This window comes from Herpailurus yagouaroundi, unplaced genomic scaffold, assembly GCF_014898765.1.
Source record: "Herpailurus yagouaroundi ecotype Mexico unplaced genomic scaffold, PumYag 187, whole genome shotgun sequence".
NCBI lineage: Eukaryota > Metazoa > Chordata > Mammalia > Carnivora > Felidae > Herpailurus > Herpailurus yagouaroundi.
The window spans coordinates 3,135,366-3,207,268 of NW_024412418.1; the positions used below are offsets into that span (position 1 = coordinate 3,135,366).

The 71,903-nt window shown below is 46.3% G+C and overlaps 2 protein-coding genes across 2 annotated transcripts; one reads left to right on the forward strand and one right to left on the reverse strand.

Annotated features, from left to right (window-relative positions):
* Window positions 1-23,039: 23,039 nt before the first annotated feature.
* On the reverse strand, window positions 23,040-31,277 carry OR6Q1 (olfactory receptor family 6 subfamily Q member 1). The gene is made up of 2 exons (XM_040495077.1): window positions 30,563-31,277; window positions 23,040-24,718 (listed from the first exon to the last, which is right to left on the reverse strand). The coding sequence occupies exon 2, from the start codon at window positions 24,414-24,416 to the stop codon at window positions 23,451-23,453; it is 966 nt and encodes a 321-aa protein (XP_040351011.1). The 5' UTR covers window positions 24,417-24,718; window positions 30,563-31,277; the 3' UTR covers window positions 23,040-23,450.
* A 37,087-nt stretch (window positions 31,278-68,364) lies between these two features.
* On the forward strand, window positions 68,365-69,310 carry LOC121043926 (olfactory receptor 1052-like). The gene is given in 2 exon segments (XM_040495904.1): window positions 68,365-68,699; window positions 68,701-69,310. Coding segments are annotated over 2 exon segments (945 nt in total).
* Window positions 69,311-71,903: the final 2,593 nt, after the last annotated feature.

Here is a 71,903-nt window from a genome sequence, read left to right on the forward strand (position 1 = left end):
GTGTGCCAGCCAGCTGTACGTGGCCCACGCCAGAGCGCGTGAAGCCAACAGGTTTTCCATGGGTAGGCACTTAAGCATAAATGCACAGCGTGCAGAAAACGGGGACTAAGAGACCATGCAGTGGAGCATATACAAATCTGAAAGCTTTCATTTCTGTGGTTTGGTCCATGTTTGCAGGGTAGAAGGCCACAGCAATGTATTTTATTGTTTGGTATCACTTTTATATTTTGCAATAAGCACTTGCCATAGCAATAAAGGAAAAAAAAAACAACAACAAAAAAAAACAAAAACAAAAACAGAAGCGTGTGTTGCTCAAGAAAGTTGATGATGAGCATGTATTTTGCACGAGATGTCTGTCAGCATTTATCCCCCGCTGTGGGAGTCATAGTGATGCCTCCAAGGACTTGAAAAGTGGAAGACACAAATCTGCTGAAGACACATCAACACGTGTTTTCAGAGACTGTGCCAGACGGAAATGACTGAAAATCATGGGTGTGTTTACACTGCACTCTCGGAAGCAAGACTTTCCGTTCCCATCAAAGGTCACTTCGCTCATTTATCTCATTCCCATTTTTTGTGTGTGTGCACACACGTACACCCAAAAAATCAAAGCAACACTTGGTAACATATTGGCGTCAAAAGAAAAGAACAATTTTACCCACAGTAAAATGATGACAGTTTCATATCGGTGGCATTAAATGCGTCAGACGGGAGATCATCTGTTATTTCTAATAAATTTTCCCATCCAACCTATCAGAATAAAGCTGTTGAAAGTTCATTCCGTCAGAGATGAAATATCTAACATTGTTGAGAACACTGTTGTAAATTCAGCAGAAAATATCAAACTGGCAGAAACAGTTCTGTTTGGGGATATAATGAAAATACAAATTTTAGTGTAGCACAGCATCACAATAAAAGCAATACTCTTACTGAATTATGGAACTTCTGGAACAAGAAATATATTTGGAATCAGTCATAATACATATAATTTATTACACATCCAAACAAGTTACAATGGTTTTTCCATCAAATAGAAGCTGTATTTTTCGGGCGCCTGGGTGGCTCGGTCAAGTAAGAGTCTGACTCTTGATCTCAACTCAGGTCTTGGACTCAGGGTCATGAGTTCAGGCCCCTAGTTCGGCCCCATGTAAAGCAACAGAGATGTTCTCTTGCTGACCTTGATGAAGGAAGCTGGCATGTTTTGAGAGGCAAGGCCACACAGTGGAGACCTAAGAGTTGGCTCAAGACCAGCCCTGGCCAATAACTAACAAGGAAAAATGGGCCCGTGGCCAAAACTTGCACACAATGAATCCCACCCACAACCAGATGGGGCCTGGAAGAGGACTTTGCCCCTCAAGATGCCATCCTGATGAAATGGATGCCCCACCCAGTGCCTTGATTCCAGTCACGGGAGATGCCCCCGCCCAGAGGAGGCAGATAACACACTGTCTGCCTCCTGCCTCTTGGAAATTACGAGATGCTAAATGTGTGTCATTTTAAGATGCTAGTTTTGCATAATTTGTTACTCACCAATAGGAAACTCACAAATGCCACTCATTTCTTATATTTCTCATAAAGGAAAAGCTAGTGTGGGGCTCCTGGGTGGCTCAGTTGGTTAAGCATCTGACTTCAGCTCAGGTCAAGATCTCACGGTTCATGAGTTCAAGCCCCACATTAGGGGCTTTGCTGTCAGCTCAGAGCCTGCTTCAGATCCTCTGTCCCCTCCCCCCACCCTGCCCTTCCCTGTTCGTGTGCTCTCTCTTTCTCTAAAAATTAAAAACGTTTTTTTAAAAATAAAATAAAGTAGGGGCGACTGGGTGGCTCAGTCGGTTAAGCATCGACCTCAGCTCAGGTCATGATCCCATGGCTTGTGAGTTCGAGCCCCTTGTTGGTCTCTGTGTTGACAGCTCAGAGCCTGGAGCCTGCTTCAGATTCTGTGTCCCTTCTCTCGCTCTGGCCCTCCCCCACTCATGCGCGTGCACGTGTGCTCGCTCTCTCTCTCTCTCTCTCGAATAAATAAAGATTAAAAAAATTTTTTGATAAAATAAAATAAAGTAAAAGCTAGCTTGAAAGCAGCATCCAACAAACTTTTCCTTAAAGACCAGATGGTAAATATTCTAGATATCGTGGGCTGACCAGTCTCTGTGGCAGCTGCTCAAAAGCTGCGTCCTAGTGAGGAAGCAGCCCTAGGCAATACTGACACGAAAGATGGCAGGTGTGTTTCAATAAAACTTTAAGAAGCAGGGGGCCTGCCTGGTTTATATTCTTGGACCCTGATCTCAAGCCCAGAAGGCTTCCTACTCCCTGGCGCCCCCTTCAGGCCAACCGGGTCGCCCCAGCCGGACCCCCACCAGCACCCCTGGGACCTGCCAGTGACACGTCGTCCACGCTGCCGTCGCTCTTTCCCATCCTGGCAGAGCCGTGCCTTCCTTCTCAAAGCATTGACAATTTCCAGGCCTCTTTCAGACGCCTAAGGATCACACTTGAGCTTCTCAGCGGCCGAGTGAGCCAGGAAGGCACACCATGGCTCCCACCTTAAGGGGAGGAAAGCGAGGCCCGCGGACATCGAATGCCTGCCAGCCGGGCTCGCGGAGCCAGTTGTCGGTTTATGAATGGTTCCTGTCATTCGGTGTTGCTAGTCCCCGGTGCAGAGGGCATGGTCCCAAAGCCCCCCTTTGAGCCTGAGGCTGGACTCCCCCGGCCTCTCCTCAGCCCCAGTGCCTCCCAGGCCGAGCGTTGTGACTGTCCCCATGCTCGCCCCATGACGCCCACTTGGAAAGTAGACTCAGACCTGTAAGGAGCCTCAGAGACAATTCTTCCCGAGGCCTCAAACTGTGGTCCTTGCAGGTGGCCTCCGGGCGCCAAGAAAGCAGGGAAAGGTGCAGGGGCCCAGAGGGCAAAACTGGAGGCCACTGACCCTGCAGCCCAGAGGGCATCTCCACCCGTCCCCACCCCCCCCCCCCCGACGTCATGCACTGAGCTTCTTCCTGGTATGTTACAGACTTTGCTGTTGAAACAGCCTGAGGACCACCTGCTGATGCCAATGTTTCCCTGTCACAGAAGAGAAAACTGAGGTCCCAGAGACAGGAAGTGAATTGCCCGAGAGCTCTCAGAGCATTGACAGCACAGCTGGGGTAGTATTCGGGCCACAAACACATGGAAGCTGAACCCTAAGGCCGGCCCTCCCTGGCTGTGTCCCTCTGTGAGCATGATGTCGACTATACCCAGCCCAGGGACCCTCAGGCCTGTGGCCGCGGATGACAGGCTGCTTCAATGGTGTGTTTTGCAGCCTGGCTCCCTGGAGGCCTCGGCCTCCCCTGCGCATCACAGCGGTGATGCTGGCTTGAAGATTACGGGGTGTGAGCAGGCCCAGGGGCCCCGGGTCAGGGAGGTCGACGACTTCATGAAACAAGCCCCCTTATGGGGCGCCTGGGTGGCTCAGTCGGTTGAGCGCCGACTTCGGCTCAGGTCACGATCTCGCGGTCCATGAGTTCGAGCCCCGCATCGGGCCCCTGTGCTGACAGCTCAGAGCCCAGAGCCTGTTTCAGATTCTGTGTCTCCCTCTCTCTGACCCTCCCTCGTTCATGCTCTGTCTCTCTCTGTCTCAAAAATAAATAAATGTTAAAAAAAAAAAAATTAAAGGGGCGCCTGGGTGGCGCAGTCGGTTAAGCGTCCGACTTCAGCCAGGTCACGATCTCGCGGTCCGTGAGTTCGAGCCCCGCGTCAGGCTCTGGGCTGATGGCTCAGAGCCTGGAGCCTGTTTCCGATTCTGTGTGTCTCCCTCTCTCTCTGCCCCTCCCCCGTTCATGCTCTGTCTCTCTCTGTCCCAAAAATAAATAAACGTTGAAAAAAAATTAAAAAAAAAAAAATTAAAAAAAAAAAAAGAAACAAGCCCCCTTAAAAGGGTCCCCAGAAGGGAGGAGGTGCAGGTGGGCAGGGCACGCTGCCTGCTCCCGGGCGGTGGGGCTGTCTCTGCCGGACCTCAGCCAGCAAGTAAGGAGGGTTAGTAGCTGTGAGGACAAGTGAGGCAAGGGGTCACAGAACGCTGCCCAACTCTGGAAGAACAGGCATGTAGGACAAAGGCCAGGAGCTCAGCCACACTCACTCACCGTCTTTCCAGGGTCCCCTGAAGACTCGGCTGACGTGCCTAGAGCCTCCCTGAGGAGGCCAGGCCCAGGGGGTCTGACACCAGGGGCCCCCCAGCCACGCGCCCACAGGAAAGGACAGCCAACATGGCCTGTGCAGTCATCCTGGTGGCCCTGCTCTTGGCAGGGCCCGGGGGCCACACTGTCCAGGCCCCTGGCTACCTGCCAATGTCCAGGGACCTCGGACATCTTCTCCGCCAAAGGAGACGTGCTCATCAGGGCCGTGACGCCCTTACACGCAGTGCTGGATCAGCCATGAGTAAGGTTCCAGAAGCCTCCGGAGCAGCCGCTGTGCCAACGGTGGGTCCGGGCCTTATCCCTAGACAGGATGGCCACCTGGGGAGGGAGAGAGGGGGGAAGGGGTGCCTTCTGATCGCTGGAGGCAGCTGGGGAGCCCTAGATCTGCCATCCACCCTCCCAGGCCCCTGGCAGGGACAGCCCTTGGCTCTAAGCACCTGGGTGTCAGACTGGGTTCTACTCCCAGCCCTCCCTGAGTCACCGAACCACCCAAGGCAAGTCTCCTTCTCTCTCTGCACCACGCTAGTATTCCTTGAGTCTGAGGGAGAGAAGAGCTCCACAGCAGGCGGCCTGGGAATGGCTTCAGAGTCACGGCACCAGAGCCCTGGGAAGAGGCACGGAGGGGCCGTTCGTGGGGCCAGAGGGAAGGCAGCCGCAGGCCCATGCCTGTCCGCGGGGCGGGGGGGCTCCGCCAGCCTGGCTTCCACAGACGTCTGAACTGTTCCCAAGGCCACCCTGGTTTCTGGCCACATTCCAACCTGCAATCTGCGGGGTCGCCCCAGAAAGATGCCCAGGAAGTATGCAGCCAGAACCATGTCACCCCACCCCACGTCTGTCTGCCTTCTCCCTGCCTAGGTCTCCGTCAGAGGCGGGGTAGCTGTTCACGCGCTCACTCAGGGCTCTCTGCTGTGTCTGGGGCCGTTTGCCTCTGCAGGCGTTTGTCCATCTGTGTGCCCGTGTACACGGCCGCCAGCCCCCGCACATCTGTCTCCCTGTCTTTCCCGCACCTGAGTGCCTGTCTGCATTTCTGCCTGTCTGTCTACTTAGGTATGTCTGTCTTGCCTAAGATCCCCAATCCCCCCAAGGCTTCCTCCTTCCAGCAAGCGTGGAAATTCAATCCCACTTCCCATCTTGCCCTCGCTCCTTCCGAACAGACAGTGTCCTTGGCTGTTTTGTGTGGCTCAGCACAACACCCCTGACCAATGGTAACTCCCCCCGGCCCCCGCCCTGGACTGTGCGCTCTCAAAGGTTCAGTATCCACTTTTTCCTGAATGTCCTGGACCTTCTCTTTGCTGTGTCTGAGGCGAAAGGGGACCCAGCCTTCCTGCCCGACATCACCATGGGACTGCAGATCCATGATTCCCGTATCTCGGGGTCTCTGGCGCTGCGGAGCACCCTGGCCCTGCTTTCCAACCAGCCCCGCCCCACGCCCAACTTGCGCCATGGCCCCCAGCCGCTGCTCCTGGGGGTGGTAGGCGATGTGACCTGCCCAGAGTCGGAGCCCACGGCTGAGCTGCTGTCCCGCAGAGCCCCTCAGGTGCGGATGCATCTAGAGAGGAAACCGGTAGCAAGCTCTGGCTGGGTGCCCCAGAACAAAGCTGCAACTGGGTAGAGACATCACAGGCTGTGACCCTGGGCCTGGATTCCTCTTCCACAAAATGGAGTTTCTGGTACTGGACTGGGCGGGTGGGTCCCCAGGGCTTGTCCGCAAACGGGTGCTGATCCGTCGCGATGCTTTCTCTGGTTCGCAACAACACGACAAAGAAAAGGTACGGTCCCTACGTGTCAGCGTGAGGTTGCCAGCCCTCTTCAATCAGTGGTTGCCTTTTTCGTTTTTTCAGTCTTATGGAGACATAATTGGCATACATCAACATGCAAGTTCAAGGTGTACAGGATGATCGTTTGACTTACACACACTGCGAAACAATGACAAGAAGTTCAGTTAGCACCCAGCGACTCCTATAAATACGATGAAGAGAGAAAGCAAAGGAAGCAAAAAACACTTTTTTCCTCGTAAGTAGAATTCTCAGGATTCAGTGTCTTGACAAGTTTCCCACGTGCCTTAGAGCGGTGTCAGCCACGGTCATCACGCTGTATATGCATCCCCAGTACTTGCCTGCCTTCGAACTGGAAGCTTCTACCTTTTGACACCTCCCCTGCAACTCCCCCTCCCCTCCAACCTCAAATCTGATCTCTTTTCTGTGAGTTTGTCAGGGTTTGTCTTTTATTCGTTTTCGATTCCACAGAGAAGTGAGATCATACAGCACGTGTCTTTGTGTCTGGCTTATTTCACTTTGCATAATGCCCTCGAGGCCCATCCATGTGGTCTCAATGGCAGGATTTCCTCCTTTTTTATGGCCGAGTAATATTCCATTATATATACACACCACAGCTCCTTTAGTCATTCATCCATCGACGGACATCTAGGCTGTTTCCACGTGTTGGCTATTGTAGGTTTTATTTTTTCCAACAAACTTTTGTGATAGAATAAAACTTTGCCAACCTTGGGCCAAACCCCTGTAATTTTGGTTGGTTAGTTAAATAACCTGGGACACATGTGCTCTAACAGCCCATGATCCAAGGGCTGATGATCGCACTCAAGATTTATAGCCCAGGCCAGGATGACCTCATTCCTCCTCCCCACCCTTCTCAGAAAGCTGGAAAGTTGGACATGTGACCGACCATACTGCAGGATTTCATGATGTTTCTATGAAGCATCTGCCTGGACCTGACTTTTATTTGATCTTTTGTGTGTATCAAATCTGTTAGGCAAGGAAGCAATGTTTATCAAATCGTTTCCCAGTTGCAAAAATCCTTATTTTTCCTCACCAGGCCTGGAAATAAGTTACATGACTATTACTTGTGAGCTTCAAAAGACACCCCAAGAAATATTAAATATCTTCTCTCCTGGATTTCCCTGAGACCTCAAATGCCCCAAATGAAAAATCATCCAGTGAGATGCAGACACTTAACCCTCAGTAGCTGTTCTTCAGTGATGGATGGCTATTGTCAACCATTCACACCCTAGTATAAATGAGTTTGTCACATGCTTTCTCCTGCATGCATCATTGGCTAATGATGACCTAATAATTATATATGACTTAATAATAACTGTATCTATCCTTTCTTGAATAATTCCTTGGTGGAAACTGCTTTTTAGATACTTTACATGTATGAAATATTTAGGAGAATTAAATGAGTCAATACAGGTAAAACACTCAGGAAAATGCCTGACTTATAGTAAGTTATATATCAGTATTTCCTATTATTAGTATTATTATCATTATTTTCATTACCTCATTTAATCCTCACAGCTTTGGAAGGTAGGTATTATTATTTCCATTTTACAGATTATGAAATTGAGACTCAAAGAGGAAATGTCACTTGCCCCAATTCTCACAGCTAGTAAGTAGTGGTTCGGGGTTCAAAGCCAGGCAACCAGACTCCAGGAGTAAAAACAGGTACAGAAGCAAGGAGGAGAGAACCTCGCCTAAGCACAAACGCTGCCTATTGTAGGACTGGTCCTTATTTCCAAATTTTTACTGAGCACACTACTCATGGCATACAGCTCTGTGCCATAACTGCACGTACCATGAGGCACATATGAGGCCATGGCTCTGACCTTGGACACACTCACCCCGTGGACAAGAAGACAAGCATGAGCCCAGAGAGCTGTAACACGAGAGCCCCGACTGGCTCTCGAAGGGTCGGCTGCAGGAGGAGTCAGGGCAGAACAATGTAGCCTCAAGGTTCCAGATGGAAACGTTCGGTGAGGGTGACCTTGGCCTCTCAGTCAGCAATCAGGACACTTAGCTGACTGAGGATTGCTTTTTCCAGTTTTTTTATTTATGCGAAAATTCTTACAAAGGCATAAAAATAAATTGCTTTTGTAGCAAGGATGTAGGAGGCTATAGAGTTTGTCTAGACGCCAAATGAAAAACACACTACACTCTTCTAAACTGGAGTCACTGAACCTTTTACATTTGCTCTGATGGCCGGTGTGTGTGATGTTATTCTGCCCTCTTATGTGATTTTCTGTTTCCTTGGCTTTGTCATAACTTTCCATAAAACAGGTTAAAGACATAATACTAGAAATGACAGAAAATCTTTTTATTTAGTTAGCTAGAAGGCATTTCTATGCTCTCATTCACTTCTGTTATGATAGTTTTCTATTCATTATGCTTTTTTGTCTTGTCCTTTCTTGAAATTTCCTAATTTTTTTGAACTTTTCTTTTTCTTCTAGTGCTTTGGAAGCTGTGTAGCTTCTTTCTATTTTTCTCATGATTATTCAACTTTTTAACTCACTTGAACCTTTATTTCTCAAGCAATGTCAAGAATTATACAGTGCATGAAAACACCTTATTCCTCTGCTTCTCCCACTGGCCTCCTACAATATGTTCTTTAGTCCATTACTGCCCTTTTTTTTAATATTTACTTATTTTGGGAAGAGCGCAAGCAGGGGAGGGACAGAGAGGGGGGGACACAGGATCCTAAATGGGCTCCACACTGACAGGCTGACAGCCGAGAAGCAGAGAGCCCCATGTGGGGCTCCGACTCAGGAACCGCAAGATCATGACCTGAGCCGAAGTCAGACGCTCAACCAATGGAGCCACCCAGGCGGCCCTCCCCTTCCAGTGCTGTCTTTCTTGTGGTGAACTGGCTTCCCAGGCCTGAGCATATAGGCTTTGGAGAGACCTGGATGCAGCACGATGAGACATGCTGACATAATATCTAAAAATAAAAGACAGGGGCTCCTGGGTGGTTCAGTCAGTTAAGCGTTCGACTCTTGGTTCCGGCTCAGGTCATGGTCTCACAATTTGTGGGTTCAAGCCCTGCATTGGGCTTCTCACTGGCAATGCAGAGCCTGCTTGGGATTCTCTCTCTCCCTCTCTCTCTGCACCCCACCCTCATAATAAATAAACTTAAAAATTTTTAATTTTTTTTTTAATAAAAATAAATAAAAACAAAAGACAGACACAGAAGGATTAATGGGACTTCCTACTACGTATGTGATGAATGAAAACAGTCAAGGGACACCTGGGTAGCTCAGTAGGTTAAGCCTCCGACTCTTGATCTCAACTCAGGCCTTTATCTCTGGGTGGTGAGTTCACCTCCTCCCCCCCACCCCCCATTATATGTGTAGTCAAATTTCCAGAAGCAGATAATAGAGTAGTGGTTCAGGCCTGGGAAGAGAGAAAACGGGGAGAGAGTAGTCAAAGGACACAAAGTTTCAGTTATACAAGCTAAGTTCTAGAGATGTCCTGTACCACGGAGTGCCTGGAGTTCACAACACTGTACTGTATCCTTAAAAATCAGCCAAGAGGATAAATAGTGTGCTAAGGGCTCTTATCACACAAAACCAGACCAATATAATAAGGAAGAGGGCGGGAGGAACTTTGGACTGGTGAATAGGTTTATGGTATAGGTGGTGCTGATGGTTTCAGACATGTGTACTTAGCTCCAAACTCATCAGGTTGTAAATGGTAATCATGCACAGATTTTGCAAGTTAAATAAATTAAAAAAAAAAAAAACCCACAACTGTTTGTAATAATCGAAGGCAGAGAGGGGAGCAGTGAGGGCGGGTCCAGGGCGGCAGGTGAGAGCACCTGGGGGCAGGTGGACCCCAAGCAGGGGGTGGTGAGGTGTCCCCATCCGGGTCTGCGGCCCCGCTTCATCCCCCAGATGAGCCGTGGATCTCAGCACCCCCCTCTTCTCCGCCTGGTCGGGGTTCCCATCCTTCCTCTGCACAGCGCCCAGCAGCGCCCACCAGCCCTGGGTCCCCGCCAAGCGCTCGAGTCACTTTCACTGGACCTGGGTGGGCCTGGTGGGCAATGACAGTGGCGACTGCGAGCGGCGGCGGGACCTGCGGCTGCGGGAGGAGCCGGGGCGCACGGGCGGCTGCGGGGCCTTCTCCCAGGGGATCCGCCGCCAGGACCGCGGCATCCACAGCCCCACCAGCGCGGTCTCCTCCAGCCCCGCTTCGTCTGTGCCTGTTACCACTTCCACTTCAGCCTGCTGGCGGGGGCCCTTTGGGAGAAGAATGTGACGGGGAGGACGTGGGTCTTGTCCATCTCTCTCTCCTCCAACCCGTCGGTGCTGCGCCCCCGACACCTGGCTGAGCGGCAGCTTGAGCCTGGCCATCCACTCGGGATTCGTGCCTGGCTTTGAGGACTTCCTGCTGGCGCTGCGCCCAGCCGTGCACGCGGGCAACGGCCTGGTGGGGAAGCTGTGGGAGCTGCAGGGATGCAGGTGATACGGGTCAGGGGCTGCCACCGCAGGCGCCAAGGAAGGGGCTCCTCAGGCTCCGAATTGCACAGGGCGTGAGAACCTGACAGCTGTCCACCTGTCTGCCTTCAGACCGCATGACCTGATGGCCACTCACCAAGCCTACCCGGCAGCCAGAGCCCTGCTGGCCGCCTGTCGGAGTCCGACCACCTACTCCCCAGGAGAGGGGCCTTTCCCGGGAGGCGCCTGTGCTGACGCTGGCAGTGGCCGGCCTTGGCAGGTGAGCAGCCCAGACGCCCTAATCCAACCCCTGTCCTTCCCAGCTGGCCCTGAGGCACAGGCTAGCACCGAGGAAGCAAGGTCTAACAAAAGGAGCACTGCATTTAGAGCCAGAGTCTCTGGGCTCAGATCCCTTATTATTAAAGATGTCAGGGGTCTACAGCTAGAAGAGAGGATTGGCTCCCACAGCAATGAGAATCCCTTGTTTGTAAAACTTTCAGGAATCGCGCGAGAGCGCTCGCTCACCGTGGAAAGCAGCGAACCCCAAAAAGCCCTGGCTTTTCCCCCAGAAAGCCAGCTGTCGTATACTCAGCAGCACGCCAGTACCCATATGAAAGCAAAATGATAGAAACAAAAGTCAGAGCGGAAGGAAAATCCTCCTAACGCTAAAAGAATGCTTTCAAACAAGGCACAGCTTCTTTAAGATGGGTTTTAGGCGATTCCATCGGGACTGTATAGTGTGAGGTTTTTAAAGGCCAGAAGAGTGATAGTATTTAACACTTTTCAAGGGTCTTCTGTGCCAAGTAATGTGGCAAGCGCTTCATATGTATTAAGGCGTTCTCACCTTCAGGACGACTCTTTGAGGTAGGCCCCCTTGGCATGACGAGAAAATGGAGAGGCGGAATAACATATCCAGGGGCACACCAGGCAACCTGGCTCCAGAGGCTGGGCACTGGGCCATGCTCCCTGCAACCTCAGTAAGCGGTAGAATTCCTGGAATCTCTCAATATCCAAGCCCAACGTTGCGCCTAGCCAAGATAGTTGCTAAAACTCCCTCCTATGCTCTTACTGGGTTCTAGTGGCCTAATTCAACGTGTGTGTGTGTGTGTGTGTGTGTGTGTGTGTGTGACACAAGTATCTACCAAGCACGTTCATGCACCTTGGAGCAACATGGGATACAGAAATGTGCAAAATGTGTGCTTGCCTTCTGAGTGTCTCTGTTTCCTGATCACCAATCGTATCTGGCACAAGGAAGGATGCTAAGTCACATGTATGAAGGGGGCGATGTTATGAATACGTGGAGGAACCCACATTCATAAGACCAGCCTGTGTGTGAAGTGTCTTAGGCAACACCTGAGACTTCCAGATGTCCATTAACTTGACTTCCATTCCCCTACTCACTGCAGATGAAGGCAGACTTGAAGGATAAGAAAGCAGAGCTCTTTTTCCGTAATGTGCAAAGATGAGGTGCCTTCCCCCATGCGCTGGTGAGCACGGCTGTGGGAGAACAGTCCAGGGATGGGGCCTGTTCTGTGCCTAACCAGTTTCTTTCCTTGCACTTTCTGTCCCTGCCTCAGGTGCTCCATTAAGCCCGGAAGATTGGCTTCACCCCCAGAACCCACGAAGAGGTTTTCTTCACCAAAGATGGGGAGATGCTGACAATGTTTGGCATTAAAAACATCTCTTTCCTCCCAGACCAGAGAGGACAGACAGCCATTGTTGGACATTTTGCCTTCAGAGCACTTCCTGGAAAAGAGCTGCAGATAAATGACAGAGCCATTATGTGCGCAGAAGGACTCCTAAAGATAAGAGCTAAGACCCACTTAAGGGCCACACCCACACAGCACCTCACAGCTCCAAGTGCCTGGCAGTATTTGTTATGTTGAACAGACTTAAATCACTTGGTCAATGGGAGGGGAGGGTGGACCATTGACTTACACAACTCAGAGACTGTTCAGCAAACAAAACCTTCCCAAACCACCCCATGGCTCCCCAAACAAAGGAGCTTGCTAAAGGCAAAGGCAATTAATGAGAAAATGGGAAAGTAGAGTATATATAACTTCCAATTTAATTCAATTTGATCTGCATTTCCCTGATGACTGGCGATGTTGCCTTAGAAGAGAAGACACATCTTCTCTTGTGTCTATTGGCCATCTGTATCTCTTCTTTGGAAAAATGTCTGTTCAGGTCCTCTGCCCATTTTGCACCTGAATTGTTTGTTTTTCAGCATTGGCTTGTGTAAGTTTTTTTCTCTGTTTTAGATATTAACCCTTTATCAGATGTATCATTTACAAACATTTTCTCTAATTGGATAGGTTGCCTTTTTGTTTTGTTGATGGCTTCCTGAGCAAAAGCATTTTATTTTGGTGTGGTTCCAATCCTTCATTTTTGCTTTTATTTCCTGTACCTGAGGACAAATATCTAGGAAAACATTGCTTAGGCCAATGTTTACCAGATTACTCACTATTTTTTCCTTCAGTCTTATAGTTTCAAGTCTCTATCCTTTGATAGGAGAATTTGGTGCATTTACATTTAAAGTAATTATTGATAGGTATGTGGTTATTGCTATTTTGTTAACTGATCCAGGCTGTACTTGTAGTTCATCTCTGTTCCTTTCTTCTTCTCTTCTAAGAGTTCATTGTTACCTATTATTTCCCTAATATCCTGCACAGTACCTGATACATGGAACACATTGGTAACTACCTGAGCAGGAAAGGGAGAGAAGGTGAAGAGGAAAGGAAAGGAGAAGGAGGTAAAGGAAAGAGAGGGAGGAGCAAAGAAGAGAGGAAGGGACCTAGTAAGGTAGAATGTTGCTGCTAATTCTTCCAAGACCTGAATTCACAGATGCTGCTCAGTCCCCGATGAAGTCTCCCCAGCACTGTCTCTCCTCTCGTGAATAGGTCCCTACCTCAATCTGCAATGAAAAATGTCCTGTGGGAACCAGGAAGTCAATCATATCTGAGAAGTCAAACTGCTGCTACAGTTGCATTGCCTGCCCCAAAGGAGAGATGACCATGACACCGGGTAAGAAAGAGGTTGCCCTTATACAGAGGGTCCAGCCTGCAGCCAGGGTAGACTTCAGACAAGACCTGATAGTCACATGATGGGAAGACACCTTTACTGGGAAAGAAAAACCCAGGCAAGAGGAAATCAAAAAGATTTTGTCAAGATGCCCTTCCCACTTGCTACATTAAAGGCATCTAAGGCTATTAGTTCTTTCAACAACGATGAGTTTGTCCAAATTCTGTGCCTAGTTTCACGTCTGACACATCGTAGCCATTCTGTAAATATTGGGGGGAAAAAAATCCCTCTATTGACCTAATCTGCATTTTGCTAAGATGCCGTTCATTCAGCAGACATTAACTGGCACCTACTGTATGCAGCCACTGTTCTGGGTGCAAGGGTGATAACAACAAATGAAGCACAGCCCCTAGACCCACAGAGCTTATGATCTCTTCAAGGAGGTGATCCTTGTGTCCCCAGACCTGACACGGTAAAGGAACTAGACTATAAAGTGAAATCCATTGCCTTAATAAAAGTTCAAACATCAAACCATGAGACTGCAGAGGAACAATTAATTCTAACAAAGGGTCTGTAGGAGGACTTTTCACTTGAGCAACAAGTGGGATTGCTGAGGCAACGAAACATGACAAGGATAGTCCAGACCAAGGAACACATTAGCAAAGGTTCAAGACAGGAGAGCAATAAGGAGCAGAGAGTGACTTGAGCATAGTCCCTGATGAGAGACGCAGGATGCAGGGGGCTGGATAACAGAGGCCCTTCTCTGCCAGACTCAGGATCGTGGACCCTACTCTGCAAGAACTGGGAGACACAGAATTACTTAAGTGGAGAAGCAGTGCATTTCAGTGTGTTTGGGGAGATTGATAAGCAACCCACATACTGAGAGAGAATGCAGGAGGAACAGGCTCAGAATCCAGGAAATCGTTGAAGCCACAGGATGGGGAAGGCCTTCTGTCACAACAGAAATTTTTAGCGTGGGAAAGGCAGGGACTTTGAGGATACTTTTTGCCCATTTAAAGAGAAAGGCACTGCTGAATGAAGCTAAGAGACACCAGATGCTAAAGAGAGGATGACGGAAATGGTAAATAAGAAGTCAGCCTTGAACTTGCAGATTAGAGCATAGAATCAAGCATCTGGAACATGAAGACATTACCCAGTCAAAGAAAGGGGTGAAATGAGATCCTTTGACCGCTCCAGAGCTCCAGTCACAAAACCTATCCTTAAAATCACTATGGAAAGCAAAGTTCTGATCATTTCTATCAAAGGAGTGATTTAGACATAGGTGCCTCCATTAAAAAAGAGGAAGAGATGGGGCGCCTGGGTGGCGCAGTCGGTTAAGCGTCCGACTTCAGCCAGGTCACGATCTCGCCGTCCGTGAGTTCGAGCCCCGCGTCGGGCTCTGGGCTGATGGCTCAGAGCCTGGAGCCTGTTTCCGATTCTGTGTCTCCCTCTCTCTCTGCCCCTCCCCCGTTCATGCTCTGTCTCTCTCTGTCCCAAAAATAAATAAAAAACGTTGAAAAAAAATTAAAAAAAAAAAAAGAGGAAGAGATAGAAAGAGTCTGTGTACATTGTAAGCAACCCATTGAAATTCCTTAAATTAAATGGGCTACTGAATGAATAAGTGCATGAATGAGTTAGCGGTCACTAGTAATTATGACACGAGCACAATGGCAGTTCGATTCAAAGGGATGAAGCCCAGAGAAGAGTTAGCGCTTCCACAGGTTATTGTGTCAATGTTATTTCACTATAGTTTGATGCATGATGAACAGCTGCTATCAGGATTTCTGCCATCTGTGTCTTCGGCCTTCAATCTGAGGACATCAGCAGCCTGGAAGGTCCACCGTAACAAGACTGAAATACACAGGACCTACCGGAAAAGCCATCAGTAGCCATATAATTGACCACGGGAAAGTTTCCAGAAGCTTCCCCATTATGTTCTCTGACCCAGTTTCTCTTTCTCCCTTCAGATGGTGCTACATGTGAGAGGCGCCCTGAGGATGAGTGGCCTGATATGGAGAAGAGCTGGTGCATCCCCAAAATGCTTGACTTCGTCTCCTACCATGAGCCCCTCGGTGCAGTGTTGGCTGTCTGCACAGCCCTGCTCTTCCTCCTTGCCCTGGCCATCTTAGGCATCTTCATCCAGCACCACCACACCCCCATCATCCAAGCCAGTAACCACCAGCTCAGCTATCTTTTGTTGTCCTCCTTGGTCCTCTGTTTCCTCGGCCCCTTCCTGTTCAATGGGCACCGAGGGCCCTTCACGTGTGCTGTGCGCCAGGCAGCTTTTGGGGTCATCTTCACAACCTGTGTGTCCACTGTACTGGCCAAGCCCGTCATGGTCCTGGCAGCCTTCCACACCGCCTAGCCAGATACCCAGATTGGGAGGGTGGCGTGGCCACTTCTCCCTAGCACCATCCCCATTGTCTGTTCCCTGGTCCAGACAAACTTGTGTGCACTCTGGGTGATCCGATGGCCCCCACAGCCTGTGAGCTCTATGGAGCCTGGGACCACGATGATGGTAAAGTGTGATGAGGGCTCCTTGGAACTGTTCTATGCCATGCTGGGTTACTTGGGTTTGCTAGGATTGCTCAGCTTGCTGGTGACCTTCCGCACCTGCCGGCGACCTGACCCCTTCAACAAAGCAAAGTGTTTCACTCTCAGCATGTGTGTGTGCTCCTATGTCTGGGCATCCTTCATCCCTGCCCACATGAGCACCCAAGGCAAAGACACGGTGGCCGTGGAGGTCTTTGCCATCTTAGCATCAGCAGCAGGTCTTGTGTCATGCCTCTTCTTTCCCAAATGCTACGTCATCCTTCTCCATCCTGAGAAGAACCCAAAAGAGAAAATGCTTGGCAGGTGTCATCTCAGATGGGAAGGTCAAAAGCAGACCATGGGGAGTGCTGTGTTCCCAGGGAGGCCCTCTTTGGACTGGCCACCAGGAAAACACTCCCTGTCACCCTGGTCCAGACCCCTCATTGTCACTTAGTGGCTTTTATATTGTATTTCATTCTGTCAGAGGAACATGAGACGTGTTTGCAGTAATGTTGTCCTGGATGGAAGCATCTAGTGTAATTCATCCTCTGGCCACTCAGCAACCAGCCGATGTGTGGTATGGAGAGGAGACATAGCTGTTTGGTGAATAGCTGTTTAGTGAATGAATAAGTCAATGCATGCAAAGCTAGCATTGGTAGAGATCTTGCAGAGGAGAGTGGCTCAATAGAGTCAAAGAACCCTGGCTCAAATCCTCCTAGCTTCTCCATGTTGTAGCTGTGTGAACCTTGGGATGTGGCTTAACCTCTCTGAGACTCCGATTCCACTGATGTAAAATGAGACTAAGCCTCCCTCTCTGGGCTGATATGATGAAGTGAGAAAATGTATAGGAATGCCCAGCACATATTTAACACTCAAAGGTAGGTATTTAAAGTCGTCCATCCACCCTGTCCTTTCACAAGAAGAGACCCAGGTACCCAGGGCATCGTTGTGCTGATGTTAGATGAGTAAGTTTAAAGTCCTGGTTCTCCATTTACTCAGCTGTGTGACTTTGGTCAAGTACATTACTTCTCGGTACCTCAGTTTCCTTATGTGCAAAGGAAGATGATAGCACCAATTCTGTGGGGTTATCAGCGAGGAGTAAATGAATTACTATTTATAAAGCATTTAGAACAGTACCTGGCACATAGTAAGAACTAAACAAGTATCTGTTAGATAGCTCAATAAAATTATACGTAGTGGCACGCCTGGACGTCTTGACTCTTTGCTAAATAACTAAAGCTTTTATGAGACCCTTGCTCCAAGCTAGGTCCTGAGGGGGGGACCTCCAGGAAGGCTAAAATACAGCCCTTGCAAAGCTCATGGTGTAACATTTCCAACCTAACCTGATCAGAGTAAACTAAATATATCTATTGTGAAACTGTTCTACAAGAATTAAACAACTCGCACCTCCTCTGGTCAGCTTGCTTATCTTTGGGTAGGTGGAGACAGTTGACTGTCACAGACCCAGCTGAGCAACCACCAGAGCAAAGTCTGCTCTAAATAAAGCTCTCCCACTTGCAAGAGAGTCTGAGGACGTTAACAAAGCTGACAAAGTATTGGGCATCAGTTAACTAACTTTTAGTGCTCCTGGAATGCTCTATGGGAAGGGACAGAGCTGAATGGTGCTGCACATACTGTCTCAAGGTCTGGATGCATCCACGTTTTCTTGGCGATGAGATCCATTTAAGTTCCTGCAAAAAGGGGTTTTAAATGCTCCTGTCTTGGGGTGGCTGGCTGACTTAGTCAGTAAAGCATCTGACTCTTGATCCCAGGGTTGTGAGTTCAAGCCCCACTTTAGGTGTGGAGCCTACTCAAATATAATAATAATTTAAAAAATTAAAATAAATAAAATAAAATGCTTCTATCTTGCCATGGCTGGCCGAGAATAATATTTAGGCCAGTGACAGTGAAGCCACCAATGAAAACAAGGATATAGATAGAGAAGACTCAATTTAGAGAAACAGAAAGCCGTAGCATTCCACAGCTTTTGACAAACATAGCTTCGAGAGCAATTGCTAAGGGGACACCTGGGTAGCTCGGTCCGTTAAGCGTCCACTTTTGGCTTTGGCTTAGGTCATGATCACATGGTTCATGAGTATGAGTCCCGTGATGGACTCTGTGGTGTCAGCCCAGAACTTGCTTGGGATTCACTCACTCCCTCTCTCTCTGCCCCTCCCCTGCTTTCTCTCTCTCTCAAAATAAATAAACTTTAAGAAAGAAAAGAAATCAGTTGCTAAGGACTTCACATGTGAAAATTGAAAAGTGAGAGACCAACCAAAGACTAAGACCCCTGAAAAAGGTATTGGAATCCCAGCATAGGTGCAAAGGATAAAAAGAATATGGAATCATAGAAGGGGGTCCAGAAGGGCCTTAGGTACATAGACCCACATCAAAGCCTACGACAATGGTTACATAATGGTACACAGCAAACTGTAGAGTTCTGATTTCAGTATGTAGATCCAGTCATTCACACCAAGTCCTAAGTCAAAGGACCTTCTCCTGGATGGCTCCCAAATAGTCCCTTACTAACAATTCAGTCAATATCCTGGTACCCAGAATGGACAAAACAAGAGGAGCAGTGCTCCTTACAGAATTCTGTGTTAGTAAGTCTTATTGCTAATTATTCATTGTGACATTCTCTGGATTCTGGTGAAGTAATGTCTATATACTGTTAGCACACCTGCCTATGTTTCACTCAACGAACAAATATACCCCCAAAGAAGAAATTATATTCTCAGAAATTCCCCATTTACAAGGGTACGTATGTTTCCTGTCATGGTTTCATAATTTATCTTCACTGCGGAATTATCTACCATTGGTAGTGGCCTTAAAAACTTTACCTGTTGGGGGGCGCCTGGGTGGCGCAGTCGGTTAAGCGTCCGACTTCAGCCAGGTCACGATCTCGCGGTCCGGGAGTCCGAGCCCCGCGTCGGGCTCTGGGCTGATGGCTCGGAGCCTGGAGCCTGTTTCCGATTCCGTGTCTCCCTCTCTCTCTGCCCCTCCCCCGTTCATGCTCTGTCTCTCTCTGTCCCAAAAATAAATAAACGTTCAAAAAAAAAAGAAAATTTTAAAAAAACTTTACCTGTTGGAAGCCTGGATGGCTCAGTCAGCTAAGCAACCAACTGTTGATCTCAGTTCAAGTCAGAAGCTCACGGTTCATGAGATTGAGCCCCACATCGGGCTCTGCAAATGGAGTCCAGCTTCAGGCTCTACACTGGGCTTTCCATTGGGCTCCGTACTGACAGCAAGGAGGCTGCTTGGGATCCTCTCTCTCCCTCTCTTCTCTGCCCCTCCTCCACCCGCATGCCCATGAACTCACTCTCTGTCTCTCTCAAAATAAATAAACATGAAAAAAATTAATAAATCAATCAAAAAATTAAAAAATAGAGGCACCTGGGTGACTCAGTTGCTTAAGCATCCGACTCTTGATTTCAACTCAGGTCATGATCTCACGGTTTCATGGGTTCCAGCCCCACATCAGGCTCTGCACTGACAATTTGGAGCCTGCTTGGGATTCTCTGTCTCCCTCTCTGCCCCTCCCCCACTCGTGTTGTCTCTGTCTCTCTCAAAATAAATAAACAAAAATAAAAAATAAAAACTCTAGCTGTCACAAACTTCCAGTTTAAAATAAGTCAGTGAATGTAAAGTAGAGACAGTATAAGGAATATAGTTATTTTTTTTTTCTGATCATAGTTACTTTATTGTGGGGGATTTTCTTTTTTTTTTTTTTTTTTTATTTTTTTAAATTTTTATGGAAATTTTTTTTTTTTTTTTTTTTTTTTCATTTTTTCAAATTGACATCCAAATTAGTTAGCATGTAGTGCAACAATGATTTCAGGAGTAGATTCCTTAGTGCCCCTTACCCTTTTAGCCCATCCCCCCTCCCACAACCCCTCCAGCAACCCTCAGTTTGTTCTCCATATTTATGAGTCTCTTCTGTTTTGTCCCCCTCCCTGTTTTTACATTCTTTTTGTTTCCCTTCCCTTTTGTTCATCTGTTTTGTCTCTTAAAGTCCTCATATGAGTGAAGTCATATGATTTTTGTCTTTCTCTGACTAATTTCACTTAGCATAATACCCTCCAGTTCCATCCACATAGTTGCAAATGACAAAATTTCATTCTTTTTGATTGCTGAGTAATACTCCATTTTATATACATATATACCACATCTTCTTTATCCATTCATCCATCGATGGACATTTGGGCTCTTTCCATACTTCGGCTATTGTTGATAGTGCTGCTATAAACATGGGGGTGCATGTGCCCCTTCGAAACAGCACACCTGTATCCCGTGGATAAATGCCTAGTAGTGCAATTGCTGGGTCATAGGGTAGTTCTATTTTTAGTTTTTTGAGGAACCTGCATACTGTTTTCCAGAGTGGCTGCACCAGCTTGCAAAGAATATAGTTATTAACATTGTACTAACTTTGTCTAGTGACTGATTGACTGATAGTAACTAGACTTATCAAGGTGGTCATTTCATAATGTACAAAAATACTGAATCACCATTTTGGACACCTAAAACTAATATAATATTGTGTCCATTATAATGTGAAAACAAAGTCAGAAGCCAATTAATTAATTAAGAATACAAACTTCAGCTGTCAATACCTACACATATCATGTACTTCATGAGCACTCCAAATTCTGGCAGGTAGGTCTTTTTTTTAAGGGAGTGATTGCTTTACAATGTAAATAATCACACTCACAAAGGCCTTTTTTTCAGTTTTTTCTTTTATTGAAGTATAGTGAATGCATAATACCATATTATCAGTTTATTTTCTTGTATCAGGTTTTATTAAACCAGGATGCACTTTTACATATGTAGGATCCTTTCTAAAAGCATGCCTCTGAGTTCTTACCATTTTAAGTAATTTATCTCAAAAATATAGATTCTTTCTTCCACAAGCTCAGAATTGTAAACCTTTACTGACACTTCCCATAGAGTTGTTCTTAGAGTCAAATCCCGAAAGCATTCCCTGGGTTTGAATTTGAGTTCTTTCTGGAACCATAAATGAGAATGTCATGACCTGGTATGACGGTTAATTCTATGTGTCAAGTTCACTGGGATAAGGGATGTTCAGTCTTTAAAATGTTATTTTGGGTGTGCCTGTGAGGGTTTTTTTCTGAAGAGATTAGCATTTAAATAAACAGACTGAATAAAGAAGATTGCTCTCACTGGGTATCATATGTAAGTGATGAATCACTGGGTTCTACTCCAGAAACCAATACTACACTGTATGTTCACTAACTTGAATTTAAATAAATAATTTTTAAAAAAAGAAAGAAGAAGAAGATTGCTCTCACCAATACAGGTGGGCATCATCCAGTCCATTCAGGGCCTGAATGAACAAAAAGGGGGAAGAAGGGAGAACTTGCTCTCTTGGCTTGCGCTGGGACATCAAGCTTCTCCTGCCCTTGGACATTAGTGCCCCTGATTCTTGGACCTTTGGTGTCAGACCAGGACCTACACCATAGGCTCCTCCAGTTTTCAAACCTTCAGGCTCAGCCTGAATTACACCACTGATTTTCTAGCTTCTCCCGCTATCAAATGACAGATCATGGGACCTCCCAGCCTCCATATTGTGTGACCCAATACCTATAATAAATCTCTTCTTATATCCATCTCTCAATCAATCTAAATAGATGTATAGTTATATCGTTATAGTAGGTACGTAGATGATAGATAGATAGATAGATAGATAGATATAGATAGATAGATGATAGATCTTATTGGTTGTTTCTCTGGAGAACTCTTATATACCCAGTATGTTTTGTTTGTTTCCATCAGCCAGAAACCTAAAAGTCAAATACATTTTGTGTTCAAATCTACTCAGGTCAGGTATCTGAAAGTTCTGTCCTATTTCTTTCACATGAGTTCTTATTTTTGATCCTGAAAGTTTCTCATCTTTGCACTGATTTTGCATCCTGCCATCATCCAAAAGAACATAAAACTCATTACTGATATAACATTCATTAAATGAAATGTTTTTCAAAACTTATGACTTGTGTCCTTTCTGCCAACCATAACAAGTGCAGCCGCTAAGATACTGGGTTGAGTGGGGGATGTAGAGACTGTGTTGCTACGGGCACCATCGTGTAACCTGCTTGCTCTTGGCCAGTTGAGAAACACCATCACAGAAAAATCTGTCCTTCCCCCGATCCAGTCAAGCTCAGCATTTTCTCCTTCCATATACTATAGTTTCTGGAATCCACATTCAAATGATGATTATAAATGTCTTTAAGATACAACTATCTACATGTAAGGAACTACTTGAATTATAATGGTCTTTTAAGCCTCACTTCAAGCGAGCTGACGCCTTCTTATATTTCAAAGAAGCAGGTTGATATAGAAGTCAGATGGGCCTATACTTCAAATAAGACAATGTAGCTACAAAGAAATTAAGTACATGGATCACATGGAAAATCAGCTATGATTCTGGGGACTTTGTGGGTGGAAACAGCTAGTCGTCTGCCAAAATTTGTTCTCCTTTTTCTCCACAATAATCAAATTGGGGCTGGATACCTGGTTACCTAGCTACAGACTCTTTTCAGTACCCTGGCAAAGAGCTGGGAGCTATGGCTAATTTCTCACCAACAGAGGTGAGTAGAAATGATGGTTTCTAAATCTAGTGGAGAAACCTTAAGACATGAAGTTGATTTCCTCCTTGATCTATCCTCACCCTTCTTGCTCCCTGGAACCTCATGCTGACCATGTAGATAACAAGAAGGCCCTAGACTGAGGGTTGGCATATGGTCTCTATCTCAGCTACTCAACTCTCATCGTAGCACGAATGGAGCCATAGATAACACATATGGTGTGATCGTATCCTAGTAAAACTCGATTTATGGACACTGAACTTTTAATTTTATTAAGTGATTATGGGTCGGGGCACCTGGGTAGTGAGTCAGTTGAGAATCTGACTCTTGATGTCAGCTCGGGTCATCATCTCATGGTTGTAAGATGGAGCCATGCATCAGGCTCCGTGCTGAGCATGGGATTGTCTCTCTCTGTCTCTGTCTCTGTCTCTCCCTCTGCTTCTCCCTCACTCTCTCTCTCTCAAATTAAAAATTAAAATAAAAAATAAAATGACTATGTGTCATGAAATATTATTTTACTTTTGATTTGTTTACAACCATTTAAAAGTCTAAAAACCATTCTTAGCTTACAGCTCATTAAAAACAAGTGTCGAGCTGAATTTGGCCCACGGCGCTTAGTTTGCCAACATCCTAAGGGATGTTGACACTATGGAATGAGGGAACTTCCATCTTTGCCTGTTGAGCAGAGCCACCTGCCAACCTGAAGTGCTCACCTTGGACTCTTGCAGGAAAGAACAAATCTCTTTCCTCCTTTAAGCCCCTTTATAGCTAGGTGTCTCTCGTTACACCAGATTAACAGTTTACTTTAACTAATACATAATCCATAACTCATGACCACCCAGGTCACTGCTCTGTCCCCTCGTCCTCACCACCCTCCTTCTGAAGAGCCAAGGCAAGAAAATTAGGTCTTCACCTTCCTCCTTGCTGACCTTTCCAAGACCTGAGAGACAAGGCTCGGCCCAGAGCTCCCTTCACCTCCCTGTTCCGAAGACTATAGATGAGGGGGTTGAGCATTGGAGTGACAATGGAGTAGAAGACAGACACCACCTTGTTGAAGTTGACGGAGGAGGCCACTTTGGTGCGGACATACATGAAAAAAAGAGTGCCATAGAAGAGGCTCACCACTGTCAGGTGAGCTGCACAAGTGGAGAAGGCCTTCCTGCGCTCAGCAGCTGAATGGATGTGCAGCAACGTCCAGACGATGTTGCCATAGGACACAGAAATAACCGTAGAGGAGGCCAGGAGCACCGCCAGAGAAACGAGGAAGTCTGTGGTCTCCTTCAGGGTGACATCTGAGCAGGACAAGGCTAGCAGCGGTGAGGCATCACAGAAGAAGTGGTCGATGACGTTGGGGCCACAAAACGTCAGCTGGGACATGAGGTAGATAGGCAAAACAGGTGTGAGGAGGCCCGCCAGCCAACAAGCAGCGGCCAGACGGATGCAGGCGCCCCACGACACCAAGGCCGCATATCGCAGAGGCATACAAATGGCCACATAGCGGTCATAGGCCATGGCAGCCAGTAGGAAACACTCTGTTGCCCCCAGGAAGGTAAAGATGAAGAGCTGGGACAGGCAGCCAGCATAGGAGATGTTCTTGCCCCCACCTACCCCAATAAAACCAGCCAGCATCTTGGGCACTGTCACCGAAGTGTACCAGATTTCAAGGCAGGACAAGTGCGTCAGGAAGAAATACATGGGTCTACGTAGCCGGTGGTCTAAAGCCACCACCACGATGATGGCCAAGTTCTCCACCAGGGTGAATAGGTACATGGTGAGGAAGAGTGTAAAGAAGAGGGAGCGTGCTTCATGCACCCCAGCAAAGCCCACTATGACAAACTCTGTTACATGGGTCCAGTTTGGGGCATATGGCTGCATAGGTGGAAGTGAGAGTCAGGACGCTCATAACCTCACGGACAACGACAGCTCAAGGAGAACCAGTGAGGATGGCACACTGAGACATCTTTCATTTCAGAAGAGGAAAGCAAAGTCAAGACCCTGGCCCTGCCCCCGAAGAATGTATAGCCTGTGAGGAGCTCCAGAAAACAGACAATTTCAGTACAAAATTTAAAGTGCTGGATAAGGATGCCGACGTTATGGGAGGAAATAGCAGGGAAGCTCCCCCAAGTCTGGAGGAATCAGTGAATGCTTCCTAGAGGAAGTGTTGTCTCAGCTGGAACCTGGAAGAGAAGGATGAGTGAGAAAAAAGTTAGAGAGGTAAAGAGAGCACAGCAAGTATTAAACCCCGGATACCGGAGAGAAATCCGTGCATTTGGGAAACCTCAAGTAGGTACAGGTTACCATAGAAGTGAAGAGCTTAGTTTTGGGGGCGCCTGGCTAGCTCAGTCGGTTACACATCCGACTTTGGCTCAGATCATGATCTCATAGGTCTCGAGTTCGAGCCCCACATCGGGCTTTCTGCTGTCAACACAGAGCCTGCTTCAGATCCTCTGTCTCCTTCTCTCTTTCTGCCCTTGACCCGCACTCGCTGCCTCTCTCTCAAAAATAAATAAACATTAAAAAGTGGGGGAGGAGGGGCATCTTGGTGGCTCAGTCGGTTAAGCATTCAACTTTGGCTCAGATCAGGATCTCACAGTTCGTGGGTTCGAGCGCTGCATCGGGCTATGTGCAGAGCCTGGAGCCTGTTTCAGATTCTGTGTCTCCCTCTCTCTCTGCCCCTCCCCACCCTTCTCTCAAAAATAAACAAAACATTCAAAAATTTTTAATAAATAAACATTGAAAAAAGAAAGAGCTTGGCTTCCTGATCAAGCATACCTGGCTTTAAATACAAAAGAATTTAGGGAACCTTTTAAAAAAATAATCATAGAGGGGCCTGGGTGGCTCAGTCGGTCGAGTATCCAACTCTTGGTTTTGGCTCAGGCCATGATCTCATGATTCATGGGATCGAGCCCCACATCAGGCTCTGTGCTGGTATCCAGGAGCCTGCTTGGGATTTTTCTCTCTCCCTCTCTCTCAATATAAATACATTGAAAATAATAATACTAATAATTACAAAAATTTAAAAGTTCAATACAAAAGAATTTAACAGACTAGTGGAATTTTAAAATAGATAGTCCTTCTAAAGCATTTCGCACCACGTTTGGGTCAATACATAACAGAGCAAAATTTAAATGTAGACTTCTGGAGTAGAGTATGGGAGGAAGACGGCACTCATTGAGCCCGGGAGCAGGCAAGGGCATCACGGAGAGTGAGAAGCCGAGTTAAGAGAAAAGACAGAGCTGAGCTTCAGTCTGGGGGCAACAGACAGTGTTGAGGAACTTAAGGAGAGGAGCAAGGTAAGCTTCCTGCCCTTCATAAGGACCAAGTGTGCTGTGCCGAGGCAGGTTTGGAGAGGAACACGGCAGAAAGGCCAGGTGGGGAGGTTTTGCAGGTGTAGCATGGGGTGATGATGGCCGCGGGCTCGAGGCATGGGGAGCGAACAGAGCTAATAAGAGACAGAATAAATAGGACTGAGTTTGAATCCAAGTTCCACCATCAACGTGAGATATGTGAGCCTGGGAAAAATCACTCAAAATTCCCTTTTTAAAAGCCGATAATAAAAAACACAGGTGTTGGGAATGCAAACTGGTGCAGTCACTCTGGAAAACAGTATGCAGATTCCTCAAAAAATTAAAAACAGGACTAGCCTATGATCCAATAATTCCACTACTGGGTATTCACCCAAAGAATATGAAAACACTACTTCGAAGGGATACACACACCTCTGTGTTTACCGCAGCATCATCTACTCTACAATCGCCAAACTATGGAAGCAGCTCAAGTGTTCATCGATAGACGAATGGATAAAGAAGATGTGGTCTAGATATAGACAAGGGAATATTATTCAACCATAAAAAAAAGAATGAAATCTTGCCATTTGCAACAACGTGGATGGATCTAGGGGGCATAATGCCGAGTGAAATAAATCAGTCACAGAGAGACAAATCCCATATGATTTCATACATATGTGGAACTTAAGAAACAAGACAAATGAGCAAAGGGGGGGAAAAGAGACAAACAGACTCTTCACTATACAGAACAAACTGAGAGCTACAGGGGTGGGGAAGGGTGGGGGATGGGTTAAATAGGTGATGGGGATTCAGGAGTGCACTTGTTATGATGAGCACCGGCTGTTGTATGGAAGTGTTGAATCACTTGAAATCACCTGAAACAAATATAACACCGCATGCTAACTACACCAAAATTAAGATTTCTAAAATAATAATACTATTTTTAATGAAAAAGAGGTGAATAAGAATAAGACTACTAAGATGAATCCCTACCTTGTTTTAGATTCAGTGAAAGAATATAATGTCTCCATCATACGGCCCTTTTAAATCACAGCCTCAAATTCGTTGACGTTCTTCTCATTAACAAGTGGGATCTATGGCCACTTCCCTTAAACCTGGTCCTGCTGATTGCTTGACAGAACAAGACAGAAGGATGCTATGCCAATTTCCAGGCTCAGGTCTTAAGAAATCGATTCCTCTCCCTGCTTCTTGGAACCCGGTCACCACAGGGTGAGGAAGCCCAAGCGGCCTGCAGAAAGGCCCACATGGGAAGGGACTAAGTTCTCCCTCCCTCAGCCAAACTCTCACTGCCCCAACGTGCCAGCCGGGTGACTGAGCCGTCCGGGAAATAGGTCTCCAACCCCCAGCTGAGCTGGCCCAGCAGACACCAGCCTTCCCTGCTGGGACCTCCCCACATTGCAGATTTCTGAGCTAAATAGGAAATTATTTCTACTTTACGCCACTAAGTTTGGGAGTGGCTTGATGTGCAGCACTATATAACTGAAACAATGGTGCCCTGGTTCCAGAAGCTTGGGTGAATTATTCAATAACTTGGACCCTCTGTAGGAAAAGGTGTCATGTTTTGCCCACGCTCACAAATGCCTTGGGGCACCTGGGTGGCTCAGTTGGTTGAGCATCCAACTCTTGATTTCAGCTCAGATCGTGATCCTGGGGTCGTGGGAAATAAAAAAAATAAATGTCTAAACTGGGATCTGAATTTAGGTTGACAAGGTCTAAAACCTTCCTTGTTCCTTCCCCTAAAAAAAGAATTAAGCAGGTTCCTTGTGGCTTCAACAACCCATGATTTCCTGGCAACAGAAGCACACAGAGATGGTCAGAAAAAGGTCAAAGTCTTCAGATTCCTGCATTCCTAAGTCCATTCTTTAACATCCCCACGGCGAGTGGTCTATAAACATGGGCTTCCTGGCCAAATATAACTGCATTGCAGCCCTTTTCTGGTTTATAATGTAACAGTTTGAGGGCAGTGCTTACCCTTCCTGGATGCCCTTCCTGGAAGACACTCACTACACATACGTACTGTAGAGCCTGACTTGACTCATTGTGTTATAAATAGGCTTCATTGCATCCCATATCCTAGCCTCTAATTAATAAAGTAAAATGGGGCGGAGGCGTCTGGGTGGCTCCGTCGGTTAAGTGTCCAACTCTTGATTCGGCTCAGGTCATGATCTCATGGTTCGTGAGTTCAAGCCCAGCATTAGGCTCTGCGCTGAGGGTGCAGAGCCTTCTTGGGATTCTCTCTCTCCCTCTCTCTCTCTCTCTACCCCTCCTTGCTTTTCTCTTTCTCTTTCAAAATACATAAATAAACTTAAAAAAATTGTTTTTAAATACAGTGAAATGGGGTGCCTGGATGGCTCGGTTGATTAAGTTACAGCTCAGGCTATCATCTCATTGTTGGGCTCATGGGTTTGTGGGTTCGAGCCTCACCTTGGGCTCTGTGCTGGTGGTACAGAGCCTGCCTGGGATTCTCTCTCTCCCTCTCTCTGCCCCTCACCCACTCGTGCTGTCTATGTGTCTCTCAAAATAAATAAATCAACTTAAAAAAATTAAAAATATCATCTGAGGGTTGTTGGGGGGGTGGGGTAGAGGGGAAAGTGGGTGATGGGCATTGAGGAGGGCACTTGCTGGGACGAGCACTCGGTGTTGTATGGAAGCTAATTTGACAATAAATTATATTTTAAAAAATAATAAATAAATAAATAAAATCATTATAAAAAAGGGCAAAAAAATTAAAAATAAAGTAAAACAGGGCCCAGTCCTCACTTCCAAGCCAAAACCTAGTATCTAAACTACACAATCATCGGGATCAGCTCTTTCTCTACTGCCCAAGACCCAGTTGCATACTTTGAGGCCCAAGACACTAACTCAAGCTGTCAAATGGATCGAATCGTTATACTGAGAAAACCGTTCAAAAGGCTTAAATGAAAAAAAAAAAGGTTTAAATGAATAAAATACTTGAATGGATTACTTCATTTATTAACTTATATTCATTCCCTTTCATTTATTAAAAAGGGAGAAAGAATCCTACCCAATTATCTAATCCTTGGCAAATTTTGAAACCAACAGCATTTGAAACTCGTTCATTTGTAATTTACTGATGTGATTTACCCAGACTTAGATTCTGGCTGCTTCCCCAGTCGAGCACTCCTCCAGGAGCCTCTTGCATGTCAGGCATTGCACTTAGGCACCAAGCCTATAAAGGTTCAAGAGCCCTGCCATTGAAGAGCCCAGAGTCTTTCAGGGGAGTCTGAGAACTCTCCAAACGGAACAACCACCACAAGATGAGCCCCTTTCCATGCATCTGGGAGAACACAGCAGGGACAGTTCGTCTGGCCCAGAAGGAAGACAGGATAGGTGAAACCAAGAAAGAATTTCCCAACCAGATCACCGTGTGCAGGCTGAGAGACAAGATAATCCCTGACTGACAAAACCAGGTTCAGCAGAGGAGAGTCAGGTGGGCCAGGGAGGAGAAGCATGAAAGATGAGTCCCTGGGAAGAGGCTGTGGGCCCCCCCCCCCCCCCGCAGAGGCAGGAGGGGGAGGGGTCAGACTACTTGGTGTCTTCATAGCCCAGGTCCACCACTCCTAACCTAAATGCCATGGAAAAACCTAGGTGGAGGGCAAGGTCCAACCCAGATGAATGGATTTCTCACGGAATCGTGTGAGTCCCCAGAGATGGGTTAAACAAGGAAAGCTTTCTGGGCAAGTTTCAGGAAATGCTGAGCCTCCTCAGAGCGTTCAGGTCCTGTGTGGGTAGGAGAGGACCCTCCCTCAGGAGGAGGAAGAGGATGTTTAGAAGTCCCTTCCGTGGGCCACATTCTGCTGGGCTTAGGTCATTATCTCCTTTCAAACCCACAACAAGGCTGCGATCCCATGACCCAGGCTTCAGAGACGTATGACTGTTCTGGGTTTCACGCACTGGAAAAAAACAGGCTCAGAGACAGCAAGTAACTTGCATCGGATCGGAGAACCAGGAGGTGACAGAGCGCAAACGCCCGCAGGCCTGGCACAAGAGCCAGTGTTCCCTGCTCAGGCCATGCTACCTCCCTCCGCCACTGCCTTTCACTGAAGGTCACCCCTGCACCCAGGCCCCCGCCCCCCCTGTGAGGTCAACTTCTCTGTGCTCAGAGGCCCGCTGGAGAAACACCCCGCAGGCTCTGGGACCTGCAGGGACCCAGTGAGGCTCCGCGGCCCTATTAACCCAGGGCGTCCTCCCCAGGTGGAGAGAACCAGCCAAGTACAACACCGGGAGCAAGCAGCCGACAGGGAAGGGGACACTCACGGGGGACGATCGTGAATGCGACCGAATGTGGAGAGAGGCCGCCCAGGCACTTGGCCCAATTTGATGTCTTCAAAAGAAGGTGCTTCCTTGGCTAAGATTTTCCCTGACGAATAGGGGACAACGGTGTGGGGCTCACGCAGGGAAACTGACACTTCACTCCTGCAGCTGTTTGCTTGTGCAGCTGCGTGATGAGCCTGGTCAGAGAGACCGGATTTCTCCCTGTGTCCCTTCTGTCCACTTGACCTCTGGGACACTTGTCCCCTGCGGTGAAGGAACTGCAAAAGGAACTCACTGGCACGCCAACAAAACTGTCAGGAACCAGCCACCACGCCTAGCTGAGCATGAGGCAGACAGGAAAGGCTAGATGCCCGGGGGCACCCCCACCCCCTGGCCTCCCGGTCCTGGCTCTCCTGGGTCCCCTTCCCTCTCGCTCACCGCGTGCCCACTTCTCTGCTCCTCCGGCAACATCTCACACTGTCCGTTGCACACGGCCCTGGTTCCCAGCACCGCCTCTGAGATCAGAGGATCCGAGTTTGACTCTGGTGCCAGCGGGGACCAGCTCTAGTTTGGGCAAGTCGCTTTTTCTTGCTGAGTCTCTCTTTTCACATCTTCGCCTGGGAGACGCGATACGCACGTTTGCAGGGCTGGTCTAAAGATGGAAGGAAACAGCGTGAAGTGATGCGCAGGGCCTTTGTTCTTACTGCCTTTGTTTCTCTGCCTGTGCGGCTTCCTCCTGCACTTCCTTCAATTCTCTGCGTAAGGCCACTTTAGCCCCTTCTGAGCTACCGTCTGAAAACGCAACCCCATCACTCTCCGACTCGCTTCTTGCCTTGACATTTTTGTCACAGCTTCGCTGTCACCTGTTAGACATTTATTTGTTTGTCTCTAACACCCCCCCACCCGCACAAGCACAGCCCATTGAAGACAGTGCCTTTGTTTGTCCGTGACTGTGTTGCCAAAAAGAGTCACCAGGATGCACGTACCTGCATGCAATAAATTGTGATGTCATAAAAGAGGGGACACGCTCCTAGCGTCCTGCTGACCCAGAGTGCTGCTTCCTTTCCACCTTCAGCTACTGGTGTCAAGGCAACAGGAAGGCAAGGAAGCCCACCAGTACTTCCAGAAGGAAGCACCATCCAGCGTGGGCGACCTCCTGCCCATCAGCCCCACGCCTGGAGAGGCCTGCAAGGCTGGGGCCTGTGGTTCTGGACTCACCCCCCCCCCCCGCCGGGGGGGGGGGGGGGGGGGGGACAAGTGGAACTGATCTCATGTATAATTTCCTTCGCTTAGCTCCTGAACTTAATTTTAAACTTCCTGAAAACCTGTACTATATCATCTCTTTTCTTTTTTTTCTTTTTAATGTTTGTTTATTTTTGAGAGAGAGAGAGAAAGAGAAAGACAGAGGCTGAGCTGGGGAGGGGCAGAGAGAGAGGGAGACACAGAATCCGAAGCAGGCTCCAGGCTCCGAGCTGTCGTCGCAGAGCCCAACGCAGGACTCCATGAGATCATGACCTGAGCCGAAGTTGGACACTTCACCAACTGAGCCACCCCGGCGTCCCTATCATCTCCTTTCAAACTCTACTCCACTAAGCCCTAGATTTCCTCTGTCCCCAGGTAGCTGCGAAGGAAAAGAAAGGGATGTAACATGCGGGGCTCCCAGGAGCCTGGCTTCAACCAGCTAGTAAGTGGCAGAGTCTGGAGGAAAATACAGCCCAGTCTGACCCCACAGCCCACCCTCTTTCGACTATGCCACCTCCCCCGGGGGGGTTAGCATTCCTAACACCAAATCTGATCAGTTAATTGAGGGCTTCTCACATTATTCTGGTAGCTTCAGTACTGAGTGGGCATGACCTGTTCCTCAAAGCTACTCACATACGGTCTCCCCATAATGGGAGCAAACGGGAAATGGAGGCACGAGAAAATAAACGGGACGTCTCTGCAGTCAGACGTGCAACAGAGAGCACCGTGCTGGGGCGAGCTGGAGAGCCCAGTGCAGCAGAAGGAAGCAAACTTTCTGAGCTTCTAGCTCCTAATCTTTACACAGGAATAATACCTACACTTCCAGTCTCCCGGGATATTATGTATATCAGCGATATAATGGATGTGCAGGCTCTTTGAAAACTTTCACGGTGTGCTCTAGGAAGATCTTATTATCTTGCTTCCATCGCTCATGGACTATGATTACTGCAGAATTTCAATAACAGGAAAGCCTAGGGGATGGGAGTCTCAGCGGAGCCCAGAGATGGCCCTGAAGCTGCTTGAATAACAAGCAAGCCGATCTTGTTTAGATTGTAGGTTAATTTGAAGTGACTCGAAGGGGCAGACAGAGATGAAGGGGTCCCAAAGCCCCCCAAAAGTCTCCTGCTCCCCCCAATCTGTGTGAACTGAAGCAAACCAATGGAATTCTGTGTGTCCCTATTTCCTCACTTGAAAAATGGGTTGATTGGGGCGCCTGGGTGGCGCAGTCGGTTAAGCGTCCGGCTTCAGCCAGGTCACGATCTCACGGTCCGTGAGTTCGAGCCCCGCGTCAGGCTCTGGGCTGATGGCTCAGAGCCTGGAGCCTGTTTCCGATTCTGTGTCTCCCTCCCTCTCGGCCCCTCCCCCGTTCATGCTCTGTCTCTCTCTGTCCCAAAAATAAATAAACGTTGAAAAAAAATTTAAAAAAAAAAAAAAAAGAAAAATGGGTTGATGTTTAAAAGCACAGTGACTCCATAAAAGAACTTTCGAAAGAAGGAATGAGGTAACAAATTGGGACTACTCGGAAGAAAGGATTGGGTTATGTGAGGCCAAGAATCCTTACTCTAGGCTGGGGGTCTCTTTGGGAGGGGGCGTCCCTCCACTTGCCACTGTCTGCATGCTTTCTGGGTATGAGCTTATGGTTTCCAGCTTTCGTGTAAACCAGAAACTAAACCACTTCCCTCCAGGTGCTCGGGGGTCTCCAAAGGGCCACTCACCTGCCCCTGGGCACTTCCCCATCTGTTCTCCGGGTGGATGGAAGACAAAGGCCCAACATGCTCAGAACCTTGGGGCTGGAGGCCAGTGCAGGTTACTGGATCTCATTGTGGCACGGAGGCCCCAAATTCAAGGATCACGGCTTCTCTGAACCTGCGGAGAAGGGCAGAGATCCACCGTGAGCGAAACAAGACAAGAAGGAAGCAAGGGTTGTCACTGGCTATAAAATGACTCACATTCCACATATGTGGCTCTTACACCCAAGGGGTCTCCCGTGGGATCGAGTCTCCACGGAGATTTGAAGCGCTCAGACAACAAAGGAAAGGAGATAACAAATCATGGAAAACTCTGCCCCAGGGGATGTGCAGAAGCTCCGTGGGAGTCCCAAGTTTGTAGACAAGCTGGACAAACACGACTGGAGGGTGAGGGGCCAGCCAAGGAGGGCGCCACGCCAGCTAGACTCTTTGCCAAGGTCTCTGGATCTAAACTACTCAGGTTCAGGGTGAAATGAAATCTTGAGACTTCCACATTTATCAAGGATGCCATGAGGGCTTCCTTTACTAGAATGGACCACACATCCCCCACCTCCCCCACCTACCTGCCTGCCCTTTATCCCGCCCTTAGCTACTTCATAACTACCCTGGGCCAGGCTGTGTGCCGTACCGATGTGAAATACCCAGCCACAGTCCTTAAGGAGCCCACAGTCCAACAAGGCCTGTGACTAAGGCTCTCTTTCATCCAGAAAATAACTGTGCCAAATTGCCTTCCTTGCAAAGAACTTCCTCCAGAGCATTTTATGATTATCTGCAGGCTGCGTAATCTCTTTCTCCAAAGAGGAAATATGACATCATTTCACTATAAAGCAAAAGGAACACCGGGGGGGGGGGGGGGTGTGATCCTGTTCTGATCACAGGAGGCAGCTGAGCCAAAGCAAACAGCACCCTGTGGAGGACAGGGTGACATATCCTAAAACCCTAAACACACCAGATTCTTTCTCTTCGTGTCATACGACTGTGTCAGCCTAAATGCTTCAAGTGCAGCTATATGTGTCCCCAGATAAATGATAAAGCTCCCTGATGACAGGGCCATGTCTTACAGTTAACCACATTCCCCCAGCACCTAGGGCGGTGTGGCTCAGTATAAAATGTCACAGACATGGGGCACCTGGGTGCCTCAGTTGGTTAAGCATCTGACTTCGACCTAGGTCATGATCTCATCATTCCCAAGTCTGAGCCCTGTGTCAGGACAGCTCAGAGCCTGGAGCCTGCTTTGGATTTTGTGTCTCCCTATCTCTCTGCCCCCCCCCCCCCCACTCATTCTCTCTCTCTCTCTCTCTCTCTCTCTCTTTCTCTCTCAAAAATAAACATTAAAAATTTAAAAAAACACACACACATCATAGACATGGATCAGAATCCACATAAGCCTCTCGATGGACCTGTTACCTGGAGCAGGTCGGCCCCTCTGAGCCCACTTTCTCATTGGTAAAGGCGGGGATATAATGCTGGCCGACAAGGATGTGGCTAGAGGTAAACGAGGCAACAAAAGCAGTGTTCCCTCACCTAACAGGGGACACAAGGTAGCTACACTCAAATTTGGGGCAGCTCTATGCTAGGAAGACATTGAACCAGTGTCATACCTATGTCCCTGCTCCATGGAAATTTTCCAGCCCTGACCCTGTTTGACCCAGTCTGACAGAGACTCTCACTCCCTAAAAATGCAAAGCAAAACCCCTCTTCGGCGCTGACCTATGAAGCTAGACAAAGCAGCTAGGAAGACCACCGCACCAGCAGGAGGGAAAGAACTACCTGGCTGGCTCCTGTCTCCCTTCCCGCCCCCTCCCCCCTCGGGAACATTTTGTCTCCCGCCCGTAATACTTTGCAGTGTAAGCCAATCCAGCCTTGCAGGTTTCTTAAGTTTGTCACTGCGTTGTCCCAGCTTTGCCCCCGAGAAGTTCAAAACTGAGCAGTTAAAGGCAGAATTCTTCTTTGTGAGTGAGGGTAATACAAGAGGCTTTGGATGGGCAGATTCCTTTTCTGTGCCTCTTGCGCAAAGCGTCAGATATCCCAGCCCAGAAACGAGACACAGAGGTGGAGGAGCAGATCCAACACTCAGACGGAGGAAGAGGGACCCAGACCAGAGCGAAAAGCCGAGGGTCTTCACTGTTCCTCCCCGAAGGGATTAGAAATCATTCCTTGTACTTTTACGCATCGTCGTGATGAAGCAGACAAAGCTGTATATGGCTATTGCTCCAGAAGAGAGGTTCAATCTTCTCTAAATGATCACGGTCAGCCTTAAAAACATCTAGAAACAGGGGAGCCTGGGTGGCTCAGCTGGTTAAGCGTCTGACTCTTGATTTCGTCTCAGGTCATGATCTCATGGTTGTGAGATCAAGCCCCACATCAGGTTCTGTGCTGTCAGCATGGATCCTGCTTGGGATTCTTTCTCTCCCTCCCTCTCTGCCCCTCCCCCTCCCCCATCTCTCTCTCTCTCTCTCTCTCAAAATAAATAAATAAACATTTAAAAAACCCAGAAACAAAGTCTGGCCTGGTATTTTTGCAGGCATTCTTTTTAATGCATTTTTATCATGAAATGATTCCAATATAAACGTAAGAAGGAACATAATAACTTTATACCCACTACCCAGCTTTGACAACTGTCATAGACTGAATGTGTCACCCCAAATTCATAGGTTAAATCCTAATGCCCAACGTAATGCCCAAGGTGATGGTATTAAGAGAAGAGGCAGACCTCCGGGAACGAATTTGGTCATAGGGACAAGACTTTCTGAATGGGATTACTGCCTTTTTATAAAAAGGACTCCGGAGGACTCTTGCCCCCTTTCCACCATTTGAGGATACAAGAATTTGGCAGGAGGTACCCCCAAAGAGGGTTCTCACCTGAACCCAACCATTCTAAGGGCCGGCTCCCTGCCCTTAGAATTCCAGCCTCCAGAACTGTGAGAAATAGTCTCTGTTGTTAATAAACCACCCGGTCCATGGTATTCTGTTACAGTGGCCTGAACTAGGACAGCAATATTTACTTAAGATCTTTTTTTGAGAAAATACAATTAATGATAGACAGATGATAGATCGATAGATAGATAGATAGATAGATAGATAGATAGAGAATAGATAGAAGATAGATGATAGATAGATAGATAGATAGATAGATAATAGATAGATAGATAGATAGATAGATAGATAGATAGATAGAAACAATGCAGATACAGTTGAGGCCCTCTATCTACTTTAGCCCCCATCCCTTCACAATTAACAAATATCCTAAATTTGGTATTATTCTACTCATGCTTGACTTATACCATTTGTTACCCATAAACATTATATTGTTTGTTTTGTGTTTTGTTTGTTATGTGCAAAGATGGCATTGAGGTCCATATATCACTTTGTAATTGGCTTTTTTTCATAGCATATTGTTTTTTTTATATTTTTGTTATCTCTAGTTCATTTATTTTCATTTCTATGCATATTCTGTTATATAAAAAAAAACCCCACAGTTTACTTATTCATTGTCTTGCTGGAGAGCATTTCAATTGTCTCTCCTTTTTGTGTTCCTAACAGGAACATTTTTGTGCAGGTCACGTTGTGTACCTCTGCAAAAGGCTTCTAGGGGGAGAAGTTCTCAAAGCCCAGCGGCAGTGATAGCATCACCAGGAACACATCAGAACGCAGATCTTCAGTCCCTTCCCCAGACCCACGGCATTAGAAATCTCTGGAAGCGGAGCCTTGCAAGGTGTGCGTTCACAAGCCATCCAGGTGATTCTGAGACAAGCGGAGTTTAAGGACTACTTCTCTAGGACATACACCTAAACGAGCATCTCCCACATCACCAGATAATACCAAATTGCTCTCTGAAGAGGTTGACCGACTATATTCCCACCAGCCATGCCTCACACAAGGCCAGCGCTAGATAAGTGTGGCCTCTTACGGTTGTGACCCCCTGAGGATTAGGCATCAGGTCAAATGCATATTGACCACACGGACTTACCCCCTTGCGCGTTGCATTTCTTCATGTTTCCATTGAGCAGTCCATCATTTTAAATGATTTCTAGGAATTCTGTGTACTTTCCAACTGTGTCTACTTTGTTATATAGTCAGTGTTTTCCGGTTTTTAACTCTGTGTAGGAAGCATCTTCAGGTTTTATGTAGCGAAATGTATTTCTTTCCCTGTATGGTTGTGTTTTTGTACCTTAACTAAAATGTACTCTTTCTTTTAAAGTTTATTTATTTATTTTGAGAGACAGCATGAGTAGGGGAGGGGCAGAGAGAGAGAGAGAGAGAGAGAGAGAGAGGAAGCCAGAGAATCCCAAGCAGGCTCCACACAGCGCAGAACCCTATGTGGGGCTCCAACTCACAAACCCTGAGATCATGACCTGAGCCGAAACCAAGAACTGGACAGTTAACTGACTGAGACACTCAGGCGCCCTAAAATGTATTCTAAAAATGTTTAGATTTTGCTTTTTGCCCTTAGGTGTGTAATGCATGTGGACTTGATCTTTGTTTAAGCTGTGAAGCAGAAATCTAAATGCTTCCATATTGAGAACATCCTTCCCCATTAACTGATAATGTCACTTCGGTCATGTATCCAGAAGGATATTCCAAATATTTACCAACCTCATGGCTGTCAACCAAGCTTTTTTCCTTAATATTACTTACTTACCTAGTTTCGCTTTATTTCTTGATGAATTCTGCTAGAGATTTACCTCCTTCCTCACTTTCCTTCTTTTTTCCTTTTTTCAAAGAACAGGTTTTTGGTTTTGTGTCCTAATTTCCTATTTCATTAATTTCTTCTCCTATATTAATTGTTTCCTTCCACCTTCATACGTTAGTTTATTGTTCTTTTTTATCTATTTTTGTAGTTGAAGAGTACTCATTTATTTTCATTTTTCTAGTTTATAATAAATGCAATTAAGCCACATATTTTCCTCTAGATACCACGTTAGCCTCATCACACAATTTATTGCTTTAGCACATTTATTATTCAGCTTTAAATATTTTTTGTTATGGCATTTATTTCATCTTTATTCAGAGTTATTCGAAATTGTGTTCTTAAGTTTCTCAATTAGTGGAAAGAGGGAGAGAGTGGGGGTGTTAATTGATCATTTAAATCATTTCTAATTTAATTATGTGGTAAGATATTGTGGTTGGTATGATATCAATTATTCAAAGTTGTTGAGATGTCCTTTTTGACCTCATGGTCCAATTTTACAAAGACTCTATCCACAGTTGAAAAGGCTATATATGTCCTTGTTGGGTGTGAAGTTTTTAGAAACATACATATACACAGTTGCTAATTTTATTGTTCAAAGCCGCTCTATGTTTCCTAATTTTTGTCTGCTTGATTTATGAGTTGTGTTAGTCCTCTGCTAGGCTTTCTGACTTTCTTCTTATAAATCTTCTCTATTTCCTCTATTTGTTACTATATTGTAATATGTGAAATTGTATCAGAAGAATGCGATTTCATAATTGTAACATCTCCTTGCTGAGTGGGTACGTTTAGTATTTTGTGGTTACTCTCTTTATCCCCATTAACATTTTTTGCCTTAAGATTTACTTTGTCCTAATGTTAATTTTGCTCTACCTTTTTGGTTAGTATATGCTACACATCTTTTTCCATTCATTTCTTTCTTCCCTTCTTTCTTTCTTTCTTCCTTTGAGAGAAAGAGAGAGTGTGTGCGAGTGGGGGAGAGGAAGAGGGAGTGAGAGAGAGAATCTTAAGCAGGCTCCATGATCAGCACGGACCCAACATGGGGCTCGATCTCACAACTGTGAGATCATCTCTTGTGCCAAAATCAGGAGTTTAGACACTTAGTATACTGAGCCACCCAGGTGCCCTTCCATTCTTTTATTTTCAGTGTGTGTGTGTGTGTGTGTGTGTGTGTGTGTGTGTGTTCACTCTGTGTTTTATAAGAAGCATAAAGCTACATTTTATTTTGATCTAGCTGATTGCTTCTGTCTTTTAATAGACAAATATAACCCATTTCCATTGTTTATAATTTAGGAATTTAGACTTAATTATATTATTTTATTTTGTGCTTTCTGTTTATCTTCTTTTTCTTCTGTTCTGTCTTCTTTTGATTGATAATGTTTAATCTCTTCTGACTTGGAAACTGTAAGTCTTATTTCAATGGCTGCTCTGAGTTTTTTTTCACGTACATGCTTAACTACAGACTGACAAAGTCTGCAATTATTCAATTCCTCTTGACTTCAATCAGTCCTCAATGTGCTTCAAGTACCTCCCACCTTGAATAGCGCCCCCATCTTGTAATTCTTGTCATATACAACAAAAAAGTAATTTTTAGACTCCATTACTTGACATGTTCAACACACTTTCTCAATCTCTGTGCTCAGTAGAACAAGTCGTTTGGTTTAGGGGCAGGTGGGAAGTTGAGCTGATTGAAGGACACCTGCTTCTGCATTCCACATTTCCCTTCTGTCTTCACGTTCCTGTTTCTGAAGCAAATTTTAGTAGCCTTTTGGTGAGGATCTATGTGTGGTAATGTAGTCAAGGTTTATATATATATATATATATATAGAGAGAGAGAGAGAGAGAGAGAGAGAGAGAGGAACGTGCACACACATGCATCAGGGAGGGACAGAGGGAGAGGAGAGAAACTTAAGTGGGCTTCATGCCCAGCGTGGAGCCTAATGTGGGGCTCGATATCACATCCGTGAGCCAAAATCAGGAGTCAGATGCTCAACCAACTGCACCGCCCAGACACCCCTGCAGTCAGTCTTTGTATATTTAAAAATGTTATTTAATCCACCTTCTTGAATGAATGTATTCTAATATATATGTATCCATCACATATTATATCTATCATGTGTGATCCATATGTATGTGTACCACATGTTAGCATGGCAGGTGGGAGAGGACATCTGAAGAGGGAACTGCTTCTCCACGGCTGTCACTCAATCCTTCTGTTTAGCTCTACTTTTGCTCCAATCCAGAGCTTTCTGGAACTGTTAGTTCCTGGGACTTAGAGGGTTCTCAGCATGAACAGGATTTTTTTGTTGTTGTTCAGCTTTCCGAGACCACAGTGATTTCAAGGTTTGGCTGCCCCAGGTTCACCCCCATCAATTACCACTCGCCCATCTCCCTTCCAGATCCCAAAATACTGTTGCCATTGTCTCCTCGCCTGTTTTCCCCATTCTTGTTGGTTTGTTTCTCTTTTCTCTCGTTCATCTCTTTATTGTAATCTCACTGTGCTTTAGAAAGGGAGTGAAGTTAGGTCTATACAGCAAAACAACCATTGTAACTCAAAGCCCCACATTTTTTATTTCAATCACTATTTGTTTTATGTTCAAATATTTAAGTTTATTTATTTATTTTGAGAGAGAAAGAGAGGGAGGGAAGGAGGGAGGGAGGGATAGAGAGAGAAGATCCCAAGCATGCTCCATGCTGTCAGCACAGAGCCCAAGGTGGAGCTTGAACTCACGTGTCATGAGATCATGATCTGGGCCGAAATCAAGAGTCAGAAGCTCAACCGACTGAACCAGCCACGCACCTCTTTATGTTCAAATATTCTAATTGGCCTTTTTCCACATCTCTCCGTTCTTATTTCCCCGTAACCTTTTATTATCTTAATGAAATTTTTGATATCATATATTTCTTTGAAATAACCAGTACATTTACTTGAAAGCCTTGTCTGATCTTTCTGTAAAATCAGTTTCACCCAAAGTGGATCCATGTCTTGATTGCTGGTTTATCGACTGCTTTTCTCAGTATTAGCTTTTATCCATCAGTTTTTTATTTGATTTACAGTCTCCTTTGGGATAGCAGGTGGTCTGTTTGTTTTAGCTTCTCTCCCTCCTCCTCCTCCTCGTCCTTGTCATCCTCCTCTGCCTCCCTTCTCCTTTACCTCCATATGCACTTATCCTGTTGAGCAGCTTTTGGGGGGCCCCAGTCACAATCCAGGTCTAGTAAAGGCAGCAAGAGGGACTGTCCTGCGGAGCCAATGGGCCAACCCAGGCTGGGTCAAGGAGAAGCTCGACTCAGCATTTGTTCACAGGCCGTCTCATCCTTCTCCCCCAGCCTGGATCTGGATATGAGCCACTGCCCCTTCAGCATTTGGCAGCAGGCTTATTTCCAGGCTCCTCCCCTGAGGGTGGGGGGTGAGGAATGCACCCCAGGCGAGCCGAGCCCAGCCGTGCGCTCAGCCAGTTGAGATGCCTCTCCTTTCCCATCCCACAGGGAACACTTCGGACGCCCGTGCCACTGCTGACTGCTTCTGCTTCCCAAACCCTACAAGTCCACCCACCCACCCTCTCAGCCCTGATCGCTGTTTGTGCTTTTCTGTGTCAGCTTGGATCTTCAAAACTGCTTGTCTTGTAGTTAAGCCTGACTATGCCTTCTTCCATTTTCTCTTTTTGTTTCATCCGGTACTGCTGTGTTTATGGAGCAGACAGGGTTCTTGCAGCATGAACTCCATCAGTTGTCCGTAGGTACTCTTCACGCTAGAGAGTTGGATTGGGTAAATCCCGACTGTGGTCAAAATTTGGATGCCCAAAGTGGCTAGACCGCATCATCCGTGGTACTGAATGTCCCCTTAGCCAGGCCTAATTTTGTCTCCATCTGTCACATATTCCTGAAGTGCCAGGCATACAACAGGCAGTTGAATCTAAATATTAACTGAAGCTATTCTGAATATTCAAAAATCAGACAGTAATAGCGTAGAAATCAATAGGATTGAAATAAAGATTTGAAGTTAACTCATTTTAGAAAAAAATCTATTCCCGGGGCACCAGGGTGGCTCGGTTGGTGGGGCATCTGACTCTTGATTTCGGCTCAGGTCATGATCTCACGGTTAAGAGATCGAGCCCGGCATCCGCCTCTGTGCTGGGAGTAGAGCCTGTTTGGGATTCTCTCTTTCCCTCTTCCTCTGCCCCCCTTTCTCTCTCAAAGGAAAGAAAGAAAGAAAGAAAGAAAGAAAGAAAGAAAGAAAGAAGTATTCCTGTGATAGAAACTCACAGCGTTGTAGGGAGGAGTAAATGGGGCAGGGAGGACTTACTGCATTATCTAACATGTATTAAGTCTATTATGCTGCACCTGGTATTAGAACACACTATAAAGGGGCCACTGGGGATGGGTCGTTGGGTATAGAGGTCTTTAGAGGATTAACAGGACGAGAGAAACAAAAGGGAAGAGGAAACGACTCTTCAGCCAACAGAAGGAAAGGATTAAAAACAGAAAAAGATGATTATCACCAATGAAATGAAGTTTTTCCCCCTTCCAGTAACCTTCACCCTGCTCACAATAAACAAGGAATTACTAACAGAAATCCGCAGGTTTTGTAAATCCAGAGAAGCTACTAGGAAGACAATGTATTCCTAGACCGTCTGGAATGCACTAGTACATTCTATGAGAGCTGGGATTTATCTGTGTTGTTCATAGATTTCTGCCCAGGGCGTAGGGAGCATTTTAATAATTGTGGAATGAAAGAATAGATGAAAAGCTCAGAAAATGTTTGCTGCAGCAGATCCCAACACGGGTGTGTGTGAGAATGAATTTATAGTGTGGCTACAGAAAGGTAGCAAATCAGCGGAGGAAATACTCATTCTCTCAGCCTCCAAGACTTAGTGTACCTCGAATCCAAAAGGGAAAGAATCAAATCCCTGAATTCTACTCCTGACACCAATATGGCCCTGTATGTTCACTAGCTAGAAGTTTTTAAAAAATTTTTGAAAAGAAAAAAAAAAGGAAAGAAACCAAATGAATGTGTGTCCAACACTGGCAATGGGGAGGATCACAGCAGGGGCATTCGGGGACATCCCTTTACGCCGGGGAGATGGTGAGGTCTGAATTAGTAGGTCAACCACCCCACAGAAATTCACACATGAGGGAAGCATCACTGATTCAATGTTTTGTGTTTTGGGATGAGTACTGGGTGTTCTATGTAAGCCAATTTGACAATAAATTATATTCAAAAATAAAATAAAAATAAATAAAATAAAATAAAATAATTAGAATCAGGGGTGCCTGGGTGGCTCAGTCAGTTAAGCATCTGACTTTGGCTCAGGTCATGATGGCACGGCTCCTGAGTTTGAGACCCTGTCCAGCTCTAACAGCTCAGAGCCTGGAGGCCGTCTCAGATTCTGTGTCTCCCTCTCTCTCTGCTCCTCCTCTGTGTTCACTCTGTCTCCCTCTCTCTTTCTCTCAAAAATGAATCAATATTTTTAAAAAAAATTTTTGAATATGGGGTGCCTGGGTGGCTCAGTTGGTTAAGTGACTGACTTCAGCTCAGGTCATGATCTCACGGTTTGTGAGTTCGAGCCCCACCTCGGGCTCTGCGGGACAGCTCAGAGCCCGTTTCGGATTCTGTGTCTCCCTCTCTCTCTGCCTCTCCCCCACTCACGCTCTGTCTCTCTTTCCTTCAAGAGTAAATAAAATTACTACAGATACATCTCTGACTCATTAGTCAAATGCAAAGATTTTGATTAATTATATCCCAACACCCAGCACACTGTCCAGCAGATAAGCAAGTTCTTTAACAGTGTGTAGAATAAGTGTTAGTAAGTAGATAACCCCGAGCATGTTCGCGCATCCTCTTGGCACTCGGTTTTATTTGTAAGAGACTTAATAGCACTTCCTGTGGCATTGCTATGAGGAGTCCTTGGGGATTATGCATCAGCATGTAGTGGAAACCCACTAGAACTCTCTAACACCTCATCGGGATTGCCGCTCTTAAACATTAATCAACAAGAATATTTACTAGTTCCTATTTATATTCTCAGCACCTGGGAATCAGAGGGGATGAGGGGATGAAGTATCAAGAAGAGAGGGCACAGGCCTTCGAGGCTGCCGGAACATAAGGGGTTCGCTGCGGGAACTTCTCACCGGTCATAACTGAGGAAGTCAGGAGAGGGCAGCAGAGAGCTGCAGGGCTGTATGGGAAGAGCAGCCTTCCTGTCTGGTAGGTTCTATCCCCAGGAATGCAGGACAAGCATTGAAACCAAGGCAGGAGTCAGGACCCTGGCACCGGCATCCTGGTGCAGCCACTCACTTGTGGTGTGACCTTGGATATGACACAGAACCCCGCTAGCCTTCATGTCTCAATCCCTAAAATGAAGAGAATTAGGTCTCAAGATTGTTGTAAAGTTTCAAAGAATTGGAAGAGCTGCCGAATTCAGCAGTAGAGTTGCCTGAAGGCACTGATGGCGCGCACGCGCGCGCGCGCGCGCGCGCGCGCACACACACACACACACACACACACCCTAAACCAGAAGCAGGAGACAAGAAAAGAGCTGACTTGGGGAATTACATAAATATGGTTTTGGTTTTTGTTTCTTTAGTAATGAAGTACATGTCGTAACCAAAATATAGGTGCGATTCCATGATGGTACATACACTCCCTTTGACCCTCAGGCTCCTGAAAAGTGACTAAGGGAAAGACCATGCTTTTTGGTCCACAAATGCCATTTATTTTCCTCCTTCCTGGGCACATGGAAGACTGGTTCTGGGCAATAACATGGGAGAAAAAGAGATGTCTGTCACTTCCAGCCTGCAGCACTAGAAGTTTCCTTCGTGACCCTTCAGCTTTTCTCCTCTTCTGACCACTGAACCAGAAACACCAATTAGGCAGAGAGCTGTTGACAATAGGCTTTGGATACTTACCATGAGGTGGGGGGGGGGGGGCAACTATGTTGAGTTAAGGCAGATATTTGGTATCTATATGTTATTGCAGCAGAGCTAAGGCTCTCCTGGCTAATACAGTAACAGAAGACAAAAAATGTTAAAAAGGAAACATGTATGGCAATATGAACTTAATAAGATAAAACTCAGGGCCAAAAAAAAAGCAGCCAATTTTACAATGTCATTTTCTTTTTAAAAAAAATTTTTAATGTTTATTTTTGAGAGAGAGAGAGAGAAGAGATCGCACACACGCGTGCACACAAGCAGAGGAGGGGCAGAGAGAGAGGGGTTCACAGAATCCAAAGCAGGCTCCAGTCTCTGAGCTGTCAGCACAGAGCCCAACACGGGGCTCGAACTCATCAACTGCGAGGTCATGACCTGAGCCGAAGTCGGGCGCTTAACCGACTAAGCCACCCAGGCGCCCCTACAATGTAATTTTCTATTGAGTAAAGATGCATGCCACCAAGAAGATATGCCGTGAAGATGAATTTAAGCATAAAACTTCAAAATTTTATAAAGAAAATCTGTTACAAGTGTAAGGAAAGATGGCTTCCCTGGAAGGAGAGTCATAGTGGAAGCCACTGAAGACGTATGAGCAGAGAAGTGGTACGGTATGACTTGAATTCTAAAAAGATTGCTCTGGCTGTTGAATTTTTCAAAATAGCCTGCAAAGGGGAAAAGGCAGAAGCAGGGGAGCTAGTTGGAAGGCTATTGCAATAACCCAGATGGAAAATCACGGTAGCTTGGAGAAGAGGAGCGGTAGAGGGGACAAGAAGTGGTCAGGTGCTGGATATGACAGAGATTTTTGGTTGATTGGGAGTCTTCAGCTGGATCTTATTTAAAGCAATGAGACCACCTGAGTGTGCCTTGGGAGTGAGTGTAGGTTAGAAGAAGAGTAGTAGGAAGCAGTAGGAAGAGAAGCCATCTGAGAACTGCACCCTGGGCGTGTCTAGACGATGAGTCTGGGAAGATGAGGAAGAGCCCACAAAAGACACAGAGAAGGAGCAGCCAACAATAAGAAGAAAACTGGAGAGTAAGCCATGTGGGTGCCAAGCAAAGAACGTGGCTCAGGGAATCCAGTATCGTCAACCATGCCAAACACTGCCAGGGATGCCTGGGTGGCTCAGTCAGTTGAGCTACTGCTGAACTCACCATTGGATTAGTAACATGGAGGCCATTAAAGATCTTGGAAAGATGGAGTGCCTGGGTGGCTCAGTCGGTTAAGTGACTCTTTGTCTCAGCTCAGGTCATGATCCCATGGTTCCCGGGTCTGAGCCCCACGTCAGGCTCTGTGCTGATGGTGTGGAGCCTGCTTGAGATTCTCTATCTCTCTCCCCATCCCCTGCTTGTGCACTGTCTCTCTCTCAAAATAAATAAATTAATTTAAAAAAATAAAGATCTTGGGAAGAGCTGTTTTTAGTATTGTAGTGGGAGCAAAAGCTTGTTGCAATGAGGTCAAGGGAAAATGAGAGAAGAATGAAACACAGGGGACAACTCCTGAGAGAAATGTGGCTGTAAACCGAGGCAGAAAAATAGGGCAATAGCTACAGGAGAAAGTGGAGTCAGAGAAGGTTTGGGGTGTTTTTCAGCTAGGAGAGATAACCAATGTTTGCATGTTCATTTATCCTTAAATGTATAGTGAGAGAATCCATGCCCCTTTCCATCCCTTGGTTCCCAGACCATTGACCCCAACAGAGTAAAAGAACATGATAAGCTCGTGATGGCTTCAAAGAAAACACCACATCCGCATGACTAAACCCCAGTGATGCAGCTGTCTCCAAGCCCTCAGATGAGGCCGTATAGGAGCATGCCCCTCATTACCATACTGCTTTTTATGTAATTATTTTTTCTTATCAAAGGACTTCATTGTGCAGCTTACCACGGGGCTTATAACAAGGAAAAGCCTCCCTGCTCCACTCCTCCCTACGCCCAGTCTCCACACCCCAAAGGGATCGCTTTCGACTCTTTCATTTGTTTCTTATCCTGTTTACTGCCCTATTTCTAGGTCACATGCTTACGGTTTCTTTTGTTTTTCAGTTCAAGATTTTAACTTTTGACTTCATAAGATGGTAAACAAGGATTTAGCTCTTTTAATTCACACACCACACCCCCATCCCTGTATCCCTCCCTTCTAGATTATTCTCTTAATAAAGTTACATCAAGATTTTTTGCTAAATTGAAACTTAATGCATACATTATTGGCTATAAAAATGTAATTCATAGCTGACTCATTTGGTATGTTACAATGACATACCCTTTTTCATATGACTTTTTGTTTTTCTTCGATTAATAATTGCCTTGGTTTTCCATCTGCTTAGTTCTAGATGCACCTATAATTGACACATATTCAAACTATCTCCAAACTACTTCCAGACAGAACCAAAAACCCATTTCCAACACCAAATAAAAACACCAAGTGATCCATTAATTCAATGTATTTCTCAGAGACACATCTCCAAGGACCCAGCACACTCCTGCTCTTCTCAGACCAGTTGCTCTCTTGATCTGATGCATGGCTGTCATCCTAGGACCACCTCAGGATGGGCACTCCTTCCCCCTCTCTCCTCTTTGAATTCTCTGTTTTCTGGATCCCAGGTCTTCTTCTCTTTTGGTTCGTTTCCTAATTTTGCTACTCTCTGTGTAACTTCCTGAGACAGGGTGCATGCGAGGTATCTTTTAATGACTTGGCAGATGTGAACCAACCTCCATTTCACCATCACATTGATTTAATAGTTTGTCCAAGTGGAATTCAGGGTTGGCGATCACCTTCTCTGCCTTTTGAACATGCTACCCCACTGTCCTGTGGTTCAAGGGCCGCTGTTGAGAGTCCAATGCCGTTTCGTTGCTCGCCTCTTGTCTGTTGGCTCTTTTTTACTCTCCAGGAGATTTACAGAATCTTCTTCTTATCCCCGCAATCTGAAATTTCATGATTACTGTCCTCATTTGTTTTCCCAGATGCTCAGTGAACTTCTGAACTCGGAAAACGCGTATCTTTCAGTCCTGGAAATTTTCCTTTTTCTCGTTTCTGTGATCATCTTTCCCCCTCCAACTTTTCTGTTCTTTCTTTCTGGAATTTCTACTCATCAGATTTTAAGACTCTTTGAATGATCTTCTTGCTTTCTTCTATTTTCTTTATTATATTCCATTATTTTATTCTATGCTTGAAGATATTTTCCCAATGTTATTTTGCAAGTCTATTGAAGTTTTAAATTTTCTGATCACATTACTAGTATTTTGATATCTTTCCTGCTTTTTTTTTTTATAATACCCTGTTCCTTTGTGGATACAGTTTCTTATGCATTCAATTAGCAATATCTGTTAGGCACTTGCCTCGTGCCATCGTCAGTACTGGTGATAGAACGCGAACAAGAAGGGGTCCCTGCTCTCACAGAGCTTACATCCAACTGGGAGTGACAGTAAGCAACTAATGGATAAACTATATAATACCAGTAGAGAATGATAGCACTACAAGAAAAATTAAAACAAGGAATGGAAATAGAAAGAGACACTGGCCTTTGGGGATGGGAGATATGGATTATGGGTGACACTGTCTTCCTAGTTGGTGGTCTCCCCAGAAAGGACTGCTCTGCATCCCTGCTTATCGGCTGTGAGTTTGCCACCTGCATTCTGGAAGTCAAATGGGGCTCAGCCGGCTAGGGAAACCTCTTCAAGATTTTCATTAATCCCTATTTTCAGTCTGGCACCTGACGACTGCCCTCAACTGGGTCCGGTATCCCCAGATACAAAAGCTCTGGGGTCCAACTTCTCCCGAGTAAAAAAGTTGCCCCCAGCCTTTTCTTGGGGCAAGGTAAGGAATCCGGGGTACAATCGTCGTTAATTCACTTTCAATTATCTCCTTGTTTTTGGCACCAGTCTTCCTCTGCTTCTAGAGATAACCCTGCATCTCCAGCCCGTGACTCTTTAGGGGCTTCCACGGCAAGACTTAACTAATGTCTTGTTAGCTTAAGAATGAGTTGTCTTGGGGCACCTGGGTGGCTCATTCGGGTAAGCGTCGGACTTCAGCTCAGGTCATGATCTCACAGCATCAGACTCTGCTGCAAACCTGCTTCAGATTCTGTGTCTCCCTCTCTCTCTGCCTCTCCCCTGCTCATTCTCTCTCTCTCTCTCTCTCTCTCTCTCTCTCTCTCTCTCTCAAATGTAAATAAACATTTTAAAACTTTTTTTAAAAGAATTACTTGTCTTCCTTAGTTTCCCTCAACTACTCCGCTCTCCTCTCGTGCTCTGTTTGTCTTTACAGGTTCCTATCCTTTATTTTTCTTTTGCTAACATTTCAGTAGATTCGTAGAAGGGAACCCACATAAAATCATATACTCAGCCCCCATGTTTAACCAGGGTAATTCCTATGTGGCAGCCACTCCTAATTGCTGCTGATTAAAAAGAAAATAAAACAAATTTCTTAATTGTCAAGAGTGTTCATTAGTCTGAGTTCACCACCAGGCAAAGCAGAGAAAATCTGATCCAACGCAGAGAGGTTCAGCCTTGTGGGATGGGATCTTCAGATTAACTGTCAAAAATAACTCAGAGACAATTAGCCTAAGCCTTGAGGGTTTCATCACATCCAGGTACACAGCAAGCCAGCTTCACAGGCTTGTTACCTGTGCAACCACAGAAGACCCCACCTGCTTGCTTGAAAGTTCTACAGCACCATCTTGAAATTCTTAATAATTTTTAAGCAAGGGGCCCAACATTCTCATTTTGCCTGGGCCCCACAAATCACATGGCCACCCCTGTGGCCAGCCCTGAATATGTATGAGGCACAGACACCCTGCGAAGACAGTTTTGCCAAGCCAAGACGAGAGTGGGATGTGCAAAGGCAGAGGCCACAAAGTTCACAAGGAAAAAAGATTGTCTGATTTAAACAATTCATTATCTTGACAGTTCAGAATTGACTGGTAGGCGGGCTCAGCTCAGGCCCATTGTTAAACCTCCAAGTCGGTCTCTGGTTTTCAGAAATTGTGTTGACCCGTCAGATGCCTTTGGTTGGACACAAATAAGACATGGGAGTCACGCAGACAGAAGGCTGTCACAAGGTCACCACCAGGATGTTTCTCTGCTGATTCGGAACAGTTTTCTAAGAAGCAGTTGCTGTGTTTGCCTTCCCTGTGGCCTGACCACTTGGCTTTTATCTACCATCTAGCGCTCTCTCACACTCTCCACGCTCAGGGCCTTGCATGGACGAGTCTACGCGCACACGCCCAGGGTCCAGCAGAAACGTTCCCGCGGCTCAGCACCCATTCCCCTTTCTCCCCCTGTGTGTGTGGCAGGCATGTGCCAAGCTGAAAACTTTACACCCAGGCTCTTTTACAGGTAGCCCCGAGTTCTGGGCACTGCGGCTCAAGCGGACTGAGCTATGGATTTCAGTCCACCGGCTATGGATTTTCTGGAAATGTTTTATTCTCTTGACATAGAGATTAGGCCTTCTTTTGCATCTGCCTGGATTTCTTAAGCGACAGCCGGAGCCGGAACAAGCCACTCAATGAACGTTTAGTTAATGAGTATTTGCCGTGTGCCGGGCACTCTTCCTATGGAGACAGCACAGCGACCGTGTACACCCAAACCCCTGCCCTGGTGGTGCATACGCTCTAGTGGACCATTTGGCAACTTGGAGAAAAGGGAAGAGAATCACATGAGCCTCAGCTTCAACATTTCTGAGCAGCTCAACTAAAGATAGGAACTTACTTGAGAAAAATAAATTTTATTCAGCCCCTCAGGGCTACTTAAGGAATAAGGCATAAAGAATATCACAGAAAGCTTTGGGGCTCCTGGGTGGCTCAGTCGGTTAGGCATCGACTTTGGCTCAGGTCATGATCTCACGGTTCATGAGTTTGAGCCCCACATCCGGCTCTGTGCCGACAGCCCAGAGTCTGGAGCCTGCTTCGGATTCTGTGTCTCCCTCTCTCTCTGCCCCTCCCCAGCTCGTGCTCGCACCGTCTCTGTCTCAAAAATAAACATTTAAAAAGAAAGATCAAAAGCTAAAAAGAAAGCATCAGACAGAGTCCAAATATTTTTAAAAAGAAAAGAAGTAGCTTCGAGTGGAGAAATTAGAGTTATAGTGAATTTCGAAACCACAATTCAAAGTAAAACAGAAATTTTAAATGTATATATTCATATATGTTTCTAATTTATATATGCGTGTGTGAGTGCGTATATATCTTTTTTTTTAGAAAGAAAAATGGGCAAAGCAACCGTGGGAAAATGTGATGGTGAGTCTGAGTGAAGGATATATGGGTGTTCATTGTATTACTCTCTTTATTAGTACATTGTAATCATATTCTTTATACTATCATTTGATTTTTCTCATTGAGAAGGGGGAGGGATTCTGTGATTTGTGTGGATCGTGTAGGAGGCCTCCTGACCTTCCTACGAATAAGGTGTTAGGAAAAAAATGAAAAGCAAGCCCAACCATCCGTGTGGAGAGGAGCCGCCAGAGCCCCTGGGGCCCCTCTCTCTGCATCGCGGGGAGGAGTCTGCCAATCCTGTTGCAGGAGGTGCCTGCTTGGGAAAAAGCCTCTCAAGCCAGAGACCCCTTCCACACTCCGGGCAAGCTGTCTGTCCCTGCTCACCAAGAAAAGGCCGTGCAGCTGCTGGCATCTGGCCTGAGACTTGCTCTCATCACAAGGGTCCGGTGCAGCCGGCAGCCACCCGGTGGGGTGGAGACTTAGAAGACTTACCCCCCCGCCCCCCCCCCCGCCGCCACCTGCTCACAGCACCATTCCCCAAAAAGAATTGGGCCCTCGCGTCATGTCAGCTGGCGACAACCGGACTCCACCAACTGTGGAACGCTGCCTCTCAAATCGGAAGAGGCATACCGTGATGTAACACAGGGTGGAAGAAACAAATTGCCGAACGGTGTTTCAGATCAATCCCCCAAGTGCTAGAGAGAAGGAGGGCTGGAGAGGGAGAGGGTTGCAGGGGAGGAGAGGGGAGGGGAAGGGAGGGGAAAAGGAGGGGGAAAGAGGGAAGGGAAGGTGGGGGAGAAAAACCAAACAAAAGGAAACCTCTATTTGGCTGCCTGTATGTATATACTTACGTATATACACGCATAGAGAAAAATCTGAAAGATATACATTAAGAGTCGTTATTCTTAAAAAAAAAAAGTGATTACTGATTACTTTCAGAGTGTTTTTGAAGGCAAAGGTAGGACTCTTTTTTTTCCCTCAAACCATAACAGACTCTTAAATACAGAGAACAAACTGAGGGTTGCTGGTGGGGGTTGAGTGGGGGGGATGGGCTAAATGGGCAAGAGGCATTAAGGGAGACACTTGTTGGGATGAACCCTGGGTGTTATATGTAAGTGATGAATCACTAAATTCTACTCTTGAAATCATTATTACACTCTATGTTAACTAACTTGGCTTTAAATTTTTTTTTAAAAAACGTGAACTTAAAAAAAGACCTTTTTTTAAAATTTTTCTTGTATATGGTATAAACTTTCTGAATTAGTCTTTTTTTGTGGAGAAAGCATCTTTCTTTTTACCATTTTTTTTTTAATTTAAATTCAAGTTCGTTAACATACAGTGTCGTCTTGACTTCAGGAGTGGAACCCAGAGATTAATTCATCACTTACATGTAACACCCAGTGCTCATCCCCACAGGTGCCCTTCTTAATGCCCATCACCCATTCAGCCCATTCCCCCACCCACCTGCCCTCCAGCCACCCTCAGTTTGTTCTCTGTATTTAAGTTTCTTTTAGTCTACCTTAATTTGTATTTTTTTCTAACAAAGAACAATTAAGGCTAGGGGCTTTCCCCCTTTGAAGCTGCTGCCCCCGCCAAGGGTGGGGGTTGGGGGGGCAGTAAACTAAGGCAAAGCACAGTCCAGATCAGAGGTCAGCCCACTACAGTGGGTGGGCCAGCTACGGCCTGCCACCTGCTTTCGTCAATAAGGTTCTATCAGATCCCAGCCCCTCCACTCATTTACCTATTGCTATGCCAGCTTCTGTGCTACAAACACAATAGTAAAGCTGTAAATGGCCTGCAAAGCCAAAAACATGCGCTCTCTGGCCCTTTACGGAAGCTTGCCAATCCCTGGTCTATATCCACACTTATCTCTGCGATGGGAGCTGTACCATCTCACACCGGTGGTGTTAGAACACCAACCCCCAAATTCAGACTCTGAGAGGAAGCCATAAAAAGTAAACTTGAAGTGTATTTTGTGAACTTAGAGGGTTAAGTCAACAAATGTCACCTGATCATAAAGGCCATCTCCATCCGTCACCCCAACACAGCCCTGTCCACCATTCTTGGCCAGCATTCTTCAAAGACTTTATCACATCTGATACGTTCTTGTTTATGTCTGTCCCCTTCCTCATAATGTGAGAGCGGTGAGAACAGGAATCTTCTCAATCTTGTTTGTCCCTACTTCCCCAGGGCCTAGAACACTGCCTGGCCCATAGGGGGTGCTCAAGAAACATTGAATGAATGAATGAATGAATGAATGAATGAATTGCGATTCAGCAGCAAAATTTTCCTATCTCTCTCTCTCTCTGCCCCTCCCCCATTCACATTCTATCTCTCTGTCTCAAAATAAATGGATAAACACAGAAAAAAAAAACAGAAGAGATATGAAGGAAATGTGAAATCTTTCCCCTTTGGAAGGAAAACATTTATGACTAATGGGAATTGTTATTAGGTTTTGTCATACACCGAAACTATCTCCCCAAGATTCGTAGAGCTTTTTGGTCTCCCCAAGACTTTCAGTAAAATTGTCATTATTCATTCTGCTGTGCTTTCTGGGAAAAGATAAGAACATTCCCACTTCAAGGTGGGTGTAGGGTCAAGAACAGAGGTACTCACGGTGCCCAGTCACATCTGAATTACAAGAATAGCCTATTGTGCTCTGCTGGCCCTCCAGTTCTTATCTCTGCACAGACGAAATGCAGAAAAATGTGAAACCTTGAAAGAAAATAGACCCATTCACTCTCCTCGATGAAACCAAAAAAGCCTTGTACTGTTTTAGAAACAAGTTAACTCTCTGTCCACTAACAAATACCAAAGGAAGACAACCGTCCATTCAAAGGTAAATTAATCCTCTGTACAAATAACCAAACTTGAATGCCAAGACTAGCGTGGACCCACATACCCATTTAAAATTTTTCCAGACTTTGTACACTATGTCCCATTCTCTCAGCTGAACAACCTACCTGTTTGTCTAAAACAACCTGCCTCTGTAATCCCAGGGTCCTGTAGTTCTCATTAACTATTTCACTACACAGTGCTCCTTCTCCAGGTAGATACTCTTTCTCTGATTAATTTCACCTTCAATCAGAAAACGGCAAAGTGGGGCGCCTGGGTGGTTCAGTCGGTTAAGCATCCAACTCTTGATCTCGGCTCAGGTCATGATCTCACAGTTTGTGAGTTCGAGCCCCGGGTAGGGCTCTGCGCTGACAGTACAGAGCCTGCTTCAGATTCTGTCTCTCCCTCTCTCTGCGTCTCTCTCTCTCTCCCAAAATAAATAAACTTAAAAAAAAAATAAAAATGAAGAAAATGGAAAAGTTACGCACCCAAATTTACAGTGTACGATCTTAAAGGAATCCAATTCAGAAATTCCTATTTCTATCACCTCTAGGTCTTTGCTTTTTTCTGCAGAATTGGCATCTCTCATCTATACCTTTCTCCAGGGATGATAGATATTTTATACCTTCTCGTTACAGATTTGAACCTGAGGGAAATTCGCAAAATAAATGTACAGATTTACCTTTTCCTTCGGAGCCCGATCTCCTCATCCTTGTTTCTGTTCAGATGTGGTGGGGCCTTCATTTCAGAGATTCATGTGGATTCGGACCAGACTTTGCCTAAATTTGCCCCAAGTTTTCAGTTGCTGCCTGCTTCCTCCCTCACTGAAGTCAGGTGGTCTTTTTGTCTTCCTTTCTATTTGTTGTTGGAAATGAAGGGAGTGTTGCGGTGGGGGGGGGGGGGGGGGTGGTAGAGGACATACAGGACAGCTGAACAAATTCAGACATCCACAGGTATAAAGTGAAAGTCCTACCCATTCCCTTGCCCTGCAGGAATGATTGTTAACATCTAGCACATACCCTGACAGACCTTTCAGTATATGTAGTTTATGCACACACATACACACACACACACACACACACACACACACACACAGGATCATGTTGGGCATCTGGCAATGCAACTTGCTTTGCTTTTTTTTTCATTTGCTGTATATATTCATTTGTTCCTTGCACATGCAATGAGCATGCATTCTGTTCCAGTGCCCCTTTAGGCCCTGGGAGCACATCAGTGAACAAAACAGACAACAGCTCCTGTCCTCCTGGAGCTTACATTCTTGTAGAGATGGCAGACAAAGAAAATAAGTAAGCATGTGCCATTGCAGCCGTAAGAAGTGCTATGAAGCAAGAGGGGGAAGGGTGGGCGGGGGTCAAGCATTGTATTTAAATAAAATCCCAGCAAAGTCTCTTTAATAAGAGGGCATGTGAGCAGAAACCTGGGATGGAAGTCAGACAAGGAAACAGGGTGGCTACAGAAGAATGGGCAAGAGGGAGATCCAAGGAAACACGGCCGGGGGGGGGGGGGGTCGCGGCGGCGGCGCGGGGGGGGGGGGGGGAAGGTGGTGAGAAGAGACCAAGTCAGTCCCTGCAGACCATGGGAGGAGCCTATACTTTCATTCTGATGAGATGGGGACCCATGGTGGGTTTTAAGCAAAAGAATACCCCTTTTCCCCCCCATTGGCCCCTCCAACCCATTTTCCCTCCCCCACCACCACACTTTTAAAAAATGTACTCTTGGGGTGCCTGGGTGGCTCAGTTGGATGAAGGTCTGACCCATGATTTCGGCTCAGGCCATGATCTCACAGTTCGTGAGTTTGGGCCCCGAATCCAGCTCTGTGCTGACACTGGAGCCTGCTTGGGATTCACTCTCTCTCCCTCTCTCTCTCTCTCTCTCTCTCTCTGCCCTTACTCTGCTGACTCTTTCTCTCTCTCTCTCTCAAAATAAATTAAAAAATTAAAAATTAAAGAAAATGTACTCTCACATTGTCCCTATGCCGCCCACCAGCCCTCCTGTGAAAACCGTCTATACCAGTGGGTCCTACCCCTTGTTTTGGGAAAGTTGTAGCTTCTGGCCCAAAGTCATTCTTTTGGTGATTCTGATCCCCTTACAACTCAGAGGTTCTCGATCCTTGCTGCACATTGGAATCACCTAGGGAGCTCAAAAAAAAAAAAAAAAACCTATATTAAAATCTAACCCACAGAGATTCTGTTTAATTTGGTCTACAGAGAGCTGAGGCATCAATTTTTTTTTAATTCTCTAGGTGATTACAATATGTAGCCAAGGTTGAGAACAGTGTCATTACTGATCCTGCTAATGCCCCGAGCCTTAAGCTCCTGACCTCCTCCTTACCGCCTATCTCTCCCAGCTGGTCGTTGCTATAATTATGCCCTAGACATTGGCACCATCAATAACAACCCCTCCATAACCTCAATTTCAAGACTCCCATCCTCCAGCCAACACCTGCCATCTTTTCAGTCTACACTCCAGTATCCCAGCTCTGGAAACCCCCTAAGACCTAAAGCCCACTGACCCCACCACACTTACAAGGTCTCTCAACCTCTCCATGGCCTCACTTTCCTCCTTACCCGGTTTAGACTCTCCAGTCCGTCACTGCCATCCCTCTTTGCACACATCCCCTTGCCCTCCCGTCCCATTACCACGTCCTCTGCCCCTCCCTGGAAACTGCCCAGACTGAGCGGTGAGCCGGTCTCCTCTGGTTACCCACAAGTTCTTAAAGGGTTGAATCCTTCATCCTTTACTACATCCTTGATTTCTTTTGCCCTCTCTATATCCAGAATATTTTGGCTCATCTGTAGCCACAGATTCCTCTATTTTATGCCATGCAGGCTTCTACCCCGATCTCCACTGGAGCTGTACTTGCTAAAGTAGTCCTAATGGAGACCCAAACCTGACAATGTCCAAAAGAATATCTCATTTTCTGAATATAGTCAAATTGATACAAGCTCATGCCACTGCCGATAAATGGGGGAGTTTTTAAAACCCACCCATTATATCTTCCTGCCAAGCACCATCAAAACAACAACCTGAGTCCATTAGTCACATCTGGGATTCCTCACCCACATCTAGGGTTCCTTCCACCTGTACACATAGGGAATGAAGCCCATGTGTACTTTGCTTCGGCGTCTCTGATAGCTACCAAAGTTAAAAGAACTTACACAAGGGGCGCCTGGGTGGCTCAGTCGGTTAGACGTCCGACTTCAGCCCAGGTCACCATCTCGCGGTCCATGAGTTCGAGCCCCGCGGCGGGCTCTGGGCTGATGGCTCAGAGCCTGGAGCCTCTTTCTGATTCTGTGTCTCCCTCTCTCTCTGCCCCTCCCCTGTTCATGCTCTGTCTCTCTCTGTCTCAAAAATAAATAAATGTTAAAAAAAATTAAAAAAAAAAAAGAACTTACACAAGAAGAGAAAGAACATATATAATCAAGAAATTAAATGCATATGGGGGTGCCTGGCTGGCTCAGTCAGTAGAGCATGAGACTTCTGATCTCGGGGCTGTGAGTTCAAGCCCCATGTTGGGTCCAGAGATTACTTTAAAAATTAAAAAAATGTTTAAAAGAGAGAAATTGAATTCGTATGAAAAACCTTCCCACAAAGACAATTCCTGGCCCAGGAGGGTTTCACAAGTGAAATCTCCAAACATTTAAGGTAATAATGAATGGGATCATTTCCCAAGTCTTTTATGAAGCCAGCTAAACAGAATCCATAATAACGCAACACATAAGAAAAGTATAAGTCAATCCCTCATGATAATAAACGCAAAAGCCATAAGAAAAATGTTGACATATTAAATCCAGTGATATCTCAGAAGGGTTATACATCTCAAAGTTGTATTCCTGGATTAATTCTCATATTTATTCTGGGCATACAAACAAGACTCATTTAATGTTTAAATGTTGGGGCGCCTGGGTGGCGCAGTCGGTTAAGCGTCCGACTTCAGCCAGGTCACGATCTCGCAGTCCGTGAGTTCGAGCCCCGCGTCGGGCTCTGGGCTGATGGCTCGGAGCCTGGAGCCTGTTTCTGATTCTGTGTCTCCCTGTCTCTCTGCCCCTCCCCCGTTCATGCTCTGTCTCTCTCTGTCCCAAAAATAAATAAACGTTGAAAAAAAATGTTTAAATGTTAATCAATGTAAGTTACCACGTTTTTCGAATATAGAAAGAAAAACTGTGTGATTGCCTCAGTAAATGTAGAAAAATATTCTTGATGTAATTTAATACCTATTTGTGATTCTTTTTAAATCTACATTTAAATTTTAAATTCTAGCAAGCTGGAAATAAAAAGACATTTCCTTAATCTGGTCAAATATATCTACCAACCCCAAAAACAAACTGACTACAGCAAACGTGGTTCTTGATGGTAATATATTGAAGGCGCTTCTCCTGAGATCAAGAAGGAGACAAGTCTGTCGACTGACGCAATTCTATTCAATATTGAGTTGGAGGGCCAAGCCACTGTAATAAATATTGAAATAAAACAGCCATTATTTGCAGATGATGTGACTGTGTATTTATAAAACCCAAAGGAGTCTGCAGATAAACCACTGTGAGTTGAGTAAGGCCACTGAACACCAGATCATTACTCAAAGCAGTAGCATATAACCATGAGTGGGAAGTATAAGGACGAGAGTGGTGATGTCTGATGGCAGGTAGGATAGTCAGGATCCACAGGACTGTGCAAGGGGGCTTGTGGGTCTCTCCAGAGTGTATCCGCTGCCTTTTCCAAGCCTTCTCCAAATCTCTCTACCCCAGTGTCCCATCCCAGCCTCAGGAGCCTTGAGACTGGATCTCCCCGAAACAAACAAGCTGCCTGCCTAACAAAACTCTGTTTTGCTTCATCCATTTCCCAGTGTGGCCGGAAATGAAGGGTCTCCAAATGCAGGGGAGGAGTGGGGCCACCCTGGACGGCTTCACCTTGGAGCGGCATCCTGGCTGTAGTCCCTCCTTGCTGGCTCGTCCAGTCCTCAGACCCAACACTGAAAGAGGCAGCCCTTCAGACTCAGAGCAGAGAATTCATTAGAATGAGAAGCACCTGAGATTGTAAGCCCTGGGCGAGATGTGGATGGAGAAATTAAAGAAGAATCCAGGCAGAGGTCCCACAAAGAGACGTGTGGCCAGCCATTGACAAATGGTCCTACGAGCAAACTTGGTGCAGAGAGCTCAGGATTCACTTCTGACCTCTCTCCCTCCTCCCTGAAGCTTCCTTCGTGTGCTCCCTGTGTGTTCCAAGCCGTCTCATCTCCACACCCCCACATAAACCCACGGATGGAACAGAACCTTCTATGGCTCATCAGATGGGGCTAAAGTGGACTTGCTATGTGGGAAATCACCTCGGTGCAATGGCAGGAGCCTCGTGCACCACCAGGGAGGCAACTGAGCAGAAAAGCTCAAGGAGCAAATTCAGATGTTCAGAAAGAATGGCTTGTTAAATCAATAACAAAATACAGGGAGAAGCCGGGGGAAAGAGACATATTTAGGCAACAGTTCAGGCAGGGAGGAAGAACCACACTACGTGCATCCTGTGTGCGTGTGCATGTGCGCAATGTGCGCGTGTACAAGTGTGTATGTGTGTTCGTGTGCCCAATGTGTGTGTGTGCATATGTGTGTGTGCCCAATGCATGCGTCTCTGTGTGTGTCCTATGTGTATGTGTGCATGTGCGTATGTGTGTGCCCAATGTGTGCCTGTGTGTGTGCACATGTGTGTCAATGTGTGCATGTGTGTATGTGTGTGCCTGATGTGTGCGTGTGCATGTGTGTGCCCAATGTGTGCGTGTGCATGTGTGTGTATGTGTCCAATGTGTGTGCATGCGCCCAATGTGTGCGTGTGCGTACGTGTGTGTCTATCATGTGCATGTGTGTAGGTGTATGCATGTGCCCAATGTGTGTATGTGTGTGCATGTGCCCAGTGTGTGTGTGTGTGCGCGCGCGTGCGTGTGCGTGTGCACATGCGTGTGCCCAATGTGTGCATGTGCACATGCGTGTGCATGTGCATATGCCTGCATCCCTCTGTCACCCTCGTGTCCTCTTTCTCTGCCATCAGCTTCCCTGCTGGTCACGACAACGTGGGAAGACGTACAAAGAGCGTCGGGAGGAAGGCGTCTGGAGCCTTCGGTGCTCCATCAGAAAGATGCAGGAGCACACGTGCCTGGTCAGCAGCTGCAGTGCACCAGGAACTGGCTGAGCAACTGTACCTTTTCTCCGCATGCCCTGGGCAGAGAACGAGTGGAACCCAAAATGAACGTGAACCAAGGGGCCGGACTGAAGACCTCATGAATGAGTGTCTCCTGAGCCTTCTCACGCGCTTCATAATCATGTGCTGCTTCTCGTCCTTCCACGAACTCCTAGAAGTATTCCTCGAACGTATTCTCTACCTCCCTTCTCACCAGCTCCCTGGCTCTATACTTAGTTTCCTTTCTTTTCTTTCTTTCTTTTTTTCTTTCTTTCTTTCTTTCTTTTTTTTTTTTTTTTTCTTAAACAACAGGAATTTTTATTCTCTTAGTTCTGGACATTAGAAGTCCAAGGTCAAGGGCTTACAAGGTTGGGTGTTTGTTTGTTTTTTCAATTGAAGTATATAATTGACATAGATTCTCTTATCTTCTATAGTAGAATTAATCTTTTTTTATTGTTCTTTATATATTTTGAGAGAGAGAGACCATGAGCAAGGGAGGGACAGAGAGAGAGGGAGAGAATCCCAAGCAGGCTCTGCACTGTCAGAACAGGGCCTGATGCAGGGCTCAAATTCACGAATCACGAGATCATGACCTAAGCCGAAACCAAGAGTCGGTGGCTTAACTGACTGAGCCATCCAGGAGTCCCTATGATTCAGACACCCCATGATAGAATTCTTCTTTTTTTTAATTTTTTTTAATGTTTGTTTATTTTTGAGAGAGAGATGAACAGACAGACAGAAAGACAAGAGTGTGAGCAGAGGAGGGGCAGAGAGAGAGGGAGACACAGAATCCGAAGCAGGTTCCAGGCTCTGAGGTGTCAGCACAGAGCCAGATGTGGGGCTCAAACCCATGAACCATGAGATCACGACCTGAGCAGAAGTCAGACGCTTAACTGACTGAACCACCCAGGCGCCCCTGGTAGAATTATTCTTAAGTGAACAAACATGCATTACAGGTCCCTCTGTCAGAAGGATGTTCCATGTGATCCTCAAGATAAAGTCAAACCCTGTCTCACCTCTGAGGCATGACTCATACCTGCAGCCAAGCAGGATGATACAGGAAGTGAAGACACAATTCACAGGGAAAGAGAGGTGGGATATCTCAGGTGGCAGGAGACAGACTCAGGAGCAGCAGCTGTGAGAACAAAAAGAAAGGGCTGGCCCCACTGGGAAGCATCCAAAGCCCGCGATAAGGACAGGTCTAAGTCAGACAGTCCAAGAGGTGACATTCACAAAGAATGCGGTGTGAATGAGGTCCCCTGAAGAAGGATGCGTCTGGGCCAGGGAGGGTGAGAACATGAAGAGAAATGCAAAAGGCGCACCCCCGGGGTGGGGGGAGGGGGGAGGTGATGCTTGGGAGGCTGCAGTCAATCCACTTGGGACTCAGCAACAGCCTCCAAGTCCTATGACAAAGAGATCCCAGTCCTACAGGGCATAGAGTCTGCAGGGAAAATAGTAGGAATCCTGTTATCAGAACCTGCTGCCGATGTACAGGGCAGGAATGGACGATGTCATCAAGGACGGTGATCCTGGGGCACAGGGTGTGGTGCTGAATCTGCTCCCACCTCTCCTGGAAAACATTTTGGATGATTTCTCTAGGGTACAACAACGACACCAAGCACCTCCAAGACGGCCCAGCCTCTGGAGGCTGGGAGCTGAGGGAGGAAACAGAGACCAAGGGTCGGAGATCCTAGATCTGTGCTTCTTTCCAGTCACAAACCCTGAACGGATCATGTCGCTTTGCCGACCCGCTATTTCCCCCTCCACAAAAGGTAGACAACGTTTGCTAAGCAGGCCTCCGAGGGTTTGTATGAAGACAAAATAAGGTAGCGCACAGGCAAGCTATGGCTAAACCATACAAATGTCAGTTGCCATTATTATTATTATTTTTTTTTTTTCTGTGTCGTCAGAAAAAATAATAATAACAGAGAAACTTACAGGGTCTCAGGTCTTATGAGAAAGAGGAAAAGAATCACTAACAACCTCTCTTCTGTTAATGAGGGGGGGTGGGAATTAATTGCCTCAAGCCCCTAGGAAGGTGACTTGTGTGAGTGGGTTTCTGTGAAAGTTTTCACACTCATTAAACTTGAGGAGAGGCCCTCAAGGGACAGACCTGAGGAGGGTCTGCCCTGCCCGCCCCCCTCCCTGTGGGTCCCAAACCTCACACATCCACAGGGGTTGTGTCTCTGGGCACTGCTTCCTTGCCCCGCCTCGTCTCCCTGGCTTCCCTTCTTTCCCGTCCCCTCACATCCCCATTTAGAAATAGTAACAAGCCTTGAACTGTTCCTCTCCGCCATACGCGCTGAGAAGCGCTTCAAACTCATCTTCACAGCAGCCCCCAGGGTTGACACTATCATTTCCACTTTGCAGGAGGCAAAACCGAGTGAGGTTCAATAACTTGCCCAAGGTCACAAAAACAATCACGGCTGGCCATGGGATTCAAACCCAGGGAAGGCCAATAGGATGTCCCATGCTCCCCACTGCCAGGCAGTGGTGCTGCCCCAAAACAAGCCACGAGCCCCAAACAAGCCAGGAGCCAGCAGTGGATGGAAGAAACCCCTTCTCAAAGGTGGTGAAACTTTCACCTCTCGATGGTGCAATTTGCAATGGTTGGGTCGGGGGGCGGAGAGAGGTATGGAATCTCTCTGTGGTCTAGGCCACTTGTGTTCGCCATTGTCCCTGGAGCTGGGTTCTCAAGGCCAGACATTCAAAGTCTGCACGTTCTCCTGGGCTCTGGGTCTCTGGACCAATAAGTTGTCTCCTGAGATCCCATCGGTGAGGCTGCCCCTGGGCATGGTGATGAAGTTCAATTTGTCCTTTCCATTCACTTACATAAAAACATCTTTTAAAAAAAAAAAAAAAGCTACTTCAATATCCTATACAGAGGACAGTGAGTTTTCCTCCTGTGCCAGGGAGGGGCTCTCCCGTGGCCGGGGCGCTGTCTGACATCCCTTCATCCTGACAGAATGGCGAATGCCGACCTCTCAAGGGCTCTCTCTTTCAGCAAGTCCCCTGTCTCCAACGACACTCGCCCTTTCAGCCCTCCCAAGTCACCTGCAGACATTGGCACCAGATGTGAGGTCACTTCAGTATCAGCCTCGACACAGAGGTCCCTGTGGGGGAGTTTCACAATTAGGGACCAGGAGCCTTCTCCCCTCTGCACCTCTCTACAGGCATCCACCTGGCACATGAGCTCAATCCCCTCCGGCTGCTGTTCAGCATGTCTCAAACCCAAAACCAGAATAGAAGTCAACTGCTTGCTTAAAATGCAAATCCCACTCAGTAGCTGGTCTGGGGTGGAACCAGCTTCTGCATTTCTAGGGAGCACCCAGTGATGTTGAAGCTGCAGGTATGACCAGGTGCTAAAGACCGGTGACCAAAGCTGGTGAGCATCTATCTCATCTGACTGGGAGGGAAAAAGAAAAAGAAGCAGAAGAAAGCGAGGCAGGTTTCTTCTCCCCGCAAAAGAAAACAGTGAAAAGTCTAGCACGAAAGCCAAGTCACAGGTGCATGCGAATATCTTTTGTTGAGGGTCTCCAGGCTCTAAATTGCAAACTGCTTTCACCGGAAATTGCCTTAAGTTAGGCGCTGTTTTGTTGCTAACTGTAGAAGAGTTTAATTTAAATGTCCCTCAGTGGGGAACTGCTTCAATGTTATGAAACGTAACATTGTGCAGCCTCTGGTCTGGAAAGGTGGGCAGTCCTTAATTTCTGTACTGGGAAGATCCCCAAAATAAGTTGTTAAATAAAAAAGAGAAACAAGGTACGGAACAATATGTAGAGTTTGTTACCATTTGCATCTTTTAAAAAAGAGGAGAAAATATAGGTTCACATATTACTTACATAAGCGATGACTAACCGTGGAAAGATACACAAGACACTGAGCAGAGATCTGAGCGCGGGGGGAATCAGAAGGGGGCAGGCAGGACGAGGACTTATTTTCAGCGTAGTCCCTTCTGAATTTTGTACAACTGGAATACATTTCCCACTCGAAAAAACAAAAGGTAAAATTGAAAGGTAACCCCGCTGTTCTTTCTATACCTGCATCCACCCAAAAATCCAACGAAATTGATTCACTCGACACTTTCAAGAACCCTCTTAGTGCGTCCCCCGTAGAATTGGTTCTTGGAACAGGGATCAGAGTAGCATTGCCTTGTGTTTCCAATGTGTCCATGTTCTAGGAGTGTAGAAACTACAAAAGGTGTATATTCAGAGTCTGGAGCCTCGGGGGGGGGGGGGGGCCCAGTTTCCCTTGGGGGATTCAAGAGACCCGGCCACCGAGGGCAAGAGTTCTCTGCAGATGGAAGAAATTCTGTACACCTAGGTCACCCTTGTACAATTGGATGGTTGAATTTATTCTCTTTCCTCAGGCTATAATGCCTACCCAATGAATAGAGGATTCTGCCAAGCGTTGTCCACATGGTCATTCAAGTTCAAATACCCGTTCATCCTTGTGTGACCGCAAGCAGGTTACTCGGTTCTCAAACGAGGCCAGGGTGAGGGGAGTACCTGGCCTACGGAATAGCACAGAGCAGAGGTTCCACAAGTATTTGTTTGTTTTATTTGAGAGAGACAGAGAGAGAGCAAGCACACATGCACACACGTAAGCAGAGGAGGGACAGAGAGAGAAAGAGAATCTCAATTCTCAAGAGTCTGATGCAGAGCTTGATCCCACGACTCTGGGATCATGACCTGAACCAAAATCAAGAGTCAGATACTCAACTAATTGAGCCACCCAGGTGCCCCACAAGTGACTTCTTTTGATGTCCAAATATTTTGTACATGGAAAAGATTATCTAAAGCCATTTGTTAATTGATTATAATATTTTAAGTTGTAAATTTAGAACTTAATTTTTCTTAGGCCACTAAATGCAATTTTCAAATATAATCAATTGAATTTTAGATCTAGTAATGTTTGTTAAAATTTAAAACAATCACACTTAATCTTTGGTTAATGTTCCCTTAGCCTCAAAATTTAACAGATTAAATTCCTTCAATTAATTTAAGCACTATTTACAATCAAATTCTCTTAAACAATTCAAAGTCATATACACAAAAAAATCTATAGATGCAAATTCTCCTAAACATTTAAATACCGTTTATAAATATGATCGGGGCGCCTGGGTGGCTCAGTGGGTTAAGTATCCAACTTCAGCCCAGATCATGATCTCATGGTTCGTGAGTTGAAGCCCCGTGTTGGGCTCTGGGCTGACAGCTCAGAGCCTGGAGCCTGCTTCGGGTTCTGTGTCTCCCTTTCTCTCTGCCCCTCCCCGACTTGCGCTCTGTCTCTCTGTCTCTGTCTCTGTCTCTCTCTCTCTCTCTCTTTCTCTCATGAGAATAAATAAACATTAAAAAAGAAAATAAATATGACTAATTAGGGGTGTCTGGGTGGCTGACACAGCCACCAGTTCATTGAGCATCTCACTTTGACTCAGCTCTGCCCTGACAGCCTGGAGCCTGCTTCAGATTCTGTGTCTCCCCTTCTCTCTGCCCCTCCCCCTCTGTGTTCGCTCTCTCAAAAATAAACATTTTTTTAAATGATAAAAAATAAGAAGAAGAACAAATATAATTAATTAAATGCTCTTGAACTTTTTAAACCACAATCACAAATTTAATGTACCTCATTTCCCAAGCCCTTCAGAAGACTTCCTAAGTGTTTAAACAACTCCTCAAAATTACTAAATCAAAAACTATATATCTAATAAATCAAATGTTCCTCTGCATTTTAGCCAAATCAAAAATAAATTCAGCTAATTCAATTTAGCTAAGCATCCTCCTTATGTTACGTCAAATTAAGCAGCTACTCTTTTTTAAATTTTTTTATGTTTATTTATTTTTGATGGGGGGGGAGGGAGGGGCAGAGAGAGAGGGGGACAGAGGATCTGAAGTGGGCTCTGTGCTGATAGCAGAGAGCCTGACGTGGGGCTCAAACTCTCAAAACATGAGATCATGACCTGAGCCTAACTCGGACGCTTAACCGACTGAGCCACCCAGGCGCCCTGCAGATACTCTTAACCATCTCAACCACCTCAAATTGTATATTAATATGTATATATTCAAATGCGTATTCAAGTTCATATTAAATGATATACTTGTTACCAAAAATTTATCATCTTATAAAGACATCTTACCAAAATTATCAATATAGGCTGCAAAGCATATACCCATCTGAAAAGAATCACCCTAAGGCCTCCACAGCTGGAGTTAAAAATTTATGGTTGTCAGAGATTCAAGATGAGGGCTGTGAATTCAGACATTTGGGCCCAAACTCCAGGATGGGAAATCCACTCCCAAGGTCCAGCCCACCTTGCACATTAAGCGGCCGAACCACCTCCCGTAGTCAGGTTCTGCTGCCGTGACCCTAAGATACCACAGGCACCAGTTTTCAGCGGCTCTGGGTTTCACAGGACATCGTCGTCCGATTCCACCCCTACCCACTTCTTATCATAACCCTTCCCCAATTTTTACCACCTGATTTGGGCAACGGGAATTCTGAACCCACCCATCTGGGTAGTAACTGTCCTCTTGGCAGCCAGGTTTGCCTCCAAGAGACTCTGTATCTTCTTTACCGCTTCCTTACCCCCATTCGATAAGCGTTTACTGAGAGGTTACTACGTGCCAGTCGCTGGAGATACAGCAATGAACGAAAAATTGACAGAAATGCCTGGTTCTGCGGTTCTAACATCCTAATATCAAGACAGAGATGGTAAGCAACAGCAAGAAGTCATGCATATGTTGCATGTGTATGTTTCTCTATTAGAAGAGAAAAGGTCCTGGGCGTCTGGGTGGCTCAGTCCGTTAAGCGTCCGACTTCAGCTCGGGTCATGGTCTCACGGTTTGAGAGTTTGAGCCCCGCATCAGGCTCTGTGCTGACAGCTCAGAGCCTGGAGCCTGCTTCAGATTCTGTCTGTCTGTCTGTCTGTCTCTCTCTCAAAAATAAACATTTAAAAAAAAAAAAAGATTCTTTAGAAGAGAAAAGGTCCTCTGAGGAGGAAAAGGAAACAGAGAAGAGGGATAGTGAGTGCTGATGTAGGGCAGGGTTTCATTGTCAATAAGACGCTTAGGGAGGGCTTTACAAGCAGGTGACATCTGAGCCTGAACTTAAAGGAAATGAGGCAAGGTGCTCTGTGGCTAACCGGAACAAGAGTGCTCCGAGGGGCAGGGACAGCGGTGCAGATGTCCTGAATCACACCTGTGTGTCCTAAGAGGGCCAAGGAGGCACGAGTCGCTGGAGCAGGGTAAGCAAGAGGGAAAAGAGTGGCCCAGAGGACAGAGAGGTGCAAGGAAGTGATGGAGTAGTAGCCAGGCTCCCAGAGCCATTGTGAGCAATCTGCATTTCTCTGGTGTGGTGACAGGCTTGCCCTGGCTTCTCCTCTTAATAGGAAAGCAGGACACCAGCTAAGAGCAGTTGCATTAATTCAAGCAAGCTTATGAGGGTGTCTTGCAAAGAAGGGGTGGGAAGCTGGTACTTATTTTGAAGGTAGAGCCGATGTGATTTGCTGAGGGGTTCAATGAGGGGTGAGAAAAAAAGCGGCCAAAAATGGTTTTGGCCAAAACAACTGAGAGGATCCTGCTGGCATTCCCTGAATGAGGAAGATTTTATCGAATTGAGAATTTCTATTTATTCATTGACACCAGCACTTGATAGATACCAGGGCACAAATTACTGAGATATGAAGTCACTCTCCAGCTGCTAGGGGTAAGAAAGTCCAACAGGAGGGGCGCCTGGGTGACTCAGTCGGTTAAGCTGCCGACTTCGGCTTGGGTCATGATCTCACAGCTTGTGAGTTCGAGCCCCACGCCGGGCTCTGTGCTGACAGCTCGGAGCCTGGACCCTGTTTTGGATTCTATGTCTCCCTCTCTCTCTCTGCCCCTGCCCTGCTCGCACTCTGTCTCTCTCAAAAATAAGTAAACATTAAAAATTAAAAAATAAAGTAAAGTCCAACAGGAAAGATGGACGGGCGTTTTATTTTTAAAGTTAAAATACAGTGTCATGTCAAGTAAAGGAGCATCTGTGCAAGTCCAGGGAGAGAGGGAGGGGACGGACCTCTAAGCTGGGTCTGGACCAAAGGACATTCCAACAAGAATGTAGAATTTGAAAAAGCACAGACATTTGCAATCACGCGCTGTGTTTGTGGAAGTAAGTTGTCCAGAATTGCAAGTTGAGTGCACGGTAGCACAGAGGCGTTGCAGAGGACGTGTGGCAAGCTGAAGAACGTAGACATTATCCTGAGGGGTACAGAGGACCTTCAGTACCTCGCATGAGGGTGACATGATGGGATTGATATGGAGTTTGGGGACCAGCCTGCCACTCAGAGATGCACGCAGTGGAAGATGTTAAAGGCTACCTCTTTGATGAGAATGTTAACATTCTTGTTTCTCTTCCCCTCATTCATTGTCCTGTGGGTAACACACCAGTGGGATGATATCGGGGCAGAATCACACCGCAGTGACAAGATTCATCCTGCTGGGCCTCACAGACCAGGCTGACCAAAAACAACTCCTCTTTGCCGTCTTCCTGATGATCTGCACCGTGACACTGGTGGGCAACCTGGGCATGATAGACCTGATCCGTGCCAGCTCCGCCCTCCACACCCCCATGTACTTTCTTCTGAGCGTGCTCTCCTTCCTGGACACCTGCAATTCCTCCGTGTTCACCCCCGGGCTGCTGATCAGCATCCTCACCACGGACCGGTCCATCTCGTTTACAGGCTGTGTGGTCCAGATGGCCTCCATGATCCTCCACGGCACAGGGGAGCCTGCTCTTGGCCATAATGGCCTATGATCGATTTGTGGCCATCTGCCACCCTCTCCTCTACCACGCCATCATGTCTAAGCGCTTGTGCATCCAGCTGGTAATGGTCACCTACGCTGCGGGGGTGTTCGTTTCAGCTCCGCAGACAAGGAATGCCTTCATCTTGCCCTACTGTGGTCCCAACGTCATTGATCGTTTCTTCTGTGACATCCCCCCTGTGCTCCAACTGGCCTGCTCAGACACCACAGTGGCCAACGTCATCCTGCTTTGCCTCTCTGCCTTGGTCACTGTCCCCACAGTCTCAGCCGTCTTGATCTCTTATGCCTTCATCCTGGTCACAATCTGTAGGATGAGGTCCCTGGAGGCCCAGCGCAAAGCTTTCTCCACTTGTGCCTCCCACCTCACTGCCCTCTCCCTCTTCTACGGGACTGTGTTCTTTGTCTATGTCCAACCCAACCCTGGAAGTGCTGCAGCCTATAACAAGGGCCTCTCTGTGTTCTACACCATTGTGATCCCCATGCTGAACCCCCTGGTCTACAGCTTAAGGAATAAAGATGTCGAGGCTGCTGTACAAATTAGGGTCCTTAACTTCAGCAGAAAAGGAATTTGTTAGCAAGGTATCTGGTAGCTCATAAAACAGAAGAGAAGCCTGGGACAGGAACCAAGAGTGGCCAAGCACAGCTGAACACCTGCCACAGGAATGGTATGTGCAGGCTGCCACCATAGGGGGCATCGTCCATTGCCACGGCTAGCGCTGCTGCCCCTGGGCATTCAGCACTGCTCAGCTGCCGGAAAAAGCCACCTACACTAGCCACTGTACCACCCTCTATAGCGTCCAGCCACATATCAGCTCTAACTGACCCTACACCCTTCCATCATTCCCTGAAGTTCAAGCCCTAGGCAGGAACATCTACCTGGTTGGCAACATCACTATTACACTTCTGTCAATACACTACATTCAGCTCGGATCTGTTACATCCCCTGATATCCTACATCCACACTTGGGTTTTTTTTTTAATCATTTTTAATGTTTATTTCTTTGTTTTGAGAGAAAGAGAGCAAGCAGAGGAGGGACAGGGAAAGAGGAAGAGAGGGAATCCCAAGCAGGCTCCAAGCTGTCATTGCGGAGCCTGATGCAGGGCTCGATTTCCTGGACCATGAGATATCAAGAGTTGGGTGCTTAACAAACTGAGCCACCCAGGTGCCCCCCTTGTACATCCACACTTGTATCTTACAGACCCCTAGGACCTCCAATCAGTGGTCCCAGAAGTGAGAGTCAGATTCTTTTTTTTTTTTTTTCATTTTTTTAAAATTTACATCCAAATTAGTTAGCATGTAGTGCCAACAGTGATTTCAGGAGTAGATTCCTTAGTGCCCCTTACCCATTTAGTCCATTCCCCCTCCCACAACCCCTCCAGTAACCCTCAGTGTGTCCTCCATATTTATGAGTCTCTTCTGTTTTGTCCCCCCCCCTTGTTTTTATATTATTTTTGTTTCCCTTCCCTTATGTTCATCTGTTTTGTCTCTTAAAGTCTTCATATGAGTGAAGTCATATGATTTTTGTCTTTCTCTGACTGACTAATTTCACTTAGCATAATACCCTCCAGTTCCATCCATGTAGTTGCAAATGGCAAGATTTCATTCTGTTTGATTGACGAGTAATACTCCATGGTATGTATATACCACATCTTCTTTATCCATTCATCCATCGATGGACATTTGGGCTCTTTCCCTACTTTGGCTATTGTGGATAGTGCTGCTATAAACACGGGGGTGCATGTGCCCCTTTGAAACAGCGCACCTGTATCCCTTGGATAGATGCCTAGTAGTGCAAATGCTGGGTCATAGGGTTCTATTTTTAGTTTTTTGAGGAACCTTCATATTGTTTTCCAGAGTGACTGCATCAGTTTGCATTCCCAGTGAGAGTCAGATTCTATCTTCCTCCTATCTTTGACAGTTCTCACATATAGAAAGAATCATTGAATGCCACAGCAACCTTCCCTTTTAGGGAATGACCTTAGGGGTTATTGCCCTTCTGAATCTGTGATATTGGAGAAATGGTCTGTGTGGGGTTGTGTATCAGAAGGAGATCATGATCATTTGACTTCGTGGGATAGAATGGAACCCCTGCTCCAGAAATCTCCACTATAATCAGCCAGGAATCAGAATGTAATCTACAGCAGTAATGAGCCACTATTTCTATATAAATCAACAATTTAAACAAAATAAAAAGCTGACAGGCCATAGAACTTTCTTCAGTCAAAGTCAAATTAACTTTATGTCATAGACAAAGCCTTCTTTATTGTAACAGAAATCAATCTTACTACTTTAAGAGGGGAAGAACAAGGTGAAATGTATTGTAACACCCAGATGTCAACTGAGGTTTAATATCTTTTTGGGAGTCAAATAAAATTAGCTTGAGCCCCATCACATGTGTGATGAAATGACTGTATTTCTGCCTATCCATCTGGCAAATCTGAGGTAGTGGGGGATGGGGAGTAAATGGTTTGTGTTCTTCCCAGTTACCTCTAGCTTGAAATTCCTAAATCCGCTGATGTACTCTGGCTTATGTGTCAGGAAGGGAGGAAAACCACGGAGCTAGAAATGTGGATGGTATAAATGGGGATGACAGGGAAACAGCACCTGACCATTGTAGGTGGGAGGGGGCGGGGGGAGACTTGAGCACACTGGGCTGAGCCAACACAAGGGGGTTGACATCCCAGAGGAAACCAAGAAGCAACCGCGTCTCTTCCAGACGAAACCTCCCTGTTCACGCGTAACTTCATCAATATCACAGTGAAACAACGTGTCCTTCGCAAAGTGAATAATGTATGGGTGAACCTACTGATCAATGCTCAATGATGGTTCTGGCTTTGTTTACACATTTGGGGTCATTTTTCTTAATATACTGTAGTAGGTCTCTCCAAAGAAATAGAACCAATAGGACATGATAGATAGATAGATAGATAGATAGATAGGTGATAGATACATAGATACGTAGATACATAGGTACATACACACATACATAGGATACATACATACATACATAGAAGAGGAGATTTACTATAAGAATTGGCTCATGCGATGATGGAGGCTGAGAATCCCACCATCTGCCATCTGCGAGCAGAAAACCATGAAAGCTGGTGGTGTAATTCGGTCTAAATCAAAAGGTCTGAAAACTGGGGACTGATGGTGTCAGTCCTGGT

What these genes read in the sequence shown, in the direction of transcription:
- OR6Q1 (XM_040495077.1), bottom strand. Translation starts at nt 24,416, where the DNA reads ATGCAGCCATATGCCCCAAACTGGACCCATGTAACAGAGTTTGTCATA.